This window comes from Lathyrus oleraceus, chromosome 1, assembly GCF_024323335.1.
Source record: "Lathyrus oleraceus cultivar Zhongwan6 chromosome 1, CAAS_Psat_ZW6_1.0, whole genome shotgun sequence".
NCBI classification, from domain to species: domain Eukaryota; kingdom Viridiplantae; phylum Streptophyta; class Magnoliopsida; order Fabales; family Fabaceae; genus Lathyrus; species Lathyrus oleraceus.
Window position 1 is genome coordinate 35,422,442 of NC_066579.1, and position 72,089 is coordinate 35,494,530.

General features: G+C 39.0%; 2 non-coding genes across 2 annotated transcripts; both read right to left on the minus strand.

Moving 5' to 3' along the window:
• Nucleotides 1-23,860: 23,860 nt before the first annotated feature.
• LOC127116729 (small nucleolar RNA R71) lies at nucleotides 23,861-23,967 on the minus strand. The gene has a single exon (XR_007801525.1). It is a non-coding gene; the product is annotated as a small nucleolar RNA R71 (small nucleolar RNA).
• Nucleotides 23,968-35,453: 11,486 nt separating this feature from the next.
• LOC127116730 (small nucleolar RNA R71) lies at nucleotides 35,454-35,560 on the minus strand. Its single transcript, XR_007801526.1, has one exon. It is a non-coding gene; the product is annotated as a small nucleolar RNA R71 (small nucleolar RNA).
• Nucleotides 35,561-72,089: the final 36,529 nt, after the last annotated feature.

A 72,089-nucleotide genomic window follows, 5' to 3' on the forward strand; every position in this document is an offset into this window, starting at 1 on the left:
AGTTAGCTAGAAACCTTAACTTAGGGACAATCTTGCATGACAACATCTAGGCTCGAGTCTTAGTCTCCCTAGTTGTGTCTCCCTCTGTTATCTGGTTAGGCTAGTCCTTTATCCCTCCGTAGGGGAACTACATCGCCCTGATCTTCATACCAGATGAAGTATGTAGGCAGGAGATTGAGCTGATCTCTCCGGGCGCCCTTTTTCTTTTTCAACCCTTTGTGTCTTGACCACCCTTGTGTGTGGTCTGCTTGGAAGCTGATGTAAGTCCGTCGAGTGGCATTTGGGTTCCAGTGTGCGTGCATTTGGTTCGGATGCTGATGTAAGTCCAGTGATTGGCATTCAGGCTCCACGTTTGCCTGTGTTTGTGTTTGTTTGTGTGCGTGTCAGCCGAGCTACGAATGCTCTGATTCTTCTCTCGTCCGAGGAGATACGTATGCATAGGATGCGATATCCTAGCGAGCATGTGTCGTTTCCCCAGTCCGAACTACTTCGACTCTGATGTCTATGCCTGATAGACTAAGTAGGCCCAGGATGCGATATCCTGCCGAGTCAGTTTCAGTCAGTTTCTTGTGTCTCTTTCAGCCAGTGTGTGTGTGTTTGAGCAGTGTTTAGCAACCAATTTTCCTTCCTTTTGTGCGTGGATCCCGTAGAGTACTACGGATGCGTAGGGGTGCTAATACCTTCCCTTCGCATAACCGACTCCCGAACCCTTTCTCTTTGGTCGCGAGACCATGTTCTTTCCTAGGTTTACTTCGAGCGTTTCCTTTCCCTCTTTTGGGATAAATAACGCACGGTGGCGGCTCTGTTGTTCTTTCTTTTCCCGCCGGTTTTTCGCGTGATGCGACAGTGAGTATGCTGAGAAGAAGAACAAAAGCATAGCTTTTGTATCTAATGCTGAAGAGGAGTTAGAAGCAGGATATACTGGAGGTGATGAAAGTATATCAGAAGCCTTAGCCATGCTTGGGAGACAGTTCAACAAGTTCGTGAAGAAGATTGATCAAAGAGGTAGACCCAATGTCAAGAACATCCCGTCTGACATTAAGAAAAGATCAACTTCTGATGAGAAGTTCAATCACGGCAAGGGAATCCAGTGTCATGGTTGTGAAGGGTATGGACACGTCAGAGCTGAATGCCCTACTTACCTCAAATTGCAAAATAAGGGGTTAGCTATCACATGGTCTGAAGGAGACTCTGAAAGTGAATCTGAAGGAGAATCTGCCAAACATGTCACTGCACTAACCAGTGTTTGTGCCTCTGAAGATGACTCAAGTGCAGATGAATTGACCTTTGATGAACTTGCAGCAGCCTATAAGAAGCTGTGTTCCACCAGTGCAGAAGTGCGTGCACAAGGAGAAGAGCAAAAGAAACTCATCAAGGAACTGGAAGATGAGAGACAGAAGAAACTGTCTGTCATAGAGGGTCTAAATTGTGAGATAACCCTGCTGACCTCCAAGCTGAATCAGATGACTAAATCCATCAGAATGATGAATAAGGGAACTGACACCTTGGAAGAAATTCTAAAGGTGGGACAGCAGTCTGGAACCAAATCTGGCCTTGGATTTGGGAAAAGATCCTCAACTGAACACAAACGCCCAAAGGCTAAAGTTCAGAAGTTCAAGAGGAAGTCAAAGCCAATGTCTCAACATCGAGGAACTAGGATGAATGAGCATCAGAAGAGGAAATACCAGGAGTGGAGGTGTCACCACTGTGGTAGGCTTGGGCATATAAAAGCCTTCTGCTACTGGATTCATGGTTTCCCTAACTAAGCCTTGCATGTTAAGCCTAAGCATAAAACACATAAGCGCTATGTTCCCATTAAGAAGCAACAATGGTATGCTAGGATAGCACACACTGCACTAAGGGCTTCTACCAGAGAAGACTGGTATTTTGACAGTGGATGCTCAAGACATATGACTGGTATGGAAAATCTACTGGTAGATGTTCAACCTCACACTACCAGCTATGTGACCTTTGGTGATGGTGCCAAAGGAAAAATAAAAGGTGTGGGCAAACTGGACTGTTCTGGAGTGCCAAAACTGAATAATGTGCTGTTAGTAAGAGGACTAACTGCAAACCTCATCAGCATAAGTCAGTTGTGTGATCAAGGGTTTCATGTTCAGTTTACTAAGGAGCTATGCATTGTAACAAATGGTGACAATCATGAAGTTATAAGAGGAACCAGGTCCAAAGATAACTGCTACCTGTGGGAACCTGAAGTCTCAAACTTTTCCACAACATGCTCCTCAGCCAAGGAAGAACAGGATGTGAAGTTGTGGCATAGACGTCTTGGACATCTCCACTTACGGGGAATGAAGAAGATAATATCCAAGGAAGCTGTCAGAGGAATTCCAAAGCTCCTGATTGATGAAGGAAGAGTCTGTGGAGAATGCCAGGTGGGCAAGCAAACCAAGATGTCACATCCGAAGCTGGGACATCCCACAACCTCCAGAGTTCTGGAACTGTTGCACATGGACCTAATGGGACCTATGCAGGTTGAAAGTCTTGGTGGGAAGAAATATGCATACGTGGTGGTGGATGACCATTCCAGATACACGTGGATAAGCTTCATCAAAGAGAAGTCAGATACATTTGATGTCTTCAAAGACCTGTGCATAAGACTTCAAAGGGAAAAGGACAGCTGTGTGGTCCGGATTAGAAGTGATCATGGTACGGAGTTCAAGAATTCCAAGTTTGATGAGTTTTGCTCGTCTGAAGGAATAAGTCATGAGTTCTCCTCACCTATAACTCCTCAGCAGAATGGAATAGTTGAAAGAAAAAATAGAACTATTCAAGAATCTTCCAGAGCAATGATTCATGCAAAGAAGCTCCCCATGCACTTCTGGGCTGAAGCAATGAACACCGCATGCTATGTTCACAACAGAGTCACCTTGAGAAAAGGAACCTCCTCCACTCTATATGAAATATGGAAAGGCAGAAAACCCACTGTGAAGTACTTTCATATCTTTGGAAGTAAATGCTACATTCTCACAGATCGTGAACAGAGAAGGAAGCTAGATCCCAAAAGTGATGAAGGTATATTTTTGGGATACTCCACGAACAGCAGAGCCTACAGAGTGTTCAACTACAGGACCAATGTCCTGATGGAATCCATAAATGTCATTGTGGACGATAAAGAGGAAGGAACCGATGTCATGGAGGATGTTGAAACATTCCTTGACAGTTCAACTGACAGTCCAGTCAAGTCTGAAGAAGTACAGGAACCTCCTCCTGAATGTGAAGTAGATGCAACCACCAAAGTGCCATCTATCAGAATTCAGAAAGACCACCATAAGGATCTTATCATAGGGGATCCCACCAGTGGTGTAACCACCAGGTCAAGAGGAATAAACTCAAATTCCTGCTTTGTATCCAAGGTTGAACCAAAGAATGTGAAGGAAGCCCTGACTGATGAATACTGGATCACTGCCATGCAAGAGGAACTTGAGCAGTTCAAAAGGAATGAAGTCTGGGAGCTAGCTCCAAGACCTGAAGGGACCAACATCATTGGTACCAAGTGGATCTACAAAAACAAATCTGATGAGAAAGGAGTAATTACTAGGAATAAAGCAAGACTAGTAGCTCAAGGATACACTCAAGTTGAAGGGGTAGATTTTGATGAGACATTTGCTCCTGTGGCTAGGCTTGAGTCCATCAGATTGCTGTTGGGGGTAGCATGCATCCTTAAGTTTAAGCTATTCCAAATGGATGTGAAGAGTGCATTCTTGAATGGCTACTTGAATGAGGAAGTCTATGTGGAACAACCTAAAGGGTTCTGTGATCCTAACCAACCTGAGCATGTATACAAGTTGAGGAAAGCCTTGTATGGGTTGAAACAAGCACCTAGAGCATGGTATGAAAGGTTAACCGAATTTCTGACCTCAAATGGATACAGAAAGGGTGGCATAGATAAAACCCTGTTTGTGAAGGATGAAGAAGGCAAAATCATGATAGCTCAAATCTATGTTCATGATATAGTCTTTGGTGGAATGTCAGAACAAATGGTACAAAAATTTGTTCACCAGATGCAGTCTGAGTTTGAAATGAGTCTAGTGGGAGAACTGACCTATTTCCTTGGAATGCAAGTTAACCAAATGGAGGACTCTATGTTTCTCTCCCAAAGCAAGTATGCCAAGAACATAGTTAAGAAGTTTGGTATGGATAATGCTAGGCACAAGAGGACTCCTGCTCCCACTCATCTGAAGTTGACCAAAGATGGTGGAGGGCCTAGTGTTGATCAATGCCTGTATAGAAGCATGATAGGTAGTCTGCTGTACCTAACTGCAAGTAGACCCGACATTTCGTATGCAGTTGGAGTGTGTGCCAGATATCAAGCAGAGCCTAAGGTGAGCCACTTGAATCAAGTCAAACGGATTCTCAAGTACATCAATGGGACATGTGACTATGGGATGCTGTACTCACATGGGTCTGAGCCTGTCCTATCTGGGTATTGTGATGCAGACTGGGCTGGGAGTGCTGATGACAGAAAAAGCACATCAGGTGGATGCTTCTTCTTAGGAGACAACCTCATATCTTGGTTCAGCAAGAAGCAAAACTGTGTCTCTCTGTCCACTGCAGAGGCTGAATACATAGCAGCTGGAAGCAGTTGTTCCCAACTGGTTTGGATGAAACAGATGCTCACTGAGTACAATGTCACTCAAAATGTCATGACATTGTTCTGTGATAATCTCAGTGCCATCAATATCTCCAAGAATCCCATCCAACACAACAGGATCAAACATATTGACATTAGGCACCACTTCATCAGAGATCTGGTGGAAGACAAGGTGATCACTTTGGAACATGTAGCCACGGATCTTCAACTGGCTGACATATTTACAAAGGCTCTGGATGCTACTCAGTTTGAAAACTTAAGGAGCAAACTGGGAATATGTCTCTCTGAGACCTTATAGCAACCACTGATGTTTGGAATAAATTGTTTAATATCTCTGCCTATTAAACAATTTGTACTAGGCTATGATTGGTCACCAGATCATAGCTATGCTACCTGCAACAAGGGAGGATACAAGAGGGTAAGGAGACACCCTACTGTGAGAAGGCCAATGTATCTGCAGGAGTTCAAGGATGTTGTTCATGCAGGAGTGGTTCTGGATGTCATAAACAAAATCATGGCATCTGATATGGTGGTACCTACTGTAAAGCAAAAGTGGGTGATTACTTGATCAAAGCTGTGAAGCAAGATCTAGTGGATGGTAACTTGGTTGAAACTGTGAAGTAAAACCAAGTCTGTAACTCTGTCGTTATTCTCTGGTTATGTTGTTGGCTTTGGCAACATTTTTGACAAAAAGGGGGAGTAACCCCTGAACAAACAGAGTGGGTGTCTCTACAACAGACACTCATGGGTCTCTACAACAGACTCTCAGGATGACAGATTCCTCCCCTGCAGCAATTGTGTTTGAAGTTTTATTTAACTTCTGCATGTGTGTGAGTGTGTTGCCACTCTGAGTGTATTAGCTAGTATTATTTCCTGCTAGGTGTGTGATTCCGCTGCCATGAACTCTGTTATGGGGATCAAAGTGTTTTAGCCAAAAATTTGCCAAAGGGGGAGTTTGTAGGTGTTTAATTGGCTGCATTATATGGTAAAACACTAGATGGTTACTAATGTCTTGACTGATGTCATGACATGTATGTGTGACTACAGTGTAGTTACTGCAGGACTAGCTAACACAGGATTTATTGAATGTCAAATTGGATGCTGTGACATTCATACCTGTCAACAGATACTAAGGAATGGAACAGCAGGTGTTCTGTTAGAACTTAGTATTTATTTCCAGTCTGGTTATCAAGGAAAGACCAGACCTGGCATAAGGCCTCTTGACTGAATGTCAAACTGGATGTTATGACATTCATCATGGACAGCAGCTGCTGAAGATTTGACAGAGTGGTGTTCTGCTATACTTCAGCATGTAACTTAGTTTGTTCTTCAAAAGAATAACAGAACTAACTTAAGGCCAAATGTGTAAATGTTGAGTTGGACACTTTGACATTTATTAATGTAAGCTGTCACTGTAGTATGGTCATTTTGATCATGTACAGGTCAGCAAAATTGTACAGTCTGTTTTCTGGAAAAACAGACTCAGCATATGGACCTTGATGTCAAGCTGAATGTCGTGACATTCATGCCTGACAGCATATGTTATATTGTAGGTTGTTCAGTTTTCTGTTTCAGCTTTTTCTCAGGCTATTCTTCAGGAAGTCAACAGCTTAGAGAAAAACCAGGAAATTAACAACCAAGCTACATTCAATGAACCTAACAAATAGCCTATTTGTTAGTAACCTAAATGTTGAATTTATGGGAACTCGCGTGACCTTAAATTCAGGAGAATACAGGTGCAAAAGCCCAGGGTACTGCAATATAAAAAGGAAGGCGTTCCTTCATTCAGTTTCAGGGATTTTGAGGCGTGAAGATTTTGTGTGTCCATCATACTTCACTGCTGTATTTTTGTGAGTCTTGTATTAGACGTATCTTGTAAGCCAAGTCGTTATCAAGTAGATGATAGCTTTGGCATAGGGTGTTCATTGAGTTGTAAGTGTTGTGTCACTCAAAGCTTTTAAGCGTGAGTGCTGTGTATCTTGATTAAAGCTGTGAAGCACAATCAAGAGTTGTTTGAAGTGTGACTTCAACTTGTCTTTAATATTGTTTAAAGATAGTAATCACTGAGGTGATTGAGGGGGAGTGAGTAGGAACTCTGATCTTAGGTTAAGATTGAAATTGCATTGGGTAGGGATTAAGTGATAAGTTGTAAACGGGTGAGTTTAGCTTTGAATTGATACTACTAATAGTGGATTTCCTCCCTGGCTTGGTAGCCCCCAGATGTAGGTCGTGTTGGACTGAACTGGGTGAACAATTACTTGTGTTATTTACTGCACTTACTGTTAAGTTCTGCATAATCCCTGTCTGTGCAGAATTGGATGTCATAACAACCAGTGTGACATCCAAAGTCTGATAACTAGAATTTCAGAGAAGTTAAAATGACTCAGTGACAACAAACCATTAAATTCCTTTGTCCCCACTACTTATGTGACAGGCTCTAAATGTTTAAATTTTAAAACAAAAAATATGAATCCTCAAAAAGCCACACTTACTAAAGACTCCCCGATATCCATCGTTCCCAGTATGTTTTAGGGGTAATTGTTATGGGCCAACCATATTCCTCTTGTACTGACCACTTTGGAATAGCCTATACCGAGTCATAGTGTAAGACCCCAATTTTTACCCTAAGATCCCTTATGATATCTTATCATATGCATTGGCTTTGGGATCACACCTTGGCATACTCCTTACCCCACATTCATTGGGTTTGCATTGGGAGAGATCACCAAGCACATTTGATTGTATCATACTTTGTTTTTCATTATTTCTACTAACCAAAATACCAAAAATATGTCCATGTATAGTTTTTACTTTTGTAGGTAGTGTGTGTGCTCACCAATGCTTCATCAAGCTTACATCTAGGGTTTGAGACCCTCAATGCAAGGAGACTAATCATAGATGGTTTACATTGACTCTAAGCATCATTTATGGATCCCATGGTCTTCACATATCATTTTGATCAAGAAATCATCAAGAGTTTAAAGTTTGTTTACCTTGGAAACCCTAATTCATCTACGTATCTTGTGTGACTTCTTCAACAAGTTTCTTCAACATTTGATCAAATAATTCAAGGGATACTTCATATTATATCATCTTACACATATATGATCCTCCATGAGTCCCAAAAATCAAGCGAATATCAAGCTAGCAAGATGGTTCATGGTGGTTGACTAGAGAAAGTCAACTGGTCAAAATTGGGATTCCCTAGACCCTATCTCCTACAATTATTGTCATATCAAAATTATTCCAAGATCAAAGTTATGCATAATGACATTCCAAACAACTTTCATGTTGAAATCTAGATCTAGTTTTTCTTGGAAAGTCATATTTTATGGTGAAAGATTATATGTTATTTTGTCTGAACCCTAGTTAGGAAGTCAACTTCCCAAGACCATAATTTTCTCAATTTTTAAGATATTGTTGGTTCTATGTGTTGGCATCAATTTTGGTAAAACTTAGTGTTATCACAAGATGTCACCAGTGTTGTCTTGACATGTGATATCAGCTTCCTGCAGTTTGTTTAAATATGGTTGTGTAGGAGTTAGCCAAGATGTCAGACCCGATGTTAAGACATGTCCATACAGAACATTCAGTCTGAATGTTATGTGTTTTCTTGTTGAGCTTTACATGCATATCTTTGTGTGCTTATATGGAGATTGCATACGCTATTCAAGGAGTAATTCTATTTCAAACCAAAATTTTCTATTTTCCAAAAAGGAATGATTAACTGCTGTTTCTTAGGAGATACACAATTAAAATAGAATTACGGTTTCATGCTGCCCAAGCCTATTCAAAAAGCTTCTATTTAAAGGCCATATAAAACCTGTTTTAGATACACAAGATACTAACGGTGAAGTGAGAGAGTTTTAGGGTTTTAGTTTTGTGTGAACTTGTGGATTTTGAGCCATTCATTCACCTTGTTGATGTATGAATTGGACTGAGATTTGTGTTGTAATTTGTCCACTCTAAGCTTTGAAGTACGAGTGTATTTGTTTACTTGATTGAAACTTTTAAGCAAGATCAAGTATGTGTCCTTGAAGTGTGTCTTCTTTCTTTGTAGTATTTGTTCTTATATCACTACTGTGATTGAAGGGGAGTGAGTAGGGTCTCATATCTAAGAGTTCTTAGATAGAAGTCACACGGGTAGAGATTAGGAGAAAAGATTGCAACTTGAATTTGTTTACGGAGAGTGCTTGAACTAATTCTGTTTAGTGGATTTCCTTCCTGGCTTGGTAGCCCCCAGACGTAGGTGTGTTTGTACCGAACTGGGTTAACAATTGCTTGTGTCGCTGTTTCAATTGTTTATCTGTTTTTATCCTGTTTATATTTCATTTGTTGTTCAGATATTGATGTCGTGACATTACCTTCGACATCTCATATCTGATACCAGAATTTCAATTGGTATCAGAGCAGGCATCCTGCTCTGGTTTTGGGTGAGATCTTGGGACGTTACTTTCTGGTATTATGGATAGAGACAGAGAATCTGTGCACAGACCACCAATTCTAGATGGATCTAACTATGACTACTAGAAACCTCAGATGGTAACCTTCCTGAAATCGTTGGATAATAAAGCTTGGAAGGCTGTTCTAACAGGCTGGGAACACCCCTTTACTACAAAGGATAAAGAAGTTACAACTGATAAGAAGCCTGAGGAACAATGGACCAAGGAGGAGGATGAACTAGCTCTTGGAAGCTCTAAAGCATTGAATGATATATTCAATGGAGTTGATAAGAACATCTTCAGACTGGTGAACAATTGTGAGGTGGCTAAAGATGCTTGGAATATTCTCAAAACCACTCATGAAGGTACCTCTAGAGTGAAGATGTCTAGATATGAAAGTATTCATGACTTCCATATGAATATACTTGAAATTGCTAATGCCTCAGGAGCCCTGGGTAAGAAGATGTCAGATCAAAAGCTTGTGAGGAAAATTCTCAGATCACTTCCCAAGAGATTTGCCATGAAAGTGACAGCCATAGAAGAATCTCAAGATATCTGTAAGATGATAGTGGATGAGCTAATTGGTTCCCTCATAAAATTTGAGTTGGGAATGAGTGATGGATCTGAAAAGAAAGTCAAAAGCATAACCTTTGTGTCAAACTATGAAGATATAAAGGAAGAAAGCAGTCAGGATACTGATCAAGATATGGCAAATGATTTAGCATTACTTGGAAGACAATTCAACAAAATCCTGAAGAGGATGGATGTGAGGTCAAAGTCTAATGTCAAGAACAACTCATTTGACCTCAGTAGGCCCAATGATGCTGGAAGAAGAACAAAATCTGAAGAAAAATCCAGACAGGGAAAAGGAATTCAGTGCCACGAATGTGAAGGGTGTGGTCACATTAGAGCTGAATGTGGGACATATCTCAAGAAACAGAAGAAGGGTCTTGCTGCTACTTGGTCTGATGATAATTCTGAAAGTGAAATAGAATGAGAATCTGCCAATCTTGTGACTTCCTTGACTGGGAGATGGGATCCTGATGAAGACTCTAGTGATGATGAATTAACCTTTGATGAATTAGCTACTTCTTATAGGAAGTTATGTTTCAAAAGTGAAGAAGTGTGTCAACAAGTGGAGAATCAGAAGAAATTGATAACTCAGCTAGAGGCTGAGAGGACAGAACACTTAGAAACCATCTCTAAGTTGAAGATTGAAGTTGTGCTCGTGAATTCCAAACTGGATGAGATGACAAAGTATGTCAGAATGCTAAACAATGGATCTAATACCTTAGACAAAATCCTCCAGGCTGGAATGATGGCAGGAGACATGATTGGCCTTGGGTTCAATGAATCCTCTCCTGACTGTAGTCCCACTGATAGCAAACCAAAGATGTCACATCAAGTGTCTCAACATCACAAGGAAAGACAACATAAAGGAAAACACCAAAGATGGAGATGTCATTACTGTGGGAAATTTGGTCACATAAAACCATTCTACTTTAGACTGTATGGTTATCCTAGTCCTACTCATCAACCTAGACCCAAACAACACATCCTTGCTAACAGAAAACAGTGGGTTCCTAGGGCCGGTGCTACTAACTTGATAGCTCACACTTCCTTCAGAGTCCCAGCCAAAGAAGATTGGTACTTTGACAGTGGATGCTCCAGACACATGATTGGAAACAAAAACCTCCTGGTTGACCTTTAATCCCATGTCACCAGCTATGTAACTTTTGGTGATGGAGCAAAGGGTGAAATCAAGGGGATTGGAAAGCTGAACTACCCTGGAGTTCCTAACCTTGATAATGTGTTGCTTATTAACGGATTGACTGTAAACCTGATCAGCATCAGTCAACTATGTGATCAAGGTCTAAATGTGAACTTCACAAAAACTGAATGCTTGATTACTAATGCAAAAATTGAGGTGATCATGAGAGGAGTCAGGTCTAAGGATAATTGCTATATGTGGATTCCTCAAGAGACTAGCTATTCATCCATATGTGCTCTAGCTAAAGAAGAAGAAGTGAAACTATGGCATAAAAAACTGGGTCATCTGCATCTTAAAGGAATGAAGAGGATCATATCTGTTGAAGCTGTCAGAGGAATCCCAAAATTAAAGATTGAAGAAGGAAGAGTATGTGGTGAATGTCAGATTGGAAAGCAGACAAAGATGTCACATCAAAAGATCAAACATGACACCACATCTAAAGTGCTGGAACTTCTCCACATGGACTTGATGGGACTTATACAGGTGGAAAGTCTTGGTGGGAAAAGGTATGCTTATGTTGTGGTGGACGACTTCTCCAATTATACCTGGGTGAATTTTATAAGGGAAAAATTTGATGTTTTTGATGTGTTCAAAGATCTTTGCCAAAGACTTCAAAGAGAAAGAGAGAGTCATGTTATCAAAATCAGAAGTGATCATGGGAAAGAATTTAAGAACAATAAATTTGCAAAATTCTGTTCATCTGAAGAGATTGGTCATGAGTTCTCTTCTCCCATTACTCTTCAGCAAAATGGTGTGGTGGAAAGGAAAAATAGAACTCTCCAAGAATTTGCTAGAGCTATGATTCATGCTACGAAGTTGCCTTACCACTTCTGGGTCGAAGCTATGAACACGACCTGTTATGTTCACAACAGAGTAGCCTTGAGAAAAGGGGCCTCAACCACTTTATATGAAGTCTGGAAGGGAAGAAGACCTACTATCAAATACTTCCATGTGTTTGGTAGTAAATGCTATATCCTGGATGATCGTGAACAAAGAAGGAAAATGGACCCCAAGAGTGATGAAGGAATATTTCTGGGTTACTCAATAAACAGCAGAGCCTTTAGAATGTTTAATTCCAGAACAAAAGTTATGATAGAGTCTATCAATGTTGTTATTGATGATCAAGAGACTGATGTCACAGACGATGTTGAAACATTTCTGAATGATGCCCCAACTGATATCCTGGACAAAAGTAGTGAGAGTGAGTCCATTAAAGCTGAACCTGAAGCTGATAAAGTTAATAAGGGACCCTCCATCAGAATTTAGAAGGACCATCCTAAAGATATCATTATAGGAGACCCAAATAAAGGGGTCACCAATAGATCAACGGAAGTGATCTCACACGCCTGTTTTGTGTCCAAGATTGAGCCTAAGAATGTTAAAGAAACTTTAACTGATGAATTCTTGATCAATGCCATGCAGGAAGAGTTAGGCCAATTCAAGAGAAATGAAGTATGAGAATTGGTTCCAAGACCTAAAGGAATAAATGTTATTGGAACAAAGTGGGTTTACAAGAATAAATCTGATGAAAAAGGTGTGGTTACTCGAAATAAAGCAAGATTGGTAGCACAAGGATACACTCAAGTTGAAGGTGTTGACTTTGATGAAACATTTGCTCTTGTAGCTCGCCTGGAGTCCATTAGATTATTACTAGGAGTGACATGTATTTTGAAGTTTAAACTGTTCCAAATGGATGTGAAAACTGTCTGGATATTGTGATGCTCATTGGGCTGGAAGTGCTGATGATAGGAAAAGCACATCATGAGGATGCTTCTTCTTGGGGAACAATTTAATATCATGGTTCAGTAAGAAGTAAAATTGTGTCTCTCTGTCTAATGTTGAAGCTGAATACATAGCAGCAGGAAGTAGTTGTTCTCAACTGGTATGGATGAAACAAATGCTGACTGAATACAATGTCTCACAAGATGTCATGACATTGTACTGTGACAACCTGAGTGTCATAAACATCTCAAAGAATCCTATTCAGCACAGCAAAACCAAACATATTGATATACGTCACCATTTTATTAGAGAACTTGTGGAGGATAAGATTATAGTTTTAGAGCATGTTGCTACTGAGATGCAGTTAGTTGATATTTTTACAAAGTCTTTGGATGCAAATAAGTTTGAAGTCCTAAGAGGAAAATTAGGGATTTGCATTTATGAAGACTTGTAGCAATTAATTTGGAGTGGAAAAAGTAAGCAAATTAGTGTCTATGTGGCTAAAATAAAGCGCCCCCTTTATGGTAAATCATCACCTTATTTTGGAAATACCATCTATTCCATCTTCACACGCTACGCCCATAACCTCACTACCTACTCCAACCTTTCCATCTTCCTGCTCCTTCTTCATAAAATATCTTCTAGGGAAGCTGTATTTTTTCCAGAAAAACTCCAAAATGTCACAACATCAATATACTTCTACTTCAAAAAATACTAAGTCTACTCAAAAAGTTAGCGCTCCTTCCATGGACATTCCCGATGATGAGATTCAAGATGTTGTTCCTCTCTCTGTTATTCCCAACGAGGCCATTGATTTGAACCAACCCATGGATGCCTCAGCTTCTGCATGCCCCAATCAAGGTAAAATCTCTAGTATTCCTTCTGGCTCAACTCCCGCCACTAATTCTAAGGAAGATATATACCACACTGATCGTGTTATAAGAAACCTAGTCACTAGAATCCTTAATGAAGGACATTCTGTGAAGGAAGTCTCTACTCCCCTGTCTAAAATGTACCCCTCTCCTGAGGTTGAACAACATAGTGAGACGGATGACGATTCCTCCAGTTCTGAGAAGGATGTGGCTACTGAAGGGTTGTGCTCTCTAGGGTAAACCGTGTCTGAAAAACGAATATCTATGGCATCTAAAACGGTCAATGCTTCTCACTATAAGAAGAATGATGATGCAAACGATGTGATTGACCTAGAGGATGATAGGTCTGATGATCAAGAGGATAGATTACTTCATCACTTAAAGCCAAGTATGGCTAAATGCATGATGACTCGAAAAGGAAGACTTGTGGCTGAACTTATGTCAGCTAGAAAAGCTAACAAGACTGATGATATTTGTCTCTCCGAATATTGGAGCAAGGTTGAAGTGAAGAAGAGGAAGGTCAGAGAAGATTCTGAGTTTGAAGAGGATGTTGAGGAAGATGTCCCTGACATCTCGCCTGTGAAGAAAACCACTGCTAGGAAGTCTCCTGTTAAAGTTGTTGTTGTTCATTTGGATAACATCTCTTTCCATCTTGAGGATGGAGCTGCCAAGTGGAAATTTGTGATTCAAAGAAGGGTGGCTGTGGAAAGGGAGTTGGGGAAAGATGCTGTTGATGTCAAGGAGGTCATGGACCTGATAAAGGCTGTTGGGTTCTCTCAATGCTATGAGGGTTTAGTTAAGGAATTCATTGTCAACATTCTTGAGGATATTGCTGATAAGAACAACAAGGAATTTTGCAAGGTGTTTGTGAGGGGTAAGTGTATCACATTCTCTCCCACTATTATTAATAGTTTTCTAGGAAGAAAAATTAAGGGTGCAGGTGAATTGGAACTACAGACAATAAGGTTTGTAGAGAGATTATAGCTAGACAGGTGAAAAGTTGGCCTATTAAAAAGCATCTTCCTGCTGGGAAGTTGACTATTAAGTATGATATATTGCATAAAATAGGACCTGCAAATTGGGTCCCTACCAACCATATTTCCACCATTGCTAATACCCTTGGAAGGTTTATTTTTGCTGTTGGAACCAAAGTGAATTTTGACTATGGTAGATTTATGTTTGAACAAATCATCAAGCATGCATCTACTAATGTAGTTAAACTGCCTATTGCCTTTCCCTCTATGATCTGTGGGACTATCCTGAATCAACACCCTGGTATTCCGTGCTCTAATGACTTACTTAGTAGAAGAAAACCTGCTCTGTCTGTGAACTATAAATTGTTTGAAGGCAGTCATGTCGAGGATATTATCATGACATCTGCCATGAAAAAGTCAACCTCAAAAGTTGGAACAATTGCAGAGCTTAAGGAGACTTACAAAGAGCTGGGTGAAGGGATAAGGGTAGCAACAACTAGGAAACAATCGTTGGAAGCCTTGATTGCAAGCTTGGAGCAGGCTGAAGGCGAAAATATTGAACATGTTAAGGAAGCTGAAGCCCACACCTCTAGTGAGAGGTCTGCAGACAATGATGAGACAAGTGGCAATTCGGTTTTTGGTGCTAATGAAGCTACAAGCTCAAGCTCTACTGATTAGCTCCTTTGACTTTGGTCCCTATTGATGTGATGGTTTTCTTTGATGTTTTTGATGGATTTCCTTGTTTTTGGTATTACCTTGTTGATCTGTTTCTCGGCTTGCTTACAACTGATTATGTACTTGGTTTTGTAACCCTTTAACTTTTGACATTTCGGTTAATGACTAAATAGACATTTATTTTGTCTCTTTGGTATCTTTTGGTTAAAAATGGGGAGAAGTAGCTATAGCTAGATGATGTTTGACTGATACAAAAAGGGAGAACTGTCTGGTGTGTAGTTGAACTGTCTGGTGTGTAGTTGTGTGGCATAGGGGGAGAACTTTGTGTTCTGTATGTGTGAAGCAGGTTGGTGCTTGGTGTGGACTAGCTGAAGGGGGAGGTGGTGTGTTCTGAGCACAAGCGTTTGTGGGTTTACTAGTTATTTTTTCTACGTGTATGTTCACTTCTACTGCTGAACTGATACTTTGATTGATTTCCTGTGAACGTATAATCTGATGTATGTGTTAGCCAAAATTTGCCAAAGGGGGAGTTTGTTGGTTCTATGTGTTGGCATCAATTTTGGTAAAACATAGTGTTATCACAAGATGTCACGCGTGTTGTCTTGACATGTGATATCAGCTTCCTACAGGTTGTTTAAATATGATTGTGCAGGAGTTAGCCAAGATGTCAGACCCGATGTTAAGACATGTGCATACAGAACATTCAGTCTGAATGTTATGTGTTTTGTTGTTGCACTTTTCATGCAAATCTTTGTGTGCTTATGTAGAGATTGCATGCGCTATTCAAGGAGTAATTCTATTTAAAACCATAATGTTCTATTTTCCAAAAAGGAATGATTAGCTGTTGGTTCTTAGGAGATACGCAATTAAAATAGAATTAGGGTTTCATGCTGCCCAAGCCCATTCAAAAAGCTTCTATTTAAAGGCCATGTAAAACCTGTTTTAGATACACAAGATACTAACGATGAAGTGAGGGAGTTTTAGGGTTTTAGTCTTGTGTGAACTTGTGAATTGTGAGCCATTCATTCACCTTGTTGATGTATGAATTGAACTGAGTTTTGTGTTGTAATTTGTCCACTCTAAGCTTTGAAGTACGAGTATATTTGTTTACTTAATTGAAGCTTTTAAGCAAGATCAAGTATGTGTCCTTGAAGTGTGTCTTCTTTCTTTGTAGTATTTGTTCTTATATCACTACTGTGATTGAAGGGGAGTGAGTAGGGTCTCATATCTAAGAGTTCTTAGATAGAAGTCACACGGGTAGAGATTAGGAGAAAAGGCTGTAACTTCAAGTTGTTTACTGAGAGTCTTTGAACTAATTCTGTTTAGTGGATTTCCTTCCTGGCTTGGTAGCTCCTAGACATAGGTGTGTTTGCACCGAACTGGGTTAACAATTCATTGTGCCGCTGTTTCAATTGTTTATCTGTTTTTATCCTGTTTATATTTCACTTATTGTTCAGATATTAGTGTCGCGACATTACCTTAGACATCTCATATTTGATACCAGAATTTCAATTGGTATCAGAGAAGGCATCTTGCTCTGGTTCTGGGTGAGATCTTGGGACGTTACTTTCTGATACTATGGATAGAGACAGAGGATCTGTGCATAGACCATCAATTCTAGATGGATCTAACTATGACTACTGGAAGCCTCGGATGGTAGCCTTCTTGAAATCGTTGGATAATAAGGCTTGGAAGGTTGTTCTAACAGGCTGGGAACACCCCTTTACTACAAAGGATGAAGAAGTTACAACTGATAAGAAGCCTGAGGAAGATTGGACCAAGGAGGAGGATAAACTAGCTCTTGGAAAGTCTAAAGCATTGAATGCTATATTCAATGGAGTTGATAAGAACATCTTCAGACTGGTGAACAATTGTGAGGTGGCTAAAGATGCTTGGAATATTCTCAAAACCACTCATGAAGGCACCTCTAGAGTGATGATGTCTAGATTGCAACTGCTTACTACAAAGTTTGAGAATTTGAGAATGAAAGAAGATGAAAGTATTCATGACTTCCATATGAATATACTTGAAATTGCTAATGCCTCCGGAGCCTGGGTAAGAGGATGTCAGATGAAAAGCTTGTGAGGAAAATTCTCAGATCACTTCCCAAGAGATTTGCCATGAAAGTGACAGCCATAGAAGAATCTCAAGATATCTGTAAGATGATAGTGGATGAGCTAATTGGTTCCCTCATAAAATTTGAGTTGGGAATGAGTGATGGATCTGAAAAGAAAGTCAAAAGCATAACCTTTGTGTCAAACTATGAAGATATAAAGGAAGAAAGCAGTCAGGATACTGATCAAGATATGGCAAATGATTTAGCGTTACTTGGAAGACAATTCAACAAAATCCTGAAGAGGATGGATGTGAGGTCAAAGTCTAATGTTAAGAACAACTCATTTGACATCAGTAGGCCCAACGATGCTGGAAGAAGAACAAAATTTGAAGAAAAATCCAGACAGGGCAAAGGAATTCAGTGCCACGAATGTAAGGGGTATGGTCACATTAGAGCTGAATGTGGGACCTATCTCAAGAAACAGACGAAGAGTCTTGCTGCTACTTGGTCTGATGATAATTCTGAAAGTGAAACAGAAAGAGAATCTGTCAATCTTGTGACTGCCTTGACTGGGAGATGGGATCCTGATGAAGACTCCAGTGATGATGAATTAACCTTTGATGAATTAGCTACTTCTTATGGGAAGTTGTGTTTCAGAAGTGAAGAAGTGTGTCAACAAGTGGAGAACTCATAGTTAAAATAGTATATAATAAATAGTTTTCGTGGTAATTTCTTAAAAAAAATATATAAAAATACCTCTATTCCAGCTGAAGGGATTTTTGACCAAACCAGTTCACTATTTCTAAATGATGAATTTTCAGGTAATGTTTTGTTCTTACTAATGATTTTTTAACTTGATATATGCACTGTTTGGTGCTATGAAGTACAACATGTTATTAAATTTTTCATTTACCTTTTAAGACAACAATAATCTAAATTTCTCAATTTTGTTAACTTTTAGTTCTAAGTTGCGATGACAAAATAGCTTGAGTTATTAAAAAAATTATGATATGCCATAACTTTGTCAGAAATATTATGAGGTACATAACTGAAGAAAATTTTAACAAATATTCATCTAAATACATTTTTCTTTTATTTTTGAATTATATCAAAAACATATACTAACTCTATGATTTACAGCAAGGGATCACCTTGTCTTTCTTCGGCATTGGTTTATGATGCTTTCACATAATAATAAATAATAAATGAAACATCATGGTACTATTACTTGCTTTACAACTTAAGACATGTGTAACGATTATTAAAAGCCTTGTCAATTCCATTATCAATCCACTTTCGATGTATCGAAAGAAGAAGATACGAAAATGTTGGGGATGGGACCCGTTTGACTAATAAGGTTGGACAATGAATTTAATATTTTTTTTAGAATGTTTACTATCTTTTTTTCTTGTTTGGGAAAAGCCAACCATTCCATAGTTAATGCTTCAGGTGGAATTTTCTACATAGTACTCTAACTTTTTCTTTTTTAGCTAACCCTGGGTGGTATCCATGAAAAACTATGCCACCCAAAGTGAAAGCACAAAGAAGTTTACTCGCCTTCTCTCTTCCATTAATTTGAAACTTTTTTCTCACTCTATAAGTGACCACTATTTTCACTATCTTTTCTTTCACATTTTACACTAAGATAAACTTGTTTTTCTTTTTCATTTCTCATGTAATTTAGAAAAGAAATCATAAACAAATTAAATAGAAATAGAACCTGAGATACAGAAGCACGCGGATAGAGAAGTGTAGTTAATTTTTCGAAACTTATCAATCTCTACTAATTCTCCCAGATCTTATATCATGCCTGTCGCATTACGCGAAAAACCGGCGGGAAACAAGAACAACAGAGCCGCCACCGTGCGTTATTTATCCCAAAAGAGGGAAAGGAAACGCTCAGAGTAAACCTGGAAAAAGCATGGTCTCGCGACCAAAGAGAATGGGATCGGGAGTCGGTTATGCGAAGGGAAGGTATTAGCACCCCTACGCATCCGTCGTACTCGACGGGATCCACGCACAAAAGGAAGGAAAATGGTTGCTAAAATAATGCTCATAAACAAACAAACACTGGCTGAAAGAGACACAAGAAAACAAACAAGACTGACTCGGCAGGATATCGCATCCTGGGCCTACTTAGTCTATCAAGCATAGACATCAGAGTCGAAGTAGTTCGGACCGGGGGAAAACACATGCTCGCTAGGATGTCGCATCCTATGCATACGTATCTTCTTGGACTAAGAAGAATCAGAGCATCCGTAGCTTGGCTCACGCACACAAACAAAACCACAGGCAAACGTGGAATCCGAATGCCAATCGCTGGACTTACATCAGATTCTGAACCAAACACACCCACACTAGAAACCAGATGCCACTTGATGGACTTATACCGGACTCCAAGCACACAACAAGACAAAACAAAAACGGGCGCCCGGAGAGATCAGCTCATCTCCTGCCTACGTACCTCATCTGGTATGAGGATCAGGGCGACGTAGTTCCCCTACGGAGGGACACAAGACTAGCCTAACCAGATAACAGAGGGAGACACAACTAGGGAGACTAACTCGAGCCTAGATGTTATCATGCATAATCATCCCTAAGTCAAGGTTGCTATCTAACTTGCACAGGAAGCAAGCTAAACCTAAAGCACAGGCAATAGCAAATCAAACAATTTACAGATAACACACACTATATACACATCAAGTGGGGCTCAAACAAAGGTGAGGCTGTAAGAGCAAGCCAAACTGGAAGGGTAATGTTAGCTCTTAACCTTGACATTGAGAGTCAAGGTGAAGCCAGATGAAAGGTGAGTGAAGATTAGACTTCACAGCTCTTATCCCTGGCCAGGGAGAGCTTCAGACAATGAAGTGTGGGTCCAGAAAGTGGGAACCCTTCTACACTTATGACACTAACTCGACTGATCTTGGGTTAATGTCCACAAGGCATCAACATGTGATGTGAGCCAAGGGACGACTCAACAGAATAGCAGGAGGTGGACTACACACCTCTTATGTCTGCCAATTTCCTTAACAAAGGTCTTTTCCTGCTTGGGGACAAAAATAAATAAGCACAAACATTGCCTCTTAAGGAGGACTTCAGACAGGTGCCTGGCCAAGTAACAGGCCAGGTCTTCCAGACTACATGGAGAAGAGATCATTATACCTCAGTGCTCAAGCTAGAAAGCAAAGCACAATCAAGTTCACAAAGGAACTATAGCAACTAAGGTACCTGAAATCAATCCAATATAATCAGTACTCAGCTCAAACAATAAGCAAACAGACAATGGTCAACAGTTAACTATACAGTCAAACAACAGTCAATGCACAAAGGTGCAAGCCACAAGGCACAAACTCAAGTTTCAAAACCTACAAAACAAACTCAAAGTTAGTCATAAAAAAACTACAAGCCAACTCCAATTGAGTGCACATCATCAAGCATAAGCAATTGTGCTCTTAACCTGAAACAAATCTCAAATGTGAGAGCACAAGACCACTAGTACAAGACAAGGGTCAAAATGAGAACAAAAAGTCAAAACAGAACATGAAACTTATCCAAAATCAAGATCAATCAATTAAGAATCCAATCCAAGTGGTTTCACATTCATATCATTCACTAAGATGATTTCATAAGGCAAAGAGTGCAAAACATGCAATTTAGAACCTCAAAGAACCAAACAGAAAGATTCAACTCAAATCAATTCATAAACATTTCAATAAATCCCCAAAATATTCATGGTCAAACAGCATTCATAACATGACAATCACACCAAATTTCAAGTTATTTGGACCAAGGGAAGCAAGTCAATTAAATTCATGAAGTCAAGCCAAGTTCAAACAAGCTCATACAAAGCATCAAAACATGCATCCAATTCAAGCAATCATAAAACAGAGACCAAGCATGATAAATGAATGAAATCAAAGCCATGTCAAACTTCAAGATGTCTATAATACACATGCCAAATTTCAAGTCCATCCAATTAACCACCAGAATTTCCCAAATCAAATAAAATCATGACTCACAAAACGTCAACAATTGGTCAAACAGGGGAGAAATTATCAAACAAATTGGAAATGCACTCAAAAGTTCCAGAAAAATTCACATTCATTCTCAACATTCATAAGTATCCTCATGAAAAGATCCAGCTCAAATCATATTCATATGGCATGGAAACAAAAATCAACAAGTTGGACATGAATGGTGTGACACAAATTGTCACACCTCTATGCAAAAAATCATATCTCACAATCCAGAAACTCAAAAATCACAAACCACATACCAAAATGCTCCTTAATGTGTCTAGAACAAGAACAAACAATTTCAGCCTCATCCAATTAAGCATCAATATTTCACAAGCAAAATGGCATGGAAGGTACAAATTGAAGACACATGAACAAACCCTAGGCAATTTAAAAATCCACACGTGCATAAATTCTGGAAAAATCACCATAAATAACTAGAGATCATGAGAAACATTTCACAAAAAATCCCACATTATTTGGACAAATATTGAAGAACTTATGATTTTTCTAATATCAGCATACAAAAATGAAATAAAAATTTGAAAATGAAAATGAATTAAACGAATTATTTAATTAAAATTGAAATGGAGCGCTGGAGCGATTGATCACACTAAAATTCACCGTATTTCTGACTCCGATTTCGCATGCATTCTTAGCTTTTATTGTTGTTTTGCTTTGTTATTTCTTTGTTTTCTTATGTTTTCAGGTTTTTATAATAATCGGAGCTTGAATCGGGAAAAGGAGCGAAAAAGGAGTGAAAACGGGCGAAAACCTAGAAATTCAGCGTTTTGCACTTACGGCACCCACCGTGGCGGGCGCCATGGGGTTAGCCATGACGTGGCCACGTCTCAAGACCACTCCTCAACCGTCAAGACCCACGATCCCCACTCCATCATCCCCTGTAGGGACCATGGCGGGCGCCATAGGCCTGTGGCGGGCGCCACAAGGCCAAAATCAGTAACCTCCACTTTTTAGTGGAGGGGCGTCCCTGTCATTTCATGCTTTCAGTTTTTACTATAAATAGGACCTTAGATTTTCGTTTTTCTTCATCCAGAATTAGAATTCTCTAGGCATATATCAGTTATAAAGCAGTTGCCATTCCACATCGGGGTGCCTCTACAATCGAGTGATCGAGTCTGTAATCTGTCTGTGGTTCGAGTTTTTGGAGCACTCTGGAGGAAGTTAATCCTGCCGCCATTTTAATTCAAGTTCGTATTTTACTTTTATTTATTTCCTGCACTCGCACATTTACGTTGTTTATTTCCTGCACTCGCACATTTACGTTGTTTATTTCCTGCACTCGCACATTTACGTTGTTTATTTCCTGCACTCGCACATTTACGTTGTTTATTTCCTGCACTCGCACTTTACTTTGTTTATTATCCGCACTCGCTTTAAATTACTTTTATGAAAAACTATAAAAAGAATATTTACTTTATCATGTCTAACTAATTCTATAAAGGTTAGAATGTAAGGATCGTAATTAAACCAGTAATCAGTATAATTGTTCGTGGAAACACCTAAGGGCTATTTTATCTTTCAATTCAAGTAATTGTTTTTAACTATTTCAAAAACAGCCAAAAGCGCTTTGTCTAGTTTATTAGGAGATTTTAGATTAAAAAGAAAAGAGATTTTAAAACGATTTTCGGACGCGTTAGGAAGTTTAAACTCTGGTTCGTAAGAACCTCTTTTTGCTAAGAAGTCCAGGTTAAAATACTTTTCAACTTAGTTAAGATACTATATTTCTTAAAAATAGGTTTACTACTCTAACGCAGTACGCACGTTTTTATCCGTGACAATAGGAGGGGTTGATTAGAGAGTACAACTCGGTTCTGAATACGCGAAAGCGACAGTTCCTGTCAAATTAGTTCTTTTCAAAGGAGAAAACATTGCCCATAAGTAGTTCCACTAACAAGTACTGGATTATCATTGATTGCGTGAATTACATTCGAGCCTGTCTTTATTTATTATTTAAAATTATAATTTTATTTACCATTGCACCCTTATTAAAACCCTTAAAAATAGTTGCCTTAGATACACACCATAACAACAGGTTTGATAGATTGACACTTGGTCTCTGTGGATTCGATAATCTTTTATATTACTTTGACGTGATTCGTACACTTGCGAAAAACACGCATCAAGTTTTTGGCGCCGTTGCCGGGGACCAATTTCGTCAAATTTCATTACCCTGTAGTTATACCGTTTAGACTAAGGTTGTTACCCACCGGTCAATGCGAAAGACTCGCAGTGCCGGAAGTTTAGTAGACCCTCTAGCTGAACCTGAACGTTACGCTCGCGCACGTTTATTTTTCCATAGGAATAGGATAGCTATGGCCGAAGAACAAAACCGAAGACCTCTTAAGGACTTCGCCCAACCATCAAACGAGGAACCTAGTTCCAGTATAGTAAACCCCGTTATCCCAGCCAATAATTTTGAACTTAAACCATCCCTGCTGCAATTAGTGCAACAGAGACAATTCTCAGGTCTCGCTACTGATAACCCAAACCAACATTTAAAAAACTTTCTTCAGTTAGCAGACACCTTTAAAACCAATGGAGCTTCTCCTGAGGCGATACGCTTAAGATTATTTCCCTTTTCCCTCAGAGATAAAGCTCTATCATGGTTAGATTCCCTTCCACCCAATTCAATAACAACTTGGGATGACCTTAGGAAAGTTTTTCTTGCTAGATATTTTCCCCCAAGTAAGACCGCTCTTCTTCGAAACCTTATAACTAGATTTACCCAACTCCAAGGAGAGTCGTTGTTCGAAGCCTGGGAGAGATATAAAGAACTATTAAGAGCATGCCCACACCATGGCTTAGAGAATTGGCTAATCATCCAAACCTTCTATAATGGACTTCATTATAACACTAAGATGACCATCGACGCTGCTGCTGGTGGCGCACTGATGAATAAACCTTACCCTGAAGCTAGTGCCCTTATCGAGGATATGGCCCAAAACCATCAATCATGGGGAGTAGAACGAGCGACAGTGGAAAAGAAGGAAGCCCAAGGAGGAATACATGAGCTAAGCTCTATAGACATGATGCAGGCTAAAATGGACGCGTTGGCCCTTAGAGTCGAACATATGTGTACAACTCCGAATACTGTAGCCGCAGTTTCGCCGAATTGTGAGATATGTGGAACGCAAGGACACCAATCCGCCGAATGCAATCTGTTAAATGAAACCAACACTGAGCAAGTGAACTATACCCAAGGGAACCCATTTTCTAACACATATAACCCTGGATGGAGGAATCACCCAAACTTCTCCTACAAAAATAATAACCCTATTCAAAATACCGCACCTCCGAGACAACAAGGTTACCAAGCCCCTAGAACAAATCAACCTATGCAACCTGTACCGCCAAACCCGAGCTTTGAAGAAATTGTAAAAGATTTCATCGTTGCTCAAAAACAGAAAAACAAAGAGTTCATGAACCAAAGCGTCCATGTTAACGAACTAATTACCCAGTTAGGAACCAAGGTTGATCAAATCATTACTCATAATAAGATGCTTGAAACCCAGATCTCTCAGGTAGCGTTAAACCAAGCCCCACAGACTACCCCTGGAGGACAGTTCCCTGGACAACCTCAACAAAACCCGAAAGGGCAAGCTAATGCCATTACTCTACGAAGTGGAACCGCTTATAAGGAGCCTTTAAACCCTAGATTAAGTGAGCCTGAAACTTCTAAGAGGAGTGAGGAAAAGGAACCAGAGAAGCCTGAAACCCCGGAAAGTCAAGAAAAAGGAGAAGAACCTAAAAATAAAACCTATGTACCACCACCGCCATACAAACCACCAATACCATACCCTCAAAGATTAAAGAAAACCCAAATCGATAATCAATATCAAAAATTCGTTAAGGTTATAGAAAAACTTCGCGTAGAAATCCCCTTTACAGAAGCCATCACCCAAATACCTTCTCATGCTAAGTTTCTCAAAGACATACTTACGAATAAACGTAGACTTGAAGATCCGAAACCCGTGGAATGTAATTCTATTTCCGAAGATAGGTTAGCAAAGAAAGATAAAGATCCCGGAAATTTTTCCATTCCTTGTATTTTAGGGAATCATGTCATCGAAAAAGCTTTTCTAGACTTAGGAGCTAGTGTGAGCTTAATGCCTTTAGCAGTTTGTGAGAGATTAAACTTAGGAGAATTACAACCTACTAAGATGTCGCTTCAATTAGCCGATAGATCCGTTAAATACCCTATAGGCATACTTGAAGACGTCCCTGTTAGGGTGGGTCAGTTGTTTATACCTACTGATTTTGTTGTCATGGACATTAAAGAAGATGACGACATACCAATCCTCCTAGGTAGACCGTTCTTATCGACTGCTGGAGCCGTAATAGATGTTAAAAAAGGAAAACTAACTTTTGAGGTAGGTGAAGAGAAGATAGAATTTATATTGTCAAAATTTCTTATGGCACCTGTGATGGGAGATTCTTGTTATGCCTTAGATATCATCGAAGAATGCATTAGGGAATTAGAACAAGAAGAAGAAAATAAATCTATAAAATTGCCATCAACCCTTATTTTGGAAGATGACAATTATAAAACACCCTACATTGATGATAACCTTCACAAATGTTTATCTCTTACCCCAGATCCTATGCCTTGCCCTATGAAACCGACCGTAAAACTTAAGGAACTGCCTAAAAACCTGAGATATGAATTTCTGGATGAAGATATGAATCGTCCAGTTATAGTCAGTGCTACCTTAAACCAAAAAGAAACCGATCAATTATTAGAAGTTTTACGTAGGTACCCCTCAGCCTTAGGATATAAGATCTCTGATCTAAAAGGAATAAGCCCATCCGTATGCATGCATCGGATTTTGCTTGAAGAAGATTCAAAACCTTCCAGAGAACACCAACGTAGAATAAATCCTATAATGAGTGCGGTAGTTAAGACTGAAGTTCTTAAGTTACTAGAGGCAGGTATAATATATCAGATCTCGGACAGTAAATGGGTGAGTCCCGTGCATGTAGTACCCAAAAAGGGAGGCATCACAGTCGTACAAAACGAGAAGGGCGAACCTGTAGCAAAAAGAACCGATGGAGGTTGGCGTATGTGCATAGATTATAGAAAATTAAATAAAGCAACTAGGAAGGACCATTTCCCATTACCATTCATAGATCAAATGTTGGAGCGCCTAGCCAGACACTCTTACTTTTGTTATTTAGATGGATATTCAGGATTCTTCCAAATACCTATTCACCCCGAAGATCAAGAAAAAACTACCTTTACATGCCCAGTTGGAACTTTTGCCTATAGAAGAATGCCTTTTGGACTTTGTAATGCTCCTGCAACTTTCCAACGCTGCATGATGTCTATCTTTGCTGATTATTTAGATGGAATTATGGAAGTATTTATGGACGATTTCTCAGTTTGTGGATCAGATTTCAAAAATTGTCTTGTCAACCTTGAGAAAATCCTGGAGAGATGTGTGGAGGTAAACCTTGTGCTAAATTGGGAAAAATGTCATTTCATGGTCACCGAAGGGATTGTTTTAGGACATATAGTTTCCGAAAAAGGTATAGAGGTAGATAAAGCAAAAATAGAAGTCATAGAGAATCTAAAACCGCCGAAGACTATCAGGGAGATAAGAAGTTTTCTTGGACATGCCGGATTTTACCGACGTTTCATCAAAGATTTCTCCAAAATAACAAAGCCCTTAACTGGTCTTTTAATGAAAGATGCTGAATTTATCTTCGATGAAAAATGTACTGAAGCATTTAATCTTCTAAAGGAAGCTCTGACTTCAGCACCTATAATGAAACCCCCTGATTGGTCAGAACCGTTTGAGATAATGTGTGACGCCAGTGATTACGCTGTTGGAGCCGTTCTAGGTCAGAGAAAAGATAAGAAGTTACATGTGATTTATTATGCCAGTAGAACCCTAGACGCTGCACAGCTCAATTACGCAACAACCGAAAAAGAGCTCCTAGCTGTAGTTTTTGCAATAGACAAATTTAGATCTTATCTAGTAGGAGCCAAGATTATAGTTTATACCGACCATGCTGCCATTCGTTACTTACTAAGCAAAAAGGATGCCAAGCCTAGGTTACTTCGATGGATTCTATTACTGCAAGAGTTTGATTTGGATATCCGTGATAAGAAAGGCACTGATAATGTGGTAGCTGATCACCTATCTAGGCTAGAATACCTGAAACCTGATCCAGTTCCCATAAATGACGATTTTGCCTATGATAGACTGATAGCCCAACTAGAAACCATTGAAGAAGATAACCCAGACCCTCATGAGTATTTTCAAAAATCCTTAGCCATAAGTGATGTACCTTGGTATGCAGACTTTGTTAATTATCTAGCCGCTGACATCATACCCCCTGATCTAAACTACCACCGGAAGAAGAAGTTCTATAGTGATGTGAGAAACTTCTATTGGGACGAACCATTTCTTTTCAAGAGAGGTAAAGATGGCATTTTCCGCCGTTGTGTTCCAGAAGAAGAGGTAAATAATATAATTGAGCATTGTCACTCTGCACCCTATGGTGGACATGCAAGCACATCTAAGACCTACGCCAAGATTCTTCAAGCTGGCCTATTCTGGCCTACTATGTGGCGTGATGTCCATGCTTTCATTGTCAAGTGTGATAGATGCCAACGCACAGGAAATATTTCAAGACGTAATGAAATGCCGTTAAGAAATATCCAAGAAGTAGAACTCTTCGACGTATGGGGTATAGACTTTATGGGACCGTTCCCACCATCTTTTGGAAATCAGTACATCTTAGTAGCTGTTGACTACGTATCTAAATGGATTGAAGCTATCGCCGCACCCACAAACGACACCAGAGTAGTCATCAAATTATTCAAAAATTATATATTTCCCAGGTTTGGAACACCCCGTTTAGTCATAAGCGATGGAGGATCGCACTTCATATCGAGAATATTTGATAAACTTTTAAGCAAGTATGGAGTTAAGCATAGAGTAGCAACACCATACCACCCACAGACCAATGGACAAGTGGAAGTATCTAATAGGGAGATAAAACAAATCCTCGAGAAGACTGTCTCTATATCTAGAAAGGATTGGTCACAGAAACTTCAAGAAGCATTATGGGCCTATAGAACCGCTTTCAAAACTCCTATAGGAACAACCCCTTATCAACTGGTCTATGGAAAATCATGTCACTTACCTTTTGAATTGGAACATAAGGCCTATTGGGCCATCAAAACTTTGAATTTGGATTACTTGACAGCTGGTGAGAAACGTATCCTTGACATCCACAAATTAGAAGAGCTCAGACAATCTGCCTACGAAAATGCCATCATATACAAAGAAAGAACAAAAGCTTGGCATGACAAAAGAATCATAAGAAGAGACTTCAAAATAGGCGATCCTGTTCTCCTGTTCGATTCTAGGTTACGACTTTTTCCAGGTAAACTCCGTTCGAGATGGACTGGCCCTTTCGAAGTATCTAAGATCCTGAGATCCGGTGCTATTGAAATCAAGAACTAGACATGTAAACCGTTCATCGTCAATGGACAGAGGTTGAAGCCCTACGAAGGAGGTGACATCCCGACAACATACACCTGCCATACTCTGAGTGATCCACCATATCCTTCCAATGATGTTTAAATATCGGTCGTCGAGCTAATGACGTTAAACAAGCGCTGCATGGGAGGCAACCCATGGTTTTTCTTATTTTTTTGTACTTTTTATTTTTTACTTTTACTTTATTTTGTTTATATTATTATTATTATGTCAGGACTAACGATTGAATGTTTTATGTGCTTTCAGGACTTGTTTGCTAACCTTGTACAGAATGCAGAACCCTGATGACATGCACGTGGCCTTTAGAGATGATGCACAGAGAGAGCGTTACTATGTTCACATGAGACGCCCTATGGCTCCTACCAGGTACCCTGACCATGACTGCATGGATGCCTTGGGGATAGAGCCAAGCGTCAGATTTTTATGCCATCAACTCCAGTGGGAACAGTTTGACTACAGGAACAACACTTATAGGAACTTGACTCTTGAGTTCCTCAGCTCGTTTCATTATGACCCCTGGGCTGGACCCGATGGACTCGCTGTTTTCAGGTTGTTCGGGATTGACTACTCATTCTCTCACAAGGAGTTTGGTGATTTGCTAGGTTTCCAGACTACTCCTGATGCTATTCCAGATACACCGATGGGGTATTTTATGAGCAGAGAAGTGGAAAAGTTTTGGACTAAAATATCCGGCGGAGGGAGCCAAGATCCTTCTACCCAGTTTTCTCAGGTAATCCACAACCCTGCATTGAGGTACTTCCAGATGATTCTAGCACATTCTTTCCTAGGTTTTCCAGATACAGAGACACTGCTAAGTGAAGAGGAGATTTTCCTACTGTTTTGTGCGACTCAGTCTCGCCCTGTTGCTTGTGGCAACTTTCTGTTAAAGGGCTTGGCTAGTGTTGCCAGATCATCCGTAGGCATCATCCATGTCGGTGGGATTGTTACACAGATTGCTACTGCATTGGGTCTGTCTCGCAAGTTATTGCACCTCAGGACCTTCTGCTTCTACACCACCCTGGATATTGATTTTTGTCTTGATAGAGGACTGATGAGGAGGGCTTCTTTTGAGCCCAACATGTTTAGACTGCTGATCGACGGCGAAGCGATACACTATTTCACATTACCAGATCAGCTGATGACCAGTGTCCATGATCCTGAAAATTGGAGTTATGCTCTAGAGGGTTATGGAGAGACTATCGAAGAGCCGAAATCGCCTCCCGCCGCTGAGTACACTCCTACACCTCTTACTCCCCAGATCACTGTTATGTCTAACAATTTGTCTCTGCAGCCACCTGACCTACAAACACAGATTTATGAGCTCCGTAAGGAGACTGCCCTGCTCAAGCAGGAAGTGGCAGACTTAGAGTTACAGATGCAGGTTTCTGATCTCACTCATGCCTCAGAGACCGATGCTCTACATCAGGCGATTGAAGAGCTTCGGAGGGAGATAGCTGAGTTTCGTGGATCAAGCCAGGAAAAGACGCCTACCACATGACTCATTCTACCCTGACAGCATTACCCTAGTATTTTATTTATCGCATTTCCAGACATATTTTACTTTACTGCAGCTTTTATATTTTCATGCACTCTGAATTTCTTATATATATACATATTATGCACTAATGTTAACTTTTTCTTTTTCTTTTGTTTCTTTAATTATTTTATTTTTTGTCGTGCAAAGAAAAAAATATATAAGACAAAAATATTTTCATTTTTGTCTTTACAAAAAAATATGCAAGCCTCAAGCCTTGAAAAGAAGAAGAAAACGCTATTCAGACCCCCCGGAAGACAAAGGTGCAAGAAGGCCCAAAAGGAGGATCCAAAACCACAAGGCCCAGGAATTGGCCTTGTGGCGGGCGCCATAGGCCCTGTGGCGGGCGCCACACCGTACCAACAACAAGTACGGGGCTGAATCCCCATTTCCACCATTTTCATCCCTTTCTTCACCAAAAACCCATTTTTCCAACCTTCCAAATCCTCCTTGAACCCCATTGAAGCTCCCTCATTTCCAAAATACCCACCATCCATAAAACATATCCAACATCCATTTCCATTTTCATCCATCAAAAAACCAAAAAAATCAAAACTTTATCATTCCCTCATAAACCACTTTTTCTACCATTTTCACTACCTAAGGAGCATTCAACAATGGAGTTCAACGGATTTCTTCTTCGTGATGGAAGACCGGGCGAAAGGCAACGGAAAATTATTCAGAGGCTTCAAAGTCGAGAAATTCTCTCGACTAGGTACGTCGACGATAACTGTCTGTATGCTTTGGGTATTTATCATAGTGTTTTTAATTTATTAGAATTTCTAGGCTTGCATAATATTTTCATTAATCAGGAACCTACCTATGAGCGACTGACAACTGAGTTTTTGAGTTCTTTAATATACACTGTCAGTCCTAACACTGCTAGCACTGTTGGTACTGTTATTTTTAGACTGTTCGGAATTGAGTATGAATTCAGTACCGACAATCTAGCAGGTTTGTTAGGAATCCCTCATAGGGAAGGTGCAATTTGTGAGGCACCTTTGGATGCGGAGTGGTCGGCCGAGGTATTTACCTTCTGGCAAAGGCTTTCAAGTTCTTCAATTAATTCTTTCGAAGGGATACTTGCGTCGACCATTCACAACCCGGCCATAAGAGTTTTTAGACTTCTTTTGGCATGTACTATTTTTGGCCGGGAAAGTCCAAACAAGGTAAATGCTCGTGAACTCCTATTTTTGCAAGGATGCCTCACTAGAACCCACATCAATCCGGTCCCGTTTATGCTTGCTCATATGACTTTATTTACTAACAAAACAGGACCGATTGTTTTTGGAGGGCTTGTTACGTATATTGCTCGGGCTCTTGGCCTGAACGATGAGATAGCTACACTTGAACCACTACCTCCTCGCACAATTAATTTAAAATTTCTGAAAGACATGAAATTGTGCCGAGCAAGGAGAGAAGGTGGTTATGAGTTGATGGTTCATGGGGTAGCTATCCCATCTGTTGCTTTACCATGCAGTAGACGTACTGATGTACGTGATGAAAGGAATTGGACCTATGATCTTAATGCTCCACGTGTTTTGGGTCCACTTCCTCCTAATATTCCCGATGGGGAGGCACATGACACTGATGATGAGTATGATCGGAGAGAGCAGTCTCCCATCCCTCACATGTCCCCCCATCGTCCTTCACAGTCACACACCGCACCATCTTCCTCTAACCCTGTTGCAGGTACTGCTCCTGGATTCCATGTCACCGAGGAGATGTGGCGTGATATGACAGCTAGAGAAGAAAGGCGTGATGGCCTTCTCTCTACTATTTCACAGCAGCTGACGGACAATATGAGCTTCATGCAACAATCGCGATTGGTTTCGGATCGTGCCTATAGCAACGTTTGCCGTACCTTGAACGATATCTCATTAGAGCAGAACCGTCAGAGAGAGTTCAACAGCCAACACTACCAGCTTGTCGAGGCCACTCAGGGTTCCATCTTAGGTAACCTTCGAGAGGTTCGGAGTGCTCAGGCTGCTTTATCAGCACGACTCGACCGGAGGGACCAGCATCGTAGTAGATCCCGTCGTTCCAGACCATCACATCAGGACGGCGAAGGCACCAGTGCCCCTCCTCAGTAGTCTTTTTCAGGTTACCCCCCTTATCTTATTTCGAAACATTGGGGACAATGTTCGATCTAAGTGTGGGAGGGGATTTTATTGCTTTCTGTCATTTCCCTTTCTAGTTAATTATTTCCTTTCAGTTATTTCCTTTCAGTAATTTAATTTTCTTAGATAATGCATGAGTCTGACGAGTCACCAGTATAGTGTCTTTTTAGTTCATCTTCATTTTTTCCCATTTCCTTAGCCTTACCAGAAAATTTTTAAAAAAGAAAATGATATTGTTTCACATGTTTTTTGGGCTTTGGGACAGGTTTAGATTAGGATGTAGTGACCTAGGTCAACTTTTTGAAACATCAGAACCATTTTAGCACCATAGACCTCTTGAATATAGGAATCACTCCTAAACCCCACCACCTTGGCCTTTACTATCATTTTAAAAAATTGTCCTAAGTAGTTTATCTTAGCAGTCAGCTCCGGCTTAAGCATGCTCTACGTAGGGGGCCGATGAACATAAGTGAATGATCCAGTGCTAAAAAAAAAAAAAAAAAAAAAAAAAAAAAAAAAAAAAAAAAAAAAAAAAAAAAAAAAAAATTTTGCAAGTCACCTATTGTTAGTTGGTTCAGAGGTATCTGGCACTGAACTTGGTAGGGCGGATTACGATCCGATCCCCCGCAGCTACATTTAGGCGAAATAAAACAGGTTTACACATGCTTATGTGCCAGAAACCTTATGTTATGGATCAGAATAACTAACCGGTCACTCTACTATGAAGCATGTACAGATAACGGGCTTAATGTGATTGCGCCTGAATGAAAAGGACACAAAAAGATGAGAAGATAGGCCTAGGTATTGTGGGATGATATGGAGTGGTTAATATAGGATTGAAGTTTGTGTTTGTGTTACTATGGTACCCTTGGTTCACTTAGTTAGTATCTGTCACTGCATCCTGACTTGAACTTAGAATCCCTTTAGCCCAAAGACAAGTGTTGACACCATATTTTCTTAAGCTTTAATGTTTGCTTGAGGACAAGCAAAGGTTTAAGTGTGGGAGAATTTGATCACACTAAAATTCACCGTATTTCTGACTCCGATTTCGCATGCATTCTTAGCTTTTATTGTTGTTTTGCTTTGTTATTTCTTTGTTTTCTTATGTTTTCAGGTTTTTATAATAATCGGAGCTTGAATCGGGAAAAGGAGCAAAAAGGAGTGAAAACGGGCGAAAACCTAGAAATTCAGCGTTTTGCACTTACGGCACCCACCGTGGCGGGCGCCATGGGGTTAGCCATGACGTGGCCACGTCTCAAGACCACTCCTCAACCGTCAAGACCCACGATCCCCACTCCATCATCCCCTGTAGGGACCATGGCGGGCGCCATAGGCCTGTGGCGGGCGCCACAAGGCCAAAATCAGTAACCTCCACTTTTTAGTGGAGGGGCGTCCCTGTCATTTCATGCTTTCAGTTTTTACTATAAATAGGACCTTAGATTTTCGTTTTTCTTCATCCAGAATTAGAATTCTCTAGGCATATATCAGTTATAAAGCAGTTGCCATTCCACATCGGGGTGCCTCTGCAATCGAGTGATCGAGTCTGTAATCTGTCTGTGGTTCGAGTTTTTGGAGCACTCTGGAGGAAGTTAATCCTGCCGCCATTTTAATTCAAGTTCGTATTTTACTTTTATTTATTTCCTGCACTCGCACATTTACGTTGTTTATTTCCTGCACTCGCACATTTACGTTGTTTATTTCCTGCACTCGCACATTTACGTTGTTTATTTCCTGCACTCGCACATTTACGTTGTTTATTTCCTGCACTCGCACTTTACTTTGTTTATTATCCGCACTCGCTTTAAATTACTTTTATGAAAAACTATAAAAAGAATATTTACTTTATCATGTCTAACTAATTCTATAAAGGTTAGAATGTAAGGATCGTAATTAAACCAGTAATCAGTATAATTGTTCGTGGAAACACCTAAGGGCTATTTTATCTTTCAATTCAAGTAATTGTTTTTAACTATTTCAAAAACAGCCAAAAGCGCTTTGTCTAGTTTATTAGGAGATTTTAGATTAAAAAGAAAAGAGATTTTAAAACGATTTTCGGACGCGTTAGGAAGTTTAAACTCTGGTTCGTAAGAACCTCTTTTTGCTAAGAAGTCCAGGTTAAAATACTTTTCAACTTAGTTAAGATACTATATTTCTTAAAAATAGGTTTACTACTCTAACGCAGTACGCACCTTTTTATCCGTGACAATAGGAGGGGTTGATTAGAGAGTACAACTCGGTTCTGAATACGCGAAAGCGACAGTTCCTGTCAAATTAGTTCTTTTCAAAGGAGAAAACATTGCCCATAAGTAGTTCCACTAACAAGTACTGGATTATCATTGATTGCGTGAATTACATTCGAGCCTGTCTTTATTTATTATTTAAAATTATAATTTTATTTACCATTGCACCCTTATTAAAACCCTTAAAAATAGTTGCCTTAGATACACACCATAACAACAGGTTTGATAGATTGACACTTGGTCTCTGTGGATTCGATAATCTTTTATATTACTTTGACGTGATTCGTACACTTGCGGAAAACACGCATCAAGTTTTTGGCGCCGTTGCCGGGGACCAATTTCGTCAAATTTCATTACCCTGTAGTTATACCGTTTAGACTAAGGTTGTTACCCACCGGTCAATGCGAAAGACTCGCAGTGCCGGAAGTTTAGTAGACCCTCTAGCTGAACCTGAACGTTACGCTCGCGCACGTTTATTTTTCCATAGGAATAGGATAGCTATGGCCGAAGAACAAAACCGAAGACCTCTTAAGGACTTCGCCCAACCATCAAACGAGGAACCTAGTTCCAGTATAGTAAACCCCGTTATCCCAGCCAATAATTTTGAACTTAAACCATCCCTGCTGCAATTAGTGCAACAGAGACAATTCTCAGGTCTCGCTACTGATAACCCAAACCAACATTTAAAAAACTTTCTTCAGTTAGCAGACACCTTTAAAACCAATGGAGCTTCTCCTGAGGCGATACGCTTAAGATTATTTCCCTTTTCCCTCAGAGATAAAGCTCTATCATGGTTAGATTCCCTTCCACCCAATTCAATAACAACTTGGGATGACCTTAGGAAAGTTTTTCTTGCTAGATATTTTCCCCCAAGTAAGACCGCTCTTCTTCGAAACCTTATAACTAGATTTACCCAACTCCAAGGAGAGTCGTTGTTCGAAGCCTGGGAGAGATATAAAGAACTATTAAGAGCATGCCCACACCATGGCTTAGAGAATTGGCTAATCATCCAAACCTTCTATAATGGACTTCATTATAACACTAAGATGACCATCGACGCTGCCGCTGGTGGCGCACTGATGAATAAACCTTACCCTGAAGCTAGTGCCCTTATCGAGGATATGGCCCAAAACCATCAATCATGGGGAGTAGAACGAGCGACAGTGGAAAAGAAGGAAGCCCAAGGAGGAATACATGAGCTAAGCTCTATAGACATGATGCAGGCTAAAATGGACGCGTTGGCCCTTAGAGTCGAACATATGTGTACAACTCCGAATACTGTAGCCGCAGTTTCGCCGAATTGTGAGATATGTGGAACGCAAGGACACCAATCCGCCGAATGCAATCTGTTAAATGAAACCAACACTGAGCAAGTGAACTATACCCAAGGGAACCCATTTTCTAACACATATAACCCTGGATGGAGGAATCACCCAAACTTCTCCTACAAAAATAATAACCCTATTCAAAATACCGCACCTCCGAGACAACAAGGTTACCAAGCCCCTAGAACAAATCAACCTATGCAACCTGTACCGCCAAACCCGAGCTTTGAAGAAATTGTAAAAGATTTCATCGTTGCTCAAAAACAGAAAAACAAAGAGTTCATGAACCAAAGCGTCCATGTTAACGAACTAATTACCCAGTTAGGAACCAAGGTTGATCAAATCATTACTCATAATAAGATGCTTGAAACCCAGATCTCTCAGGTAGCGTTAAACCAAGCCCCACAGACTACCCCTGGAGGACAGTTACTCAAGGTTGATCAAATCATTACTCAAGTAATTGTTTTTAACTATTTCAAAAACAGCCAAAAGCGCTTTGTCTAGTTTATTAGGAGATTTTAGATTAAAAAGAAAAGAGATTTTAAAACGATTTTCGGACGCGTTAGGAAGTTTAAACTCTGGTTCGTAAGAACCACTTTTTGCTAAGAAGTCCAGGTTAAAATACTTTTCAACTTAGTTAAGATACTATATTTCTTAAAAATAGGTTTACTACTCTAACGCAGTACGCACCTTTTTATCCGTGACAATAGGAGGGGTTGATTAGAGAGTACAACTCGGTTCTGAATACGCGAAAGCGACAGTTCCTGTCAAATTAGTTCTTTTCAAAGGAGAAAACATTGCCCATAAGTAGTTCCACTAACAAGTACTGGATTATCATTGATTGCGTGAATTACATTCGAGCCTGTCTTTATTTATTATTTAAAATTATAATTTTATTTACCATTGCACCCTTATTAAAACCCTTAAAAATAGTTGCCTTAGATACACACCATAACAACAGGTTTGATAGATTGACACTTGGTCTCTGTGGATTCGATAATCTTTTATATTACTTTGACGTGATTCGTACACTTGCGAAAAACACGCATCAGCGATGAAACACAGTCGTTTCATTAATCCTATGTGGATTAGTGCGCGCTTGTGACCAATGAAATAGCCACGCCAGATTCAAACCAACCAATGCATGGCGGTAAACAGAAAAATGCATGCAGAATGGCGCTCACAAGATCAAATGAAACCTGGAAAATGCAAACCCTAATCTTCATCACATGTTCATACGATTTCCAGGCTCAAGAACATTTTCCCCCAAAATCAACAAACGATATATCATCAGAATCGTCTCATCATGCACATCAATAATATCAACATGATTTCATCTAATTCTAACCATATCAAAGGGATCGATCGAAAGAAGTTTTGACATCAAACATTCAAATCAAGATAACTCATTCAATTTTCAATGAAATTCGATTCTACAAAGTGCAGCACAATCAGCATGGCAAGATCTATCCAAAGCATATCATGATTTCAAGAATCATAGAATTCGAATTCCAACCTTGTGTGAAGTGCAGATCTTGATTCGATGTTTTCAGGCTTCGAAATGTGAAAACAGATGTTCCTCAATGATGCAGAAGATGAATAAAGTGAGGATCGTGGCTCAATTGTTCTCGAAACAGCTCCAATCAACACTTGCCATGGAAGAAGCTCGATGTAACAATTCTTGAATAGGCTCTACAGTGGTGAATTTCTGCTTGCACAAGCTTCAACAATGCTTGGAGATGATGGATCCTTGAAGATCAACACAAGTTCCTTTTGAAAATTTGCAGAAAAAGTGAAATGAAAAGTTGAGAGAATTTTGGATTTTGGATTCTAGATCTGAGAGAATGAATTGCTAATGTGATTTTCTGTTAGGATTAGTTATTTATATGAGCTGTTAATCATTTTTGTTAATCCCAATTAGCTGAAATGAAAGTGAATTAGTGAAATGCATGTTTATGTACAAATTGGCCAAAACACCCTATGCACATGATAACCTTGCTACAGTACACGAATTTTAGCTCAAACAAATCCCAAATGTTGATTTAAGACCAAATGTGAAGCTTAAAAGTGTAGCAAATGCATATTTATGAAAATGACTTTTTCCCTCATCTTTTCAAATTCAAATCACTTGAAAAATGGCATTTTGATGTGATGACTTTTGATGAAATGTGATGAAGGATTATGATAGTACATGTCAAATGTGACTTGCTCAAAAAAGAATCACTCAAATTGGCCAAATGGTTCAAGAGTTATGCCTCCTTGAAGTTCAACTTTTCCTGAAAATGATTTGATCATAACTTGCCAACCATAAATGAGAAATGAGTGTTCTTGGACTTTATGAAAAGGTGAGAGCAAGATCTTCAACTTTCATGTTGGACAAAATTCCATTTGAAGCTTGTATGATGATCTAAATTTGAGGAGAAGAACTTTCCATTTTTGGCAGCTTGAAATTACAGGTCACTTACTATTTTTGGAAACTTTTTACCTGACCTCAAATTCTTCAATCTTGATCTTTGAAATGTCAAATGAGACTTGTATGGACATGAATGAAGCCTTTCAAACCAACTCCCACCTTCAAATCCTTGATTTCTGGCACAGTTGACCAGAGTTGACTTTCTAGGGTTTCAGATGAAAACCAGCTTGACTGATGACTTCTGAACATCCAATCCTTGGTCAAACCACTTCAAAACGATCCTTGAATCATGTGAACTTGTTGAATCAACCATAGGACTTTGTTTCAATAGGAATTGCACTTGCTTGCTTGCTTGACTGATTCTCCTGATCATCTTGACCTAATCTTGTCTAATGGCTTGCACTTGGGCAAAGGACAATGCAATGCTATGCAATGGACTATGTTATGTTAATGACCTAATCATGAAAATGTATGTACAAAATGGGAGGTGCAAATTTGAGGTGCTACAATGCCCATGACATATAAACCAATGATTTCTTCATGTACGAGTAGCTTTAATTTTGATTACCAAAGAAGCTTTCAGTAAATAAGATGTTGTTGGTACTATATTAGTAATTTGATAAAGAAAGTGGCTTTATTATGATAAAAAAGTTTCATGATGTAATGATTCTGTGCATACTGTTTTGATGAGGGGAAACACTTTTTCTTTTACATGAATTTGGTAAGAACACGTCTTTCCTTTTTTAAATATAAACAGTAAATGTCTTTGTGCCTACTCCATAATTTAAGGTACAAATAAATTTGTCACAACTCATACTTCAGCCATCAATTAATATTGAAATTGGAAAGATGATAGATGAATAGATAAATTTGTGACCCCTAGATTGTACTATGATTGATGATTTAGGAAAATATGGATTACAAATTGAAGATTGTTTTATTAGTAATATTTATTTTTGAAATGTAAAAAATATTCCTAACTTAAAAAAATATACAAAAAATTAAAGTTAATTAGTTAAAGTAATATAAATATTCAAATAATCTATTCAATCTCATTTATTAATTTTCTATAATTAATAAATATTTTTAATTTAATTATTAATATAATTCAAGAAAAATAATAATAATTAGATTAAATTAACTTCATTTCATTTTTATCATGAATATAGATAAATTATATTTATCCATTTTGTACAACATAAATAGGAATTTTATTTCATTGACTTATTATTGTAATTTATTAACTTGATTAAATTTTTTTTTCATTAGTTATCTTTATTAAAAAAAAAACTATCAACCTAATTCATAAAATTATTTAATCAAAATTCATTTTACACATGTAATTTTAAAATTAAAAATATCAACTCATATGTTTTCCTTTACTACTTTATTTAATTATTAGCCTATTATTATTTTTTAACTCATATACATGTAGCTAACATATTTTTTCTTGATTTCTCTTCAATGGAGAGAACAAAAGTGGACCCCACAATATTCTCCCCTATTTATACCGGTCTCCAAGGAGAAGAGAGAGCTATCTCAGAGCATATATCTCTCTTCAACTTCTCTCTGCTTAATCTCTCTTCCATAAGTGTCAAAATGCCTGCATTATCTATTTTCATCTTGATAATGTTTTGCACTGACTTGTAATATTCAATAGGTTGGTGAGCCAAATGGTCAACCAAAACACTACCTTTAATAGCTTTTTAAGATCGGTATTCAATATCATACTCGGATAACAACATCTGTCAACGAACAATCATCCCAGTTAAAGCAGGCTTCTCAAAAATGTATTTGATTGGATCCATTTTGGATAACAATCAAGTAGTATGATTCAACGTATATTGGCGTAGACGCTTAGCAGCCCAAGCCAATGTGCAACACATTTTCTCAAGCATAGAATACCGAATCTCACTGTCGGTGAATTTCTTATTGAGGTAGTAAATTGCATATTCTTTCTTCCCAGATTCGTCTTGCTGACAAAGAATACAACCCATACTCTCTTCAAGCACAACCAAATAGATGATCAAAGATCTTCCTTCAACAGGAGGAGACAGAATCAGAGGCTCAAGCAGATACTCCTTGATACTACCAAAAACTTTCATGCAATCTTCGGTCCAATCACAAGACTGATCTTTCCGAAGAAGCTTGAATATAAGTGCACATATGGTAGTCATATGCAAAATAAATATTGAGATATAATTCAAACGGCCGAGAAAATCTTTGACTTGCTTCTCAGTTTTAGGCGCAAGCATATATTGTATTACTTTGACCTTGGCAGGATCAATTTCAATACCCTTCTCGCTAACAATAAAGCCCAACAACTTACCAGAGCGAACACCAAAAGTACACTTATTGGGATTCAAGTAGAGTTTATACTTCCTCAAACGCTGGAATAATTTCAACAAATGCTCAACATGTTCTTCTTCGTCACTTGTTTTAGCAATCATATCATCAACATAAACTTCAATCTCTTTATGCATCATATCATGAATAAGAATGGTCATAGCTCTCTGGTACGTTGCATCAGCATTCTTTAAACCGAAAGACATCACTCTGTAATAGAATATTCCCTAAGGTGTAATGAATGTGGTCTTCTCCATATCTTTAGGGGCCATCTTGATTTGATTATAACCGAAAAATCCGTCCATAAACGAAAAGATTTTGATTTAGCTGTATTGTCTACCAACATATCAATGTGTGGTAGGGGAAAATCATCTTCCAGACTAGATTTATTCAAATCTCTATAATCAACACACATGTGGACTTTTCCATCTTTCTTTGGAACAAGCACAATATTGGCCACCCATTGCGGATATTCGGAGGTAATAAGAAAACTAGCATTAATCTACTTTTTCACTTCCTCTTTAATTTTCACTGCCATATCAGGATGAGTTCTTCTCAACTTCTACTTGACCGGCGGGCATTCTGGCTTCAACGACAATCTATGCTCCACAATCTCAGAATCCAAGCCAAGCGTGTCTTGATAGGACCAAGCAAATACATAAGAATAATCTCAAAGAAGATCATTCAACCCATTCTTAACTTCTGGACACAGTTGAGACCCAATCTTTACTTCCTTCACATCATCATTGGAACCCAAGTTGACTAGTTCAATTTGTTCTTCGAACGACTTTTTCCTCATGCTCAAGTAAACGAGATAACTCATCAGATACTTCTTCGTCATCATTCTCTTCATCAGCTTCAAACACAGGGAAATCAAAGTTTGGAGAGGCAATAAGATCATTATATTCAATGGGTTTGAGAACGCACCTGCATAATGATTTGATATTTTGATTTTAGAGAACTGAAGTGCAAACAAATATTATGCAGATGGAAATATTATTATTTATTTATGTTTTTTGTGATTATCATTTTCAGGAAAAGCAAAAAGTAAAAATAAAATATCATAGATGTGGATGAATAAAATTGTATTTCATTGATGATAATAAGGAAAATGCCCCAACAATGTTCACTTCTCCGTTAGGCATAGGAGAAGGATTTTTTCTAAAAATAATAAAAAAATTACTTAGAATGGTGAATGATAGTAGGAACATCAACATCAATCCAGTTTTTGTAAGACTGGCCATGCGTTACAGAGTTGGCGCAAGCTTCGTCTTCGTCATTGTCTTCTATAATGGCAGTTGAGTGTTGATCATTCCCATGCATGAACCCTCCACTATGGAAAATTGGTAGCATAACCTTGACTTTGGCGTTGAATGGCCCTGGTTGAAATCCCAGTCCTGCTTTGTTCTTGTTCTATGTGACCTCTCATCGGTCACCATTTTCACTACGTTTTCGTTGCTTATCCGACAAGAAACCAAGGATTTTAAGATACTATGTATGCATTATGGTACCTTTAAATTTAATTTTCATACTCGTAATATATTTAAGAAATTTTATAAATTGTCAATTTTATTTTGTGTTTTCGTGATTTTATGCTTTGGTTGTCGTGTTTATGCCCTCCAGGTCCACGAAGAAGATCCAACGGACTCAATGCGAGTAAGTGGAAAGTTCCGACGATCGAAAAAAGAAGATTTCAGAGTTCAGGAAACCTGACACGGGCACCAGTGTTAGGAGGAAGGCCAATAAAGAATAAGTAATGCCCAAGACAGTGGCCTGACACGGCAGCCCAAAACGCTAATTTTCCACTTTTTAGGCTTTTTCACCGGGCTTAAGTGCAGGGATGTTTTGGAGATTTCCACCTTATGCCAAGGGATATTCACTATATTAGGAGAGTTTTTACAAGAGAAAAGATCGTTTTGGAACGAGGCGAACACAACATTGTCAAACGAACAAGGATTACAGAGATCAATGAATTCGAAAAGTGGAAGGTTTTCATGAGCGGAAGCTGTTGCAGATCCAAGTCATCCAATTACTTGTAATGTGTATTTTTTATCCTGAATTTATTTTGAACAATCTGAGTAGCTAAACCCCTAAATGCTACGGGGTGTCCCTGATTTAGAGTTGTAATGACTCTGAGTTTACAATTGCATTTATAATATTGTTTTTATGGTAATCTTTTGATGTGTCTAATGCTTTCTCTTTCGGACTAATTGAGATTTTTGTATGGTTATCAATAAGTCTGGACTGCCATTGATAAGGTTTGCATAAGATTACTCTGCATTAGATATCACCCTGTATGAATAAGAGCATTCTTGATATAATAAGAGCTTAACTTCACCTAATTGCCTATGGACATAGAAATTAGGGTAGAATGATTAAAGGTTTTCTCACCAAGGACTTGTGAGAAAATACCTTTGAGAACTGATAGTAATTGATATTTGTTGATGCAATAGTGACTCATATTTGTTACAAGGATAAATCATACACCATCCATGGCATTATTCCTCTTACCTTGCAAACCCTTATTTTCATTATTATTTTCTTTTGCCTTTATTTTTAGAATTTTGAATTTAAAACCCCAATTATAATTTTTGTTTATTGAACGATGAGTTGAACTCAATTTTAACTTGCAGTCCTTGAGATCGACATTCGGGGAATTTCCCCTTTATTATTATAACAGGCAAACTAGTACACTTGCTATTTTTCCGATCATGTTTTTGGCGCCGTTGCCAGGGGCTGTCAAAATATACAGTTCGATTTTAAGTTCAATTAAAATTTTGTTTCTCTGTAATAAAATTATTTTTCTGTCATTTAGATAGTTTCATTCACTAATCCGTGTATGCGAGGAGAGCTCTTAGCAGAATTTCTTTTTGACGCAGAAATCGAGAGAATCTTTCACCGGAGACGCAGAAACGCTAGATTGTATTCCAAAGAAGAAGTTCCCTCTGATCTCTCAGATTCAGAAAAAAGAACTATGTCTGAAATTCCTCCAGTTCCATCGCCTCCATCTTCGGAAAGACTCCTAGGTGACTATGGAGGTGCAAATGCACCGGGTGGTAGATTAACCATTGTCAACCAACTGGTAAATGTGACGAATTTTCAATTGCATCTGAGAATAATCAAACAACTTGAGAGAAAACCTTTCACCAGAAAGGTTAATGAAGATGCCAACAAGCACCTGTAGAGATTCCTAACCATGAGTACTACTTTGAAAATTAATGGTCATACTGATGAAGCAAAGAAGTTAAGAATGTTCTTGTTCATTTCATCTGAAGAGGCGGAAGAGTGGTTCTACTATCTTCCAACTGGTAGTATTACATCATGGGAAGAGATGGAAACATCATTCTTAAATGAGTATTTTCCAGCATCAGTATTCCTGAGGAAAAGGTATGAAATATTGAAGTTCAAACAGAAGATGGTGAGTCTTTGGGAGATACCTACAAAAGATTCAAAAGGGTCCTGGTAGCTTGCCCAACTCATAATATGGATCAGACTAAAAAAATGTAGATGTTTGTCAACGGGCTAAAAATAAAGACAAAACAGTTGATCGATATAGCAGTCGATGGCTCAACAAGTTTCTCCACAGCCACCGATATTAAAAGAATCATTGAAGCTATAACCGCAAATGAGCATCTGGAACTATATGATAGGTGTACAAGCAAGCCTGAAGGCGTCATTGATTTGAAACTGGAAGCTAATAAAATCCATTTGGAAGATACAATCGCTTCTGAAGTAGAAAAGAAATTGAAAGCAATGAATATAGGTACTCAATGGGTAGCTCAAATTCAACCTGCTCAGACCATCACATGTGAAATCTGTAATGGATCTCACCATACTATGTATTGCTTTGCAACTCCTCAACAAATTGAAGAGATAAAATTATTAGAGAAGAATAATCCCTACTCCAACAGTTACAATCCAGGTTGGAAAAATAGAACTCTCCAAGAATCTGCTAGAGCTATGATTCATGCTAAGAAGTTGCCTTACCACTTCTGGGCCGAAGCTATGAACACGACCTGTTATGTTCACAACAGAGTAACCTTGAGAAAAGGGGCATCAACCACTTTATATGAAGTTTGGAAGGGAAGAAGACCTACTGTCAAATACTTCCATGTGTTTGGTAGTAAATATTATATCCTGGTTGAGACTGAACAAAGAAGGAAAATGGACCCCAAGAGTGATGAAGGAATATTTATGGGCTACTCAATAAATAGTAGAGCCTTTAGAATGTTTAATTTCAGAACAAAAGTCATGATGGAGTCTATCAATGTTGTTGTTGATGATCAAGAGACTGATGTCACAGACGATGTTGAAACATTTCTAAATAATGCCCCACCTGATCTCTTGGACAAAAGTAGTGAGAGTGAGTCCACTCAAGCTAAACCAGAATTCAGAAGGATCATCCTAAAGATCTCATTATAGGAGACCCAAATAAAGGGGTCACCACTAGATCAAGGGAAGTGATCTCACACGCATGTTTTTTGTCCAAGATTGAGCCTAAGAATGTTAAAGAAACCTTAACTGATGAATTCTGGATCAATGCCATGCAGGAAGAGTTAGGCCAATTCAAGAGAAATGAAGTATGGGAATTGGTTCCAAGACCTGAAGGAATAAATGTTATTGGAACAAAGTGGGTTTACAAGAATAAATCTGATGAAAAAGGTGTGGTTACTAGAAATAAAGCAAGATTGGTAGCACAAGGATACACTCAAGTTGAAGGAGTTGACTTTGATTGAACATTTGCTCCTGTAGCTCGCCTGGAGTCCATTAGATTATTGCTAGGAGTGACATGTATTTTGAAGTTTAAATTGTTCCAAATGGATGTGAAAAGTGCCTTCTTAAATGGCTACTTGAATGAGGAAGTATATGTTGAATACCAAAGGGATTCTCAGACCCAAATCTTCCAAAGCATGTGTATAAGTTGAGGAAAGCTCTCTATGGGTTGAAACAAGCTCCTAGAGCTTGGTATGAGAGACTCACAGTGTTTCTCATTGACAATGGATACAGAAAGGGAGGTATTGATAATACTTTATTTGTCAAAGATGAAGGAGGAAAGCTTATGGTTGCTCAGATTTATGTGGATGCTATTGTGTTTGGTGGGATGTCAAGTAAAATGGTTCAACATTTTGTTGAGCAAATGCAATCTGAATTTGAAATGAGCCTTGTTGGGGAACTAACCTATTTTCTTGGCCTGCAAGTCAAGCAGATGGAAGATTCTATCTTTATATTTCAAAGTAAATATGCCAAGAATATTGTTAAGAAGTTTGGAATGGAGAATTCAAGCCACAAGAGGACACCTGCTCCTACTCATCTAAAAGTGTCTAAAGATGAAAATGGTGTCAGTGTGGATCAAAGTCTCTACAAAAGCATGATAAGAAGTCTGCTATATCTTACAACAATCAGACCTGACATTGCTTTTGCTATAAGTGTCTGTGCTAGATATCAAGTTGAACCAAAGATGAGCCATATAAACCAAGTGAAAAGGATCCTGAAATATATCAATGGCACTTGTGACTATGGGATGCTATACACTCATGGATCTGAATCTGTGATGTCTGGTTATTGTGATGCTGATTGGGCTGGAAGTGCTGATGATAGGAAAAGCACATCATGAGGATGCTTTTTCTTGGGGAACAATTTAATATCATGGTTCAGTAAGACGAAAAATCGGGTCTCCCTGTCTACTGCTAAAGCTGAAGACATAGCAGCTGGAAGTAGTTGTTCTCAACTGGTATGGATGAAACAAATCTTGACTGAATACAATGTCTCACAAGATGTCATGACATTGTACTGTGACAACCTGAGTGCCATAAACATCTCAAAGAATCCTATTCAGCACAGCAGGACCAAACATATTGATATACATCACCATTTTATTAGAGAACTTGTGGAGGATAAGATTGTAGTTTTAGAGCATGTTGCTACTGAGATGCAGTTAGCTGATATTTCTACAAAGGCTTTGGATGCAAATATGTTAGAAGTACTAAGAGGAAAATTAGGGATTTGCATTTATGAAGACTTGTAGCAATTAATATGGAGTGGAAAAAGTAAGCAAATTAGTGTCTATGTGGCTAAAATAAAGCGCCCCCTTTATGGTAAATCATCACCTTATTTTGGAAATACCATCTATTCTGTCTTCACATGCTACACCCATAACCTCACTACCTACTCCAACTCTTCCATCTTCCTGCTCCTTCTTCACAAACCTCTGCTAGGGCAACTATATTTTTTCCAGAAAAACTCCAAAATGTCACAACATCAATATACTTCTGCTTCAAAAAATACTAAGTCTACTAAAAAAGTTAGCACTCCTCCCATGGACATTCCCGATGATGAGATTCAAGATGTTGTTCCTCTCTCTGTTATTCCCCGCAAGGCCATTGAATTGAACCAACCCATGGATGCCTCAGCTTCTGCATGCCCCAATCAAGGTAACATCTCTAGTATTCCTTCTGGCTTAACTCTTGCCATTAATTCTAAGGAAGATATACACCACACTGATCGTGTTATAAGAAACCTAGTCACTAGAATCCTTAATGAAGGACATTCTGTGAAGGGAGTCTCTACTCCACTGTCTAAAATGTACCCCTCTCCTGAGGTTGAACAACATAGTGAGAAGGATGACGATTCCTCCAGTTCTGAGAAGGACATGGTTGCTGAAGGGATGTGCTCTCTAGGGAAAACCGTGTCTGAAAAAGGAAAATCTATGGCATCTAAAACGGTCAATGCTTCCCACTATAAGAAGCATGATGATGCAAACGATGTGATTGACCTAGAGGATGATAGGTCTGATGATCAAGAGGATAGCTTACTTCATCACTTAAAGCCAAGTGTGGCTAAACGCATGATGACTCGAAAAGGAAGATTTATGGCTGAACTTAAGTCATCTAGAAAAGCTAAGAAGACTGATGGTATTGGTCCTATATCGGGGTATTTGTTACCTTTAGATTTATTAGCTAAATCAAAAGTAAATCATACAATTCGAGTCACCACCGCTTCTATTTATCCAAAGGAAAAGTTAGAAAGCGAACAAAAACCGAGAAGTTTTATCAAATCAAAAACTAATAAAAATGTCAGAGATCTGTGTAAGGGGGTTGGTTATGCAATGGGAAGGTTTTAAGCACCCAAAACATCCTAGGTACTCCTAGGTAGCTGTAATACCCCAAAATTTACCCTACAATTTTTCCTGGAAGCATGGGATTATGTTTCACACTTCATTGGCATCATACTAGGTCATACTCATTACATACTGCATTAGTGACTTGGTAATCAGGTTTTGATTGATCACTCCTTAACAGAAGGCGTCCACACAAAGCAAGATTGAGAATTGGACTTCATTCTCTAAGTACACAAGTCCCAAGGGTCTCAGGGGCTCCAGGTATCTTATTATGGTTCTCAGTTCATCAGTGAAGGATTCAGAGCTATCAGAGTGTTCATCTTGATTTAATCAGGAAATTAGGGTTTCATGGCTACCTGCAACAGGAAATGTTTGGTTGGAAGTAGAGTAGCTCATCAATGTCATGATTGGAGAGGCATCCTGGCCTAGGAAGACTCACAATTATCTCAGAAAGATCCATTGGCAAGCAGTGCAATCCGTTCCCGATCAATTTTGCCCTAAAATTAGGGTTTGGTATAAAATCAGATTATTTCTAATTCTTTGGGTGAAACTCTTTTCCATGGCCCTCCATATGTCCACAAGGGTCTACATACAAAAAATCAATTTTTAATTTGAGCCAGAAGTGCTTCAATTGATCACTGGAATCGGGAATCAAACAGTTTGGGAAAAGTCAACTGTGGGGCAAGAAAAGTCAACTTCTGACTTTTTGAGAGTGGAATCTCAAAATTCATGCCTAGGGGAGACTACATGTGAAATTTGATCAAGGTTGGATCATGGATTCGTCATTTAATCAGGAATTGGAAAAGTTACTTAATTTGGAAATGGTTGACTTTCCATTTTGGGCAAGTTTTTATGATTTTGCACTCACTTTAAGCCCATTTTCCATCAAGATAAAAGCTCCATTTGAAAATTTCTCCAACGTGAAAGTTGTTCCTCTTGTTCCAAGCTTTCTATAAATATAAAGTTTTCTCCATTTGGATCAAAATTGAGAAAGTTATGCTTGGTCAAAGTAGGGCATATTTTTAGGACACTTAGAAAAATTTCTAAGTCTAAAAATCTTTAAATTTTGTCAAACGTTTTGGCCAGTTTTCTTGCACTTCAAGGCACCAATTGAAAATATTTTCTTCACAACAATTATACTTTGTCATGTCCTCTTTCACCTCCTTTTGGATTCATCTCATTTGGATCCATGGTTTGAGAGATACACTCACTTAAAGTCGGCACCATGACTTGAAATTTCTAGGCAGATTTCAAGTTACCTTGGCCAACCTTGCATTTTTTCAGTTTTGCTCAACTTTAGGCCTCTTTTTAGGTTACTTCTACTCACCATTTATTTTAACTTTGAACATCAAAGATACTCTCCAATATGCCATCTTTCATATGCCTTTTGAATGAGATTCATAGGATGTTTCATTTTCATGATATTAACCTTTAAAGTCATCACTTAGACCTGATTTTTATGCCCAACATTTATGCCTAACTTGCCCAACCAATCTTGCAATGGTGTGACATGAGCTTGAGGTCCCTTTTTCATCTTCTTCCACTCATTATTTCCACTCATTCTCAACATGAAACATGCCATACTCCATATTATCTCTCTACTGTTTGCATTATCTCCTAAATTTGTGATTTGCTCATCAAGTTATGTTGCCACAAAGTCCCCACCTTGAATTGATTTCTTGCTTGCTGCCAAACCAAGCCATGTATGCTGCACAAATGCAAGACTACACGGCCAATGTTTTGTTTTTCTTATTTGGCCATACATCATATTTCCATTCACCTAGAAGTCTTGCCAAAATAAGAAACATTGGTCTTGTCATACAAAACCCTGGCCTCAGCACCTCACGTGCCCTCTTTCCCATTTCTAATACACCTCACCAAATGCAACTAACTTGCATCACTTGCTCACCCCATGGATAAACAAATTATTTTAGAGCCCATTAAGGAATATTTGACCCACAGTACTTAAAGCAAGAAACCCTAAGCGTGAAAGGAGGGCAGTGGATTTCCGAGCAAGAAAGGGAAAGATTCATTAGAGGTCAGCTTTTATTTCTCAGCAAGTTCTCGAGGTGAAACTCTTGAAGCACAAAGGAAGCATCATTTTCTTCTAGTCTCTCCATAGTCAAGAATCAGTGGACTAGACTTCCACTAGGTAATTCTCTTGCTCCATTTCCATAGCCATTTTATTGATACATCTATGCTCATTATCATGCTTGCTTCATTACCGTTTACAATGCTAATCATGTACTTATGCTTACTTCTGAAGCCCTCAGTACGAGGCATTGTTCATGGTGTTGAGTTGTGTTGTTGATCTTTTGCTCATGTTTGTGTTCATATTGACACCTTGCTGTTAACTTTTCTCCATGAATAAGCTACCATTTCACCTAAAAAAGGTTACCACGTTAATCATCGCATTTTGTACTTGAGATCTAGGCTTTGCTTCATGTTTTTTGATGCACTATAGTGTTCGTATTTTTGTGTTGAAGTTGAGAGAAACATGTTGTATTTCCTGCGTTTTTTGCATGATTATGGTTAGGGTTTGGCTCAAGGAAGAAGACGACTGCGTGTCGTCTTGAGAGCCCTTGGATCCATCGCTTCTGTTTTAATCTTGTCCGTCCGTTTTGGTTTTTGTCTCTTAGTGACTTAAATGAAAGTGACCGATTGATTTAAGATGTCACGCCCTGATTTAATTGTGGTTTGGATCATGGGATTTCACTGGTTGCTTTTAACACCCCTCGTTTATGGCCCATTAGTGCATATCACTTATTTCCAATTCAGTCATAAAATGCTAATACATCTCCCTTTTCATGTTCTTTTTTAATTCCCAATTTATTTCTGTTTTGATTTTAATTAATTTAAAATGTTTTCTTTGTTCATAAAAATATTCAAAAATATTTCCCATATTGCTTGATGCCTTATTTAATTTTATTTAATTTTTATTTTCGCATCTATTTAGTATTAATATTTTATTTTAATTATTCATTCTAAGTGGTCCATTTTAGCATACATTTTATTCTTGATTTTATTTTTATAACTTAAAATTATTTTCAGCTTCTGATTTTTGGGATGAAGGTTGACCACTGCCCCATTGTCAACCTGACTTTTTCTTAGATTTTTATTTCACATTTTCAATTTATTCTTGATTTAATTTTAACCTAGTTTTGTTGATTGACTTTTGGTTTGACTTCTATTTTATTTCAATTAATTCATGTACTAATTTTCATTATTTTTAAAATCTTTTTGGGGGATGATGATGTCCTGACCCCACCTTACTTAGTTTAATTTTTCATAGTTTTCCTGATTAATTTGCTATTTATTTGATACTTATTAAGTTGGCTCGAATTTTCAGTTGACTTCTTTATGATCAATGTTTGATTTAGGGACTGCTTATGGCAATTGAAGAGATCTTTTGTTCCTCCCTTGTTCATCTCATAGGCCATGTATTGGAGGCCTCTTATCTTGATTTTATCTGATCCTTACCTCATTTCTTGATTTAATTATTTCAGTGGACCCTTTTTGTGCATCTTTTCATCTGTCTGATTCATCTGTTATCTGTTATACTTGTTTCTTTCATCCATGCTTACTATTTATTGATTGTTTAACCTGTTCATACTTCCCATGCCTTGTTTAATGCTCTGTTATTTCATTCTTTGATTCTTTGATTTGATTATATACATGTTTACTTATCTGATTTGATTGATAACTGTTGCCTACTAGTATGATGATTGAGGCATATATTCTTATTGTTTGATTGCCATGAACCATCCCCATTCGTAACAAATGTACCCCTATCCCATAAAGTGTATAATATTTATTCTTTCATTCTTTATTCATCTGTTAATACAAGAATTAAAATGAACATCCGATAATCATTTCAAAACAAGATCAAAAGCTCGATCCAACGTCGAGTAATCATTTTCAAAACTTAACAGAACCAGCACGCATTCATCCGTCCTCTTGTAAGCCGATCGCCTCAGGCATCGCTATCTACCCTTATCCGTGGCTCCTCTCCTTGCTCCGACCGTCAATTCTTGTTCCGTTTAGGTAGCACCCATTAGGTAGAACCCTTTGTATGATAACATAGGTAGAATTCCCTTATTCTTTGCATGCTAACATTAGGTAGATGTTCCCCTCTGTAAATCCTAACACATAGGTCCATATTGCATGACAACTATAGGGGAGAGCTTCCCCACTTTTAGACCTTCCGTGCATCTCTGGTCTTGTGGCATGTCAGTCCGTTCTATTGCAAAGAGGTAACTGCCTAAGACTCGATTCAGCGAGCTGCGACACCTACTGCTAGGACGTTGAACACATTGCCCACTTTCCTTTGACACAACTGGTGTCCTCTTTTGTAAGTCCATGTTCAGATGGCAATCCTTAACCCCTAGTTAGCCGAACTACGACAACTCTGATTCTCATGTTCATATGAGATACGTAGGCACGAGATGCGATGTCTTGTCGAGTTTGACTGACGACTAACAACTAATCCTTTCTTGCTTTAGCCCTTGCTGCGATTCTTTTCTCTCGCCCTCATTGCGATCGAGACCTTCCCTTTCCCTTGCCCTAGTTGTAATTGAGACCCTTGTTCCCGTAGTTAGCTGAACTACGTTTTGCTCTAATTCTCATTCCAGATGAGATACGTAGGCATAAGACGCGATGTCTTATCGAGCACACTTCTCTTTCGCCCATAGGTAGCCGAGCTACGAAGACTCTGATTCTCATACTCAGGTGAGATATGTAGGCAGTGGATGCGATATCCCTGCGAGTCATTTTCTTTTGACCTTCTTTTAGCAGATAGTACCTTAGATATACCTACACCCTTTAGACTAGAACAACAAAAGTGGATACCGTAGAGTACTACGGATGCGTAGGGGTGCTAATACCTTCCCTTCTCATAATCGACTCCCGAACCCTAGATTTGGTTGTGAGACCTTGTCTTTTCCTCTCTTCAGGTTTTCTTCGATCGTTTCCTTTCCCTCCTTTGGGATAAATAACGAACGGTGGCGGCTCTTCTGTTTTTTTTTCCGCCGGTTGTTTTTCGCGTTGCGACAGGAGCCCTTTTCACAATTGTTGTAAGGTAGGTTGGTATTTGTGAAAAATTATTTGTGCAAACATGATTGGGGAGATGAGAGAAGAATGTACAAATTATTTACAATTTTGTGTTTGAATGGATAAACCCATTGCCTACGTACCATCTTAAAAAAGATTAGGATCAAAACCTCGTAGTTCGGGGTAAAAATCTCAAAAAACGTTGGTGAATTGATTGGTCCAAAAGCCTTAAGGTCTTTTGTTATCAAAGGGAGAATACTCAACCTAAAACCACAAATCCACCATGTGAGGAAAGCTTCAACATGCTAGTGAGGGGTTAACCCTATAATAAGCATGGAAGTCTTATAGTCACTCACTAAGGATATAGGTGAGTATTATATCAACCTCTAGGATAACTCAAACCTAATAGCTAATGTTTATGAAAAGCTTTGGCAAAAGTGGCCATTGAAACCACAAAAAAACAATTGAGTGAGTTGTATTTACCAATGAAAAGTATTTACAAAGTATGGTCAAACTTGACTTAAGGATTCAATTCAAAATAAGTGTTATGAAAAGAAGTTTGGAAAATCAAAAGCATAATGTTTAGGTTTCTAATTTTGAAAAACAAATGTCAATGTTTGCACAAAAGTTTGGCTTGGGTTAGAGTGGAGGGAAGAAGAAGAATGGCTAAGTCCTAAACATACAAAGATGAAGGAAGAGAAATAAAACCACAAATGGAGTTCCCTTCTTGAGATCATAGTGATGATCCAAGTAGCTCCCATCCTTTAGAATAGCAAGTAATAATCAAATAACTCAAGCAATCAAACACACAAATCAAGCTCCTAGGAATCTTCCAATGACTTTTGTATCTCTCACTTTGGATGCTCATGACAATGGTTCTTTTACTTGGCAAGTTTTGGAATCCCTAGCACAAGAACACACAAATCAAAAAGTTCCACAAAACAAATAAAGAATGGACAAGAGGGAGTTTAGAATTTGGTCCTTTCAATGTTCATCTTCAAGTTTTAAGCATTCTAAGGGCATGAGGCCTAGTTGCTATTTGACATTTTAAGCACTCTAAAGGCATGAGGCCTAGTTTCTCTTCAAACTCCATTACCTTAGGTAAGGTCCTAAAATCTAAGTCCTTTTGTCCATTTGCATTTGGATCACAACAATCAAAACAAAACACAAGCACAATAGTATATACACAATTATGCTCAAGTGAGCAAAAGGCAAATTGCATTAACATAAACATGAGCTCTAGTGAGCAAAAGGGAAAAAGCAAATGAATTATATGTACAAGAATGTTAAATTGCATAAAGTAAATTGCAAGAATTAAATGACTTGAATTAAAAGTTAATGGTCAATAGTTAGTGTTAGTGTGTCATAAGGCAATTTAGCGCTATGTTAAACAATCGTAAGTGGACTAATGTAGTAGTCACACCTATCTGAGGCCTGTCAATAAAAATATAGGCAACAAACACAAGTTAGAGACCTTGATTAGTAAGCCAAGCTCCTACAACTTGCCATGCCAAAAGAAAATGAGAATGATCTTGTATTGATTTAGGTTTCTTACTTGATCAAGAAGCAACATATCCTTAATGCAAAGCCATTCATTTGATCTTTGATCAAGATGAATTAGATTTGAATCAAGAAAGGTTAAACCTCCTTTACATCAAGGTTAAACCCCAATCTTTAACTCATTGATCAAAAAGAAAAAGATGAAGAAGAAGATGAATAAGAATGTACATTAATGGAATTCAAATGAAATAAGCAAAGTGCATTGACCAAAGACAAATGGAATCAAGGTTAAACAATAGTAAACAGAAGCAAAATGAAACTTAGAAGTCAAGAAACAAATAAAATATTTTTGGTATTTTTCAAAATTAAAATAATACTTGAATTAAAGTAAACAATTAAAGGTCAAACTTCAAATCCATTTCAAATCAACTTTGAAAAGTCCAAACGGATCATCCTAAGTTCAACAAGGTCAAACAAAGTTTGACAAAAAAATTCGTCATATTTAGAAACCAGAAACTATTTTTAAACAATTAAAAATGAATAAAAAATAACCTAATTGAACTAAAATACCAAACAAATCTCAAATCAATTAATAAATTGATGAGAATATTTTTCATAGATCCATCATCATTCAAAGAGGTTAAGAAAGTACTTTTGCATTTTTTGCATATTGGAAACTATTTAAAATGAATTAAAAATTACCAAAAAAGAGAAAATTCACAAAAAAATATCAAATGAAAAAATAAAAAATATTAAAAATCATTTTTAGAAACTAGAATTAAAAAGGGAAATTATGCAATTGGTCCCATATTTTTTGGAATTAAAATGAAAGAGTTATGATTTTTTGAAATCAAATGAAATTAACAAAAATAAAAGGAAATTCAGAAAATGAGAAAAATCATGGCACGTTGGATCAACCTCATTAAATGAGGTGGCACATCCAAGGACTCTCAACACGCGCTCACCAAAGGCACTAGGCAGCTGAGTCATATCCAGCATTACTAAAAGTCATAAGAATGAATGGCTATGATTAGATCTGGAAAACGCATCAAATGACTCACATTTAATCTGGCAAAGAGACGGTGGTGTACACCACCGTATTCTTCGGCAAGCTCAAGGATTCCGGTGACATTTGCAGGTATGGAAAACTCAATAAAAATAGGTGATCCTCATATCATTGGAAAGTTGGGGTGATGTACATCACCCCTGTACCATTGGTTTCTCCTCTAGACTCTCATATGAAGAGAAATCAGAGAGAGAAAATCATGGTGTTCAATCTGAACTTCTTGGATTTGAAAAATTAAGAACACAATTCAAATGCCTCTTATGAGAGGACTTCACCCAAGCCAATAAACACAGGAAATAAGCAAGAATCAGTGAGTTTCGATTAAAAAAAGTTTGAGCATCAACCTTGGAAATGTAGATCTGTGAAGCACAATTCCTTTCAACTCTTGATTGCAGTGTGTTCTTGAGGTAAGGATGAAGCAAGGCCAAGGAATTTTAAGTCCAATAATCAACCAATGAAGTTGAAAATTGGATCTGAAATTTTGAAATGAAAGAGAGAAATTCCTTTAGGTGAGGTTTTGGATTTAATTCTGCAGCATCTAAGGCGCCTTCAGGTTGAATGAGAATGAAGTTGAACATGCTTATTTATAGCAAAACCTGATGCAAGCAAGGTGAATTTCGTGTGCATGAGTGATGAGGGCCTCCATGCATGGGCCTGTACAGGCGCATGGAGGGCCCAAATCCAATTGCTTTGGCATGCTGAAGTCATAATAAGATGAAATGGACGTGCAAATGTAATCGATTTGGCTTGTGCATGGAGTTTTCAAATGGTTTCTAAAATTGCACATAATTCTTCATCTCTTCGAAAATGCCTCTTCCTAAAATGAAACATGGCCTTTGTTGTTTCTAAAAGTTGGTAGCAATTTTGGTAAAACAAAGAGTGTTCACAAGATGTTATGTGTGATGTCTTAACATGAGATATCCTATGTACCTGCTGGAGTTGAAGAACATATGCAAGCAGGATTGTTTCAGAATGCCACTTACAATGCTAAGGCTTCTGATATTGGATGTACCTGCTGGAGCTAAATTGGAAGACATATGCTGCAGGATTGTTTCAGTTGACATATTCATTGTCATGGTAATTGATATGGTTGTACCTGCTATAAAAGGAAACTGGATTATGCAGGATTTTTCCAGATGTCAGACCCGATGTCATGACATCCTGTGCACGGAACATTCAGTATGAATGTCTGGTGTTTTGTGATTGCACAATTGGTGGCAATCATTGGTTGATTGAAGATATGGCTAGCTGGCGCAATCTATCAGGGATATCAACCAGATTTGTTTATTTTCCAAGGAGATCTTTACAGCTGATATGAAAAGATTTAATTGGAAAATATATTTAGGGTTTTCAAGCTGTCCAATGTTTCTATAAAAAGGGACTTAGAAAACCTGATTGAACACATAACCAAGACTGAGCTAAATTTAGAGAGAGAGCTAGGGTTTGTGTTTGTAGGTCATTCAAGTCATCCATAAATGATTGAATTGGACTGATTTGTCTTCTTGATCAAAGCTTTGAAGCAAGATCAAGAGTGTGTTTTCTTGATTGAATCTGTGAAGTAAAATCAAGAATATTGTAATTGAAAAGTATTTTCTTTTCACAAGGGATTGTTATTTATAATCACGGGTGTGTGATTGTAAGGGAAGTGAGTGGGTTCTCATATCTAAGAGTGCTTAGGTAGAAATTGCACGGGTAGAGATTAGGTGAGAAAGACTGTAACTTGGTGAAGTGTACGGATAGTCTTTGAACTAATTCTATTTTAGTGGATTTCCTTCCTGGCTTGGTAGCCCCCAGACGTAGGTGAGTTGCACCGAACTGGGTTAACAATTGCTTGTGTTGATTGCTTTACAATTCTGTTTTATTATCCATTGTGTATTAACAAATATTAGTGTCGTGACATTACCTTCAACATCTTATATCTGATACCAGAATTTCAGCCTTAAGGGCAATGGTTGGAAAGGTCTTGACATGAGGATAAATTGTTATGTTGAACACAAGTCCATTTGGAATTGGGAAATTAGTGAAAATTGGTCATAAAGTTAAAGGTGCAAAACATGTGTATGTGAAATTTTACAAAATGGACCAACTTCAAGCCCTTCTGTTTCAATGATGCAAGCCTCAAATGACAAAACCTTCAACATCAAAGTTGTATATATTTTCACGAAAATCAATTTGTACTTAAATTTTGCATCATTTGGATTTTTGATGAGAAAGTTATGGGCACTTGAAGTTGGACTTTTTCACATTTCAATGCCATTGGTCCAAAGTGACCTATAATGTTTTGCATTATCACATGTATTTATTTTAGGATTATGAAAATTTGTTCAACATAACAAATGAATTAGACATCTTAAACTGTCCAATTCATTTGATCCCACCTCAAAATCCTAAAAAATGAGCGAGTTGTGTCCTTGGGAAGTGGCCCTAAAATTAGGGTTTCAGTCAAAATGACCTATAATGTTTTGAAATGGATGAGGACCTTCCAAGCTTCAAATCAATTTATGATGAACATGAAAGTTGTTCCTATGGTTCGTAACAACAGTTTTACTCTTGGAGTCATCTTCATTTGACAAACACATCAAAAGTTAGGTCTCAGGGGATTTCAAAATAGTCAAATGAATTGACTGATCAACTTCTCAAGTCCATACCTCAAACCTTGATGAATTGATGATTGAGGATACTTACATAAGCTCAAATATGCATGAAATGATAAATGAAATAACTTCCCTTGATTGTATTTGATCATGGGTTGAGGTTGCTTCATGAGCAAGGCACAGTTGATGCACAGATGAATTAGGGTTTCTTGGGAAACAATCCTCAAGCCCTTTGTGATCCATTGTCATGGTTGCTTTCCACTTCATCTGGCCGTATCAATGAGCATAGGGGCCTATAAGAGCCTTGGATCTTATGACTGCTCAAGCTACAAAACAAAAGATGTTAGTGACATATTTTTGTGCTTTTGGTTAGTAAACAAAATAAGAAAAGCAATAATATACAATTCATGCATGCTTGGTGGTCTCAAACTAACTCACACAAGTTCTAACCCTAGGGTAAGGAGCCAAGATGCTATGATCCTTGAGGCAAATGCAATGTGCAATGATATGATGCCATGAGGGATCTTAGGGTTAAAATTAGGGTCTTACAGATGCCCCTATTTAAGGTCATTCTAGCCGGAGATATGAAGGTTAAAATCTTCATCTCGACGAGGTAGAATGGGCTTAAATAATAACAAAGAGACGAATTTTGGTCCCTAAGAGACCTCATGATGCAAATGTATGTATGCAAAAGTTAATACTCGGTGGAGATATATGTCCACAAAGGAAGAGAAATCAGAAGAGACTGAAAATCCATATGAGTAATACGCTCATAAATGGGACAGAGACTCTGGGGAGTAAAGGGGATAAAATGCGTGAGAAGGTCACGACTTAAGATTTGTTGAGAAACACAAAGGGATTCCATGAAAATAAATTAATGGAAAGACTCGGGATGACGCAAAGATGCATGTATTGGGGAATATGCCAATACAGCAAAACTATCCACAGAGGATACTTCAGATAAAGATCCGGACTCAGATGGGGAAAACCCACCAAAGGGACTCAAGCTGGGAGCGTCCACAAAGGACTCAGTTGAGGAAACAACAAATGAGGTATTACCGGTTACTGGGTAATAAGCTCAAGGAGACATGTGATCAAAACACTGGTATAAGGGTGAGAGAACAACACTCTCGGGGAGAATGAATATCTAAGACCGGTATAAGGGTGAGAGATATCAATCATCCAAAACGTCTGAGGAAGACCTAAAAAGGTATATTTCAACTCAGGGAAATCTAACTCCGCAGGGGACAAAAGTCATAATAGGGAGCAAAAAGGAAGGAAAACCAGGGATGCCGGTTACTGGGCATATAATAGGTGACCAACCAAAGTGTGAATTGGGGAATATTTCCAAAACACTCATCATCCGAAAGGAGGGCTGAAAAAGCAAACTCGATTACAGGATAGACATTCTATTCCATAAGGAAATACAAATCTTACTCGACTGGGGAAGAAAAAGACTTCGACTGAAGAGTGTATGAGATATATTATCTATTACCGTCAGAACATAGATAACATACTCGCATGGAAGATTATCCACAACCGGTTACTGGGTTAATAAAGGATAAATCGACCGAAAAGAAAGGACATCGGGATACCGGATATTGGGTATAAAATGATGACCAATCAAAGGGGAGAAACAATCATTACCAAACCAGGGTAAATGAAAGATGACTCGCAGGGGATAAATTGCTTTATCAGAGCAATCATCCAAGAGACATATCACCGGTTACTGGGAGATATACTCAAAAGGTGAAGGAATATCAATACCAAATATTGGATAAAGATAACCAATAAATAGGGGATTGCATCTACCCGGTACTGGATAGAAAACCACAGAAGAGAGTAACCGTCATCGGTTAGGATGAACAAAATCAAGGGTTAACTCTGCAAGGGGATAAGATGGGATTTATAACTACCGGTTACTGGGTAGTAGACCACAAAAATAAGACTTACGACTATCGGTTACTGGGTAGAAGGCCACAACACTCCGTCGGGGAAAAGATGGACAATTACTGGTTACTGAGCAATCATTCATATAAACTACGGGGAATCAGAGAAGAAATCTACCGGGATCTTATCAGGAGGTGATCTAGAAATTCTGTGGGGACAACCACCAAACAGAAGCACATCAAACAAATCACTTCTAGCCACGGAGGAATATCCCTGCTGCGAAGAAGGAGAACCAGTCACTCCTCTGGAGAAGGAAAAAGAAAAATATCTTCCTCAGAAGTTCCAACGCCAAGTCAGGATCAAACAGAGCCTCGGCTGGGGAGAACACACGGATAAGATTCCTTTGTAGAAGAAACTCTACTGGGGAACCCACCGGGACAAGATAAAAACTCTGTGGGGAACAAACACCAAACTGAAATTTCAAGAATCAACATAATTCCTCATACTGCTGGAGAAATAGTCTTTGCGAGGAAGGGGAAATAAACGCTCCACTGGGGATAAAAAGTAAACATTTTCATCACCCGCTCTGCTAGGAGGAGAAATCATCCGAGAAGGAGGAAATAACAGCACTAAGGCTCTGGCCAAGCAACTCTCTTGGGAAAATTGTTGGTGATCAAACCGAGGATAACCTAAAAGCGATCAGCTGGAGATAACATGCTGGTGACCAAAATAGGGAAGTCTCACATGAACGACCCTGCTAAGGATGAATGGGAAGCAAACCTGCTGGAAATCACAGTACGTGAATCTGATGAGGATAGGCTACAAACCAACTTGTTGAAAATTCCACTCATGCTGGGATATCCTACTCACTCTGCGGGAGAATTCCAATCTGAATAAAGGGAATAAAAACTTCCTCAAAAAGATAGCATATCAATTTTATCAGTCTATAAGGGATTTTAGGTCAATCCACACAAGGGATGACAATCATATAATTGATAACACAAATGCTAAATCCTAACTCAATTGGGGGCTAGAAGACCAAGGCCAAACTCCAAACATCAGACTCTATCAGGGGATCTGGTGGAGTTGAGGGGTGGGGGGGGGGGTTAGAGATATACTCCTCTAAACAAAACAAGACCAAAGCTCCAGACTCGTCGGGGGAGTTGGTGATGCTTAATCTTCTTCTGCACTCGCGAAGGAGACAACCTGGAAGATAATGAAGAGGATACAAGTATGCTAGGAATAATGAACAAATGCCTTACCCTTTCGGAGATCATACTATCCTTGGGAGAGCACTGAAGATGTCCCAATTATCCTTTTCAATTTTTGTGAATGTTCACTTTGATTTAAAAAAAACAATTTATAAAAACTTTATTTATTTAAAACAATGATATTTATCAATTAAAACATGCAAACATTTGTTGAGCAGAAACAAATAAGAGTGCAAAGAATTGGATAAAAGCTCAAATTTATTTGATGGAATGATAGTTTGCAAATGGTAAGACTCCATGGATCTTTACAAATTTGAAATTGGTGATATATATTGGAAAAGGGATACATTGAACATAATGACCATTTCTCCACCAACTCTGAATCTGATGTATTTGAAGCTTCAGTTGACGATGACTGAGCGAGAATCTCTGACAGATGACAGCTAAAGAACAAAGTCTTGTCAGGACGCAGTTACTTGCCAAATCCCAAATTTTTGCCTAGATTTCCATAGGGTGAGGTACTCAATCTAGTGGGATATATATATATATATATATATATATATATATATATATATATATATATATATATATATATATTCATTTTTTCATGTCTCTAACTTTTGCCTGGATCGCCCTTTCAGGTTTTCAATCCACCGAGACGCTCATTTTTGCCTAAGCCGCCCTTTCGGGTTTTCAACTTAGCGAACTATTCTGTTTTTATTTTAGGAGAAGTATTTATTGACTGCATCTGAATTCACAGGACGAGTGAAATCCTCCCCATCCATAGTTGTAAGTATCAAAGCACCGCCTGAAAAGGCTCTCTTAACAACATATGGACCTTCATAGTTTGGAGTCCATTTGCCCCTGGAATCGGGCGTGAAAGGTAAGACTTTCTTGAGCACAAGGTCACCTTCTCGAAACACACGAGGCTTGACCTTCTTATCAAAGGCTTTCTTCATCCTTTGCTTATATAACTGACCATGGCACATGGCAGTCAATCTCTTCTCTTCAATCAAATTCAGCTGTTCATAATGACTCTGAACCATTTCAGCCTCAGTCAACTTGGCTTCCATCAAGACTCTCATTGATGGGATCTTCACCTCTACTGGGAGCATGGCCTCCATTCCATAAACAAGAGAAAAAGGGGTTTCCCCTGTTGAAATGCGGACGGATGTACGATAACCATGCAAAGCAAATGGCAGCATCTCATGCCAATCTTTGTACGTAATGACCATCTTCTGGATAATCTTCTTAATATTCTTATTAGCAGCTTCAATAGCCCCATTCATCTTGGGTCTATAAGGAGAAGAATTATGATGTGCAATCTTGAACTCGCTACAAAGCTCTTTCATCATCTTGTTGTTCAAGTTAGATCCATTATCAGTAATGATCTTATCCGACACACCATAACGGCATATGAGTTGATTCTTGATGAACTTCACAACAACTTGCCTAGTCACGTTTGCATATGACGCTTCTTCAACTCACTTGGTGAAGTAACCAATTGCTACGAGAATAAATCTGTGACCGTTGGACACTTTCGGCTCTATCATGCCAATCATGTCAATTCCCCATATAGAGAAAGGCCATGGCGATAAAATCACATTCAGAAGTGTCGGGGGATATGAATCTTATCCGCATAAATCTGACATTTGTGGCATTTTTTCACATATTTGCAGCAATCAGACTCCATTGTCAGCCAATAGTAGCCTGCTCTCAACATCTTCTTAGCCATGGCATGTCCATTGGAATAAGTACCAAATGAACCCTCATGGACTTCAGTCATTAACAGGTCTGCTTCGTGTCTATCCACGCATTTGAGCAGAACCATGTCAAAATTCCTCTTATAAAGCACATCGCCATTGAGGTAGAAACTACCTGATAATCTCCTCAAAGTCTTCTTATCTTTAACAGATGCCCCAGGTGGGTAAATCTGACTATGAAGAAAACACTTAATATCAAAATACCATGGCTTATCATTTTTCACATCTTCAACTGCAAATACATGAGCTGGTCTATCCTAGTGCATCACAGTAATATTGGGGACTTCATTCCAGAATTTCACCACAATCATCAAAGCAAGCGTAGCAAGCGCATCTGCCATCCGATTATCATCTCGAGGAATATGATGGAAGTCAACTTCAATAAAGAACGTTGAAATCCTCCTCGCATAATCTCTGTATGGGATGAGGCCAGGCTGATTCGTCTCCCATTCACCCTTAACCTGATTAACAACAAGGGCCGAATCACCATAAACATCAAGATGCTTGATCCTAAGATCAATACACTCTTCCAAACCCATAATACAAGCCTCATACTCCGCCATATTATTCGCGCATTTGAAAGTTAGCCTTGCTGTAAAAGGAAAATGTGTTCCCTGAGGAGTAATAATCACTGCCCCAATACCATTTCCATATTGATTTACAGCACCATCAAATACCATGCTCCATCGGGAACCAGGCTCTGGCCCTTCATCGAGCGTAGGCTCATCGCAATATTTCATCATCAAATACAGAATCTCCTCATCTGGGAAGTCATATTGAACTGACTGATAATCCTCAATTGGTTGATGTGCCAAGTGGTCAGCCAAGATACTACCCTTAATAGCCTTCTGAGGTCGATACTCAATATCATACTCAGACAATAGCATCTGCCAACGAGCAATCCTCCTAGTTAAAGCAGGCTTCTCAAAGATATACTTGATTGGATCCATTTTGGATATCAACCAAGTCGTATGATTTAACATATACTGGCGTAAGCGTTTAGCAGCCCAAGCCAAAACACATCATGTTTTAAAAAGCATTGAGTATCGAGACTCACAGTCAGTGAACTTCTTACTCAGATAGTATATGGCATATTCTTTCTTCCCTGATTCATCTTGTTGACCAAGGACACAACCCATAGAGTCTTCAAGAACAGTCAGATACATAATCAAGGGTCTCCCTTCCACAGGCGGAGACAGAATCGGAGGGTCGGACAGATACTCTTTAATACTATCGAAGGCCTTCTGGAAATCCTCGGTCCAATCATGACGTTGATCTTTCCGGAGGAGCTTGAATATTGGCGCACATGTGGCAGTCATGTGGGATATGAATCTGGAAATATAATTCAAGCGGCCAAGAAAACCTCGGACTTGCTTCTCAGTTTTGGGCGCAAGCATCTCTTGTATTGCTTTGACCTTGGTGGGATCAACTTCAATACCTCTCTCGCTGACAATAAAGCCCAATAACTTGCCGGAACCGACTCCAAATGTACACTTGTTAGGATTCAAGCGGAGTTTGTACTTCCTCAAACGCTGAAAAAGCTTCAACAAGTGCTATACATGCTCAACTTCCATTCTTGACTTTGCAATCATATCATCAACATATACCTCGATATCCTTGTGCATCATATCATGAAACAAGGTAGTCATAGCTCGTTGATACGTGGCTCCGACGTTCTTCAAACCGAAGGGCATCACTCGATAACAGAATGTTCCCCAAGGTGTGATGAATGTTGTCTTCTCCATATCCTCGGGTGCCATTTTGATCTGATTATATCCGGAAAATCCGTCCATAAATGAGAAGACATTGAATTTAGTTGTATTATCTACCAACATATCGATATGTGGTAGAGGAAAATCATCTTTCGGACTAGCTTTATTCAAGTCTCTATAGTCCACAAACATTCAGACTTTTCCATCTTTCTTAGGCACGGGCACAATATTGGCCACCCATTGAGGATATGTAGAAGTCACCAGAAACCCCACATCAATTTGCTTCTGAACTTCCTCTTTAATCTTCACTGCCATATCAGGATGAGTTCTTCTGAGCTTTTGCTTCACATGCACACACTCAGGCTGGATGATTCTCAAGGAGTGCCCCGATCTTCACCTCACGAACACAATCTTCAGACCCCAAGTTGACTGCTTCCAGATTCTCAAGATGTGGCTGGATGATCTTCTCTTCATGCTCAAGCAAACGGGTAATCTCATCAGGAATCTATTCAACATCATCTTCCTCGGCCTCAAATACAGGGAACTCAAAGTTGGGAGATGGTATTGGATCATTATGTTCAATGGGTTTGATGAACCTCCATAATGATTTTGGATATAAAAGAGATTTTAGAATTCAAACAAAGCAAATCATTATGCAGATGAAAAGATTGATTTTATTCTATTTTTAGGGTTTTATGGTGATCACCAATTTCATGCAAAAAGACAAAAGTGAAAATAATTTGGAAAAACAAACATTTAACATGAATTTATTGAATGAATATCATTGTATTTATGGGCCAACAATGTCATCACTTCTCCTTTTGGCATGGGAGAAGGGTTTTTAAACAAAAATGAACATTACATTGACTTATGGACAACTGTTGGAACATCAACAGCGACCCAGTTATTGCAGACACCTCCAGGGACGACAAAGTTGCTAGAATCTTCCTCTGCATCCTCTTCTACAACAGCAGTAGCTTCCTGATCTTTTGTCCTAAACCAGTAGTTGTGCCATGCTCAATGGTCAACTTCGCATCATTGTAGGATGCAAATGAAGAAGTTCCTTTCTTAGAAGGCTCAGCAATAGACAAGGCTTGGAACGGCGTCCCAACCTCGTCCTCAGCATCAATATAAGAAAAGGAAGACAGATGGCTAACCAAGAGAGCCTTCTCTCCCCCTACCACTACCAACTTTTTGTTCTTAACAAATTTCAACTTTTGGTGTAGGGTGGATGTCACGGCGCCTGCCTCGTGAATCCATGGTCTGCCCAACAAACAGCTATATGATGGGTGGATATCCATGACCTAAAAAGTGATCTGGAAATCACATGGTCCAATCTTGATTGGGAGCTCAACCTCTCCAATCACAGTTTTGCGGGATCCATCAAAAGCTTTCACAACCACTCTACTCTGCCTCATGGGAGGCCCCTGGTATGAAAGTCTAGCAAGAGTGGATTTTGGCAACACATTCAATGATGATCCAGTGTCTACCGGCGCATTAGACATGGTATTATCTTTGCAGTTCATGGAGATGTGAAGTGCCAAATTGTGGTTCCTTCCCTCCTCGGGGAGATCAGCATCACAGAAACTCAAATTGTTATAAGCAGTAATGTTTGCAATAATACTATCAAATTGTTCTATTGTGACGTCATGATCTACATACGCCACGTCCAACACCTTCTGCAAAGCTTCTCGGTGTGGCTCGGAGTTCATTAACAAAGATAGTACAAAGATCTTTGAAGGCGTTTGTAGAAGCTGATCTACAACGTACTCACTCCTCTTGATGAGCCTTAGCATCTCATCATAGTCCTCTTTCATCATGCCATTTTTGCCAGCAGGGACAGGAGTTTTAGCAACAACGACGGCAGGTCTATTGACAGCAAGTGCCGAATACGGAGAAACAGCCGAATTTCCCAAAGGACGAACAACACTATCAGGAGTATCAACCCTTCTGGTGTCAGCCTGGGGTTTTGGCGGCGCCGAGAAAACACGACCACTACGGGCCAGGCCACTGACATCAGTGATATTAACAACAGAGGTGGAGGGTAGAGGCACCTCCTTCCCATCTTCCAATGCCACATCATTATAACGATAAGGAACAACCATGTCAGAAGAGTAGGGCACAGGGCCAGCTGGCTTAATAATGAGAGTAGGAGAGGCCTTTTGCTTGCTGCCATCGTATCGGATGACAACAGGCTCGAGAATCCTAAATACTGGTGATATCACATTAACTTCATCATCCTCATCGCGATTCTGAATTATTTCAATTACACCTTCATCCAACATTTCTTGGATGTCTTTTCTAACTTGACGACATCCTCTCTCATTGACAGTGCAAACACGACAAGTGTCATGGTCATGCTCGTAGTGATTGTATCCACACAACAGTCTGTGCATCTCGACCAAAGATTGTCGGATATGGCTAACATATCGAACCTTATATTTGCCAGGGCAACCCTGAACCATGTTGACAGCAGATTTCCCATGCTCAGGCAATAGGTTCTTCTTGACATTAGGACCTACGTCCTCAAAAAACAATATACCGCTTCTCACAAGGTCTTGAACCTTGGTCTTCAATGGGTAGCAATTCTCCACATCATGTCCGGGAGCACCGGAATGATAGACGCAATGAAGCTCAGGATTATACCACCACTGAGGGTTGGTAGGTATAGCAGGTGGGTCACGTGGAGTGATCAGTTTCCTCTCTATCAAAGAAGGATATAGCTCTGCATAAGTCATCGGAATAGGATCAAAACTGACCCTCTTTCTATCATAGCTTGTACTGGTCTGATTATTGTTTCGAGGCTGGTAGGCCTGCTGTTGAGGACGGTGTTGTTGTTGTTGATACTGTTGATATTGTTGTTGCTGATTATGATGCTGATATTGCTGATTTTCTCTGAAAACAGGTGCTATATGAGCCACCTGGTGTTGATTACCAGCGGGACGCATGGTCTTCCTCTTCACAGAGGGTCTTCTGGATTTGAGATGGGAGGTCACAACATGTGCCTCTCCATCTTTCTTCTTCGCAAACGCCCCATAATGTTTGGCAGAAGAGCCTTCTTCTCTAGTCAGGCGCCCTGCCCTGACTCCTTCCTCTAAATGCATCCCCATATTCACCATCTCGGTGAAGTCAGAAGGAGCGCTGGCAATCATCCGATCATAATAGAATGAACTCAAGGTCTTCAGGAAGATCTTGGTCATCTCCTTCTCTTCCAGCGGATGCACAATCTGTGCAGCTAATTCTCGCCACCTCTGGGCGTACTCCTTGAAAGTTTCCTTGTCCTTCTGGGACATGGCCCTCGATTGATCCCAATTGGGAGCCATATCGATGTTATATTTGTATTTCTTGAGGAAGGCTTCGCCAAGGTCATTGAAGGAGCGGATGTTCGCGTTGTCCAAACCCATGTACCATCTCAGGGCGGCACCGGATAAGCTATCCTGGAAATACTGAATGAGGAGTTGATCATTGTCGGTTTGAGTCGACATTTTATGTGCATACATAACCAAATGGCTGAGAGGGCAAGTATTTCCCTTGTACTTTTCAAAGTCAGGCACTTTGAACTTTACAGGGATTTTGACATTTGGTACAAGGCAAAGTTCAGTAGCAGACTTGCCAAAGAGGTCCTTCCCTCTGAGAGTTTTGAGTTCCTTGCGAAGCTCAAGGAGTTAATCATTCATATCATCCATCTTCTCATACACGTCTGGGCCCTCAGATGGCTCAGAGTGATAAATGGTGTCATCTACTCTCGGCATAGTATGCACGACCAGAGGTGGCACAACAAGGACCGGGCTAGATGCCGGCAAAGAAGAAAACGTTGGGGCGAGATCCTCTGGAATGAAGTTGGGAGGCATCCCCCAAGGAAACCCGGCTGACATAGTAGTAGGCGTGAAATGGGCACTGGCAGCAGGCACTGTTGAAGAGGCAATCTCAGAAATGACTGTCCTCTAGGGAGGAGTTGAAGGCATTGGAGACGACTGGCTTTGGGCGGCCAAGAAAGACTCCATCAGGGCAGTCAGTCTTGCGACTTCCTCCTTCAACTCTCTGTTCTCTTGCTCTAGGTGATCCTTTAGTCTTGAAAAGTTGGCTATGGTGTAGTACCGGTGCGTCAGCTTATCTTCAAAATAAATGAAGAACACAGGGTTAGAACACTGAATAAGAAGCCTGGAGCAAAACCTGCTTATGCACATGATGCATGCATTGCTTGTGCATATGATTTATTTTTTAATCAGAGGAACTTTTAGAGTTCTATTTGCAAATATTGGAAATATTAATCATTTAGACATATATGGAAATATCATATCAATAATATCTGGAAAATATTTTTACACCAAAGAAGTATAGTCTTGGTAACCAAATACAATACAAGAGAGAAGGAAAATGAACATCCTATGGAACCCTAGAAATAATCGTCCAAAGCACTCGAGACCGGAAGATAAGCTGCACGAAGCCTCTTCACCTCTCGCTCATAGGCTGCCTCCATATTTGCCTTCTCTTTGGCGAGTCGATCATACTTCCTCTTCCAAAACATGGAAGACTGAGGAAGAAGAGAAGTCACCACATCATCAGGCTCATCGATAACCTGATGCTCAAGAAAGTCTATCAATGCATCCTTATCTCTAAGCTGCTGAAGTAGCTCCTCTCGTTCACGGACCCAAGCACGTGAACGGTCTTCATCTCTCGACTCCTCTACTCCTTGGTCAGGGAGGGTTGAAGGCCCAGCCATAACCATAGGTTTAGGTCTCGAGTAATCATAAGGCATAAGGTACTCAGAAGCTCTCCTCCTTACCCATGAGGTGTAGGGTTCCAAAGCAATACAATTCTTCGGACCAAGCTCTTTCCTTCCCTTCCTATGAATCTTGCACCAAGCGTGAACCATTCTGTCCTTCAAGTTTTGGGGATCTTTATCCTCTTGAAAGAACACACCTTCTAACAAAATGTTATTAGGTTTATCCTTTAAGCGGAACCCAAGCTGACGACGTGCTAAAATAGGGTTGTAGTTAATCCCACCACATGTGCCAAGAAGAGGCACATTGGAGAATTCACCACAAGAGTCAATAATCTGCACACCATCATATACACGGTTGTACCAAAAGATATCATCATTAGTGAGAGACATAAGTCTCGTGGACCACCATAGACATCCTTTGTTCTCCTTGAAGGCGACCGTCTGTGGCAAGTGCAAAATAAACCACTTGTACAACAGAGGCAAACAACACACAATGGTACCACCACCCTTTGCATTCCTCATATGCAAAGAAAAGTAAGTGTCACCCAATAGAGTAGGAACGGGATTAAGAGTAGAAAAAATCCTAATGGCGTTCACATCTACAAACTTGTCGATGTTGGGGAATAACACTAGCCCATAGATGAGAAGTACAAATATGGCCTCAAAGGCGTCTTCACTCATGGCCTTCCCATACAAAGTAGCTTGAGTAATGAGGAAATCGGGTGGGAGACCTTGAATTCCACCTTTGGTAGTCATATGAGCACCCATAATAAATTCATCTATATGCAACAAATCAGCAATCTCTTGAGAAGTAGGAATCCTCTCCAAGCCACTGAACGACAACTGATCTAGAATAGGTATACCAACAAGATAGGCATACTCCTCAAGCGTAGGCAAAAGCTGGTAATCCGGGAATGTGAAGAAATGGTACAAGGGATCATAGAACTGCACCAATACACTCATCAGACCTTCATCCACCTGAGTAGCAAGAATAGACAGAAGCTTCCCATGACGAGCCTTGAACTCCAAGGGGTCTAATACATAGGATGTCAAATTCCTTAGCTCTTTCAAATCGGGTTGTCTAAAACTGTACTTCTTTGTATTCCTTCTCTGTCTATCCATGTCTGAAAATTTTGCAAATAGACCTCTTAAGTTCCTTGAAAATTTTCTCATTGTTGATGATATGGATGTGTATGAATGCATGAATGCATGGATGCAACAATCACACTCAAGGATCAAGTAAATCACACCATACAAAGGTCATGGGATGGATCAAGTCAACCTTAATATTAATCATCCATTTTGGTGGATTATGGTTTACACCTTATCAACACCCAAGTTCCATTGATATTAAGGATATACAAGAACAGATCAACCATGAATCAAGGGTTTGTTGCAACTCACGAGCATGGAGTCTCGGTTAAGAACCACCCAATGGGAGTGTAATATGGTTAAACCTGCCAGTCATGTTCTACAAGAGGTTCCCATAGTCATCATCCCATCCTTCGGATATTATCGAATAAACGACTACTCGTATTCCAAAAATATTCTCAAGAGAGACTCTTATGAGTGTAGTATCGCGTAACAATCGTATCAAATCTTACACTTAAACGACCTTCGCACTACGTCCTAAAAATAGGCCAAGATGGGCTTGGTAAACTAAGGTCCTTGGCTTCTAAGGCATATATTGGAAAGAGTAATGCCTAACCACGACAACTCGTGTGACATTATTGATCCCAACATAACCTCCACCAAGTGAATGGGCTTGCAAGTGAACTTGCTAAGGAATAACTCCACACAAGTCAACAAGACTATGCCATTCTCCTATCATAAGTGCACTCGAGTTCGGGTATAAAACTCATCTCACAAGAGACCACCAAGCACACAAGCAATTAATATATCAAGCAATTCATACATTACAAACAATACAGTAATCCCAAATTTGCACAAAAATATGTCACAAAATAATATATACAATACAACACAACAAAGATGAAAAGTAGGCAAAACCCACTAGGCCAAAGTTTCCCCAACAGAGTCGCCACTTTTCTGTAGCGGGGTATTCGTTACCTTTAGATTTATTAACTAAATCAAAAGTAAATCATACAATTCGAGTCGCCACCGCACTTCTATTTATCCAAAGGAAAGGTTAGAAAGCAAACAAAAACGGAGAAGTTTTATCAAATCAAAAACTAATAAAAATGTCAGAGATCTGGGTAAGGGGGTTGGTTATGCAATGGGAAGGTTTTAAGCACCCAAAATATCCTAGGTACTCCTAGGGAGCCCTTTTCACAATTGTTGTAAGGTAGGTTGGTATTTGTGAAAAATTATTTATGCAAACATGATTGGGGAGATGAGAGAAGAATGTATAAATTATTTACAATTTTGTGTTTGAATGGATAAACCCATTGCCTACGTACCATCTTAAGAAAGATTAGGATCAAAACCTCGTAATTCGGGGTAAAAATCTCAAAACAAGTTGGTGAATTGATTTGTCCAAAAGCGTTAAGGTCTTTTTTTATCAAAGGAAGAAAACTCAACCTAAAACCACAAATCCACCATGTGAGGAAAGCTTCAACATGATAGTGAGGGGTTAACCCTATAATAAGCATGGAAGTCTTATAGTCACTCACCAAGGATATAGGTGAGTATTATATCAACCTCTAGGATAACTCAAACCTAATAGCTAATGTTTATGAAAAGCCTTGGCAAAAGTGGCCATTGAAACCACCAAAAAACAATTGAGTGAGTTGTATTTACCAATGAAAAGTATTTACAAAGTATGGTCAAAGTTGACTTAAGGATTCA